This window comes from Electrophorus electricus, chromosome 22 (genome assembly GCF_041902795.1).
Source record: "Electrophorus electricus isolate QZ-2024a chromosome 22, ASM4190279v1, whole genome shotgun sequence".
In the NCBI taxonomy this organism is placed as follows: Eukaryota; Metazoa; Chordata; class Actinopteri; order Gymnotiformes; family Gymnotidae; genus Electrophorus; species Electrophorus electricus.
This window is the reverse complement of record NC_137518.1, coordinates 6,837,501-6,907,500: the sequence shown is the minus strand read 5'-3', so window position 1 is coordinate 6,907,500 and position 70,000 is coordinate 6,837,501. Positions and strand designations below refer to the sequence as shown.

At 38.2% G+C, this 70,000-nt stretch overlaps 7 protein-coding genes, 1 long non-coding RNA gene and 1 pseudogene across 12 annotated transcripts in view; 5 read left to right on the top strand and 4 right to left on the bottom strand.

The window, feature by feature from the left end:
- Positions 1-770: 770 nt before the first annotated feature.
- Positions 771-6,019, bottom strand: inpp1 (inositol polyphosphate-1-phosphatase). The gene is made up of 6 exons (XM_027027991.3): positions 5,733-6,019; positions 4,271-4,476; positions 4,105-4,165; positions 3,757-3,957; positions 3,348-3,522; positions 771-3,155 (listed from the first exon to the last, which is right to left on the bottom strand). The coding sequence occupies exons 2-6, from the start codon at positions 4,472-4,474 to the stop codon at positions 2,654-2,656; spliced, it is 1,143 nt and encodes a 380-aa protein (XP_026883792.2). The 5' UTR covers positions 4,475-4,476; positions 5,733-6,019; the 3' UTR covers positions 771-2,653.
- Positions 6,020-22,090: 16,071 nt separating this feature from the next.
- Positions 22,091-25,785, bottom strand: LOC145653102 (uncharacterized). The gene is made up of 4 exons (XR_014119423.1): positions 25,645-25,785; positions 23,712-23,861; positions 23,301-23,362; positions 22,091-22,191 (listed from the first exon to the last, which is right to left on the bottom strand). It is a non-coding gene; the product is annotated as an uncharacterized LOC145653102 (long non-coding RNA).
- A 92-nt stretch (positions 25,786-25,877) lies between these two features.
- On the top strand, positions 25,878-33,778 carry mcrs1 (microspherule protein 1). Of its 3 annotated transcripts, none has more exons than XM_081705654.1 (15): positions 25,878-26,025; positions 26,359-26,473; positions 26,792-26,963; positions 27,576-27,714; positions 28,032-28,196; positions 28,463-28,572; positions 28,896-29,004; positions 29,245-29,383; positions 29,518-29,593; positions 29,991-30,019; positions 30,170-30,262; positions 30,428-30,510; positions 31,277-31,364; positions 31,584-31,711; positions 32,590-33,778. In XM_081705654.1, exons 2-15 carry the CDS (start codon positions 26,464-26,466, stop codon positions 32,674-32,676), a joined length of 1,428 nt encoding a protein of 475 aa, XP_081561780.1. In that variant the 5' UTR covers positions 25,878-26,025; positions 26,359-26,463; the 3' UTR covers positions 32,677-33,778. The 3 variants fall into 3 exon arrangements, with proteins under 3 accessions (XP_081561780.1, XP_081561781.1, XP_026883795.1); XM_081705655.1 differs by having other exon boundaries at positions 26,354-26,473; positions 32,626-33,778; XM_027027994.3 differs by having other exon boundaries at positions 26,354-26,473.
- A 376-nt stretch (positions 33,779-34,154) lies between these two features.
- On the top strand, positions 34,155-40,233 carry suox (sulfite oxidase). 2 transcript variants are annotated; one of them, XM_027027981.3, is made up of 4 exons: positions 34,155-34,846; positions 36,162-36,232; positions 36,592-36,787; positions 37,715-40,233. In XM_027027981.3, the coding sequence occupies exons 2-4, from the start codon at positions 36,174-36,176 to the stop codon at positions 39,179-39,181; spliced, it is 1,722 nt and encodes a 573-aa protein (XP_026883782.2). In that variant the 5' UTR covers positions 34,155-34,846; positions 36,162-36,173; the 3' UTR covers positions 39,182-40,233. The 2 variants fall into 2 exon arrangements, with proteins under 2 accessions (XP_026883782.2, XP_026883783.2); XM_027027982.3 differs by having other exon boundaries at positions 34,156-34,846; positions 36,592-36,781.
- Positions 40,234-40,643: 410 nt separating this feature from the next.
- LOC113588694 (tubulin alpha-1B chain) lies at positions 40,644-45,017 on the bottom strand. The gene is made up of 4 exons (XM_027027987.3): positions 44,863-45,017; positions 42,350-42,572; positions 42,092-42,240; positions 40,644-41,998 (listed from the first exon to the last, which is right to left on the bottom strand). Exons 1-4 carry the CDS (start codon positions 44,863-44,865, stop codon positions 41,018-41,020), a joined length of 1,356 nt encoding a protein of 451 aa, XP_026883788.1. The 5' UTR covers positions 44,866-45,017; the 3' UTR covers positions 40,644-41,017.
- Positions 45,018-45,526: 509 nt separating this feature from the next.
- Positions 45,527-49,010, top strand: LOC113588693 (tubulin alpha-1A chain-like). Its single transcript, XM_027027986.3, has 4 exons — positions 45,527-46,515; positions 47,228-47,450; positions 47,560-47,708; positions 47,805-49,010. Exons 1-4 carry the CDS (start codon positions 46,513-46,515, stop codon positions 48,783-48,785), a joined length of 1,356 nt encoding a protein of 451 aa, XP_026883787.1. The 5' UTR covers positions 45,527-46,512; the 3' UTR covers positions 48,786-49,010.
- Positions 49,011-50,062: 1,052 nt separating this feature from the next.
- LOC113588698 (tubulin alpha-1C chain-like) lies at positions 50,063-52,914 on the top strand (annotated as a pseudogene). Its single transcript, XR_014119446.1, has 3 exons — positions 50,063-50,083; positions 50,931-51,147; positions 51,257-52,914. The product of XR_014119446.1 is annotated as a tubulin alpha-1C chain-like (transcript).
- Positions 52,915-55,920: 3,006 nt separating this feature from the next.
- On the top strand, positions 55,921-62,490 carry prph (peripherin). The gene is made up of 9 exons (XM_027027983.3): positions 55,921-56,574; positions 59,100-59,160; positions 60,733-60,828; positions 61,054-61,218; positions 61,317-61,442; positions 61,558-61,778; positions 61,865-61,914; positions 62,057-62,130; positions 62,215-62,490. The coding sequence occupies exons 1-9, from the start codon at positions 56,051-56,053 to the stop codon at positions 62,308-62,310; spliced, it is 1,413 nt and encodes a 470-aa protein (XP_026883784.1). The 5' UTR covers positions 55,921-56,050; the 3' UTR covers positions 62,311-62,490.
- A 3,102-nt stretch (positions 62,491-65,592) lies between these two features.
- Positions 65,593-70,000, bottom strand: part of LOC145653124 (uncharacterized) — a 5,552-nt gene continuing 1,144 nt past the window's right edge. Inside the window, exon 2 of the mRNA XM_081705872.1 lies at positions 65,593-69,454. Within this exon, the coding sequence (XP_081561998.1) occupies positions 68,564-69,112 (549 nt within the window). The 5' untranslated portion in view covers positions 69,113-69,454 and the 3' untranslated portion in view covers positions 65,593-68,563. The remainder of the gene's footprint in view (positions 69,455-70,000) is intronic.

The following is a 70,000-nucleotide window of genomic DNA, read 5'->3' as shown; positions in this document are numbered from 1 at the left end:
TAAACATTTGCAGCAGCATTATTTAAAACTGCCAAATGTAAAGCCTGCAAATGCTGCCTGTTGTGTTTGTTGCACAACAGTTAAGATTTACATTAATTATGAATTATAAATATGTTGTGTTATTGCATTTAAGCATGATGTAATCAGCAAGACATTGTGGGCCTGGTTGTCATTCTTTCAGGCAATATCTGAAAAGTCTGGTAAGTGAAAGGACTGGTAAATTTGTGCAGTCAAGTTCACTTACTAGGCAATTGAAATAGAGTTTTAAGACCACTTGAAACTCCGTTTGCTGTGCTGCCTTCTATGTCCGCATTTCTCCTGTGCCATCTTGGTTTGTCTTGATAGGCGATGATTGCTACACTTTCTGTCATCCTCAAGGAATCTAAATAAACCAAGGTAAGGCTAGCATAAATTTCCAAATGTGAAAAGGGTATGAATAACATAGAATTGATAAAGCCACAAACTGTATCCAAGATGATGTCAGTTAAGTGCACAGTACAAATACTACACAGAACAGGAAATTGCCCTATATCACCATGTCTGATCTTAAGTGCTATGCACTAAAAAGAGGAGTCTAAGGACTGGAAGACAAGAAACCCAATCCTATGTCAGGTCTATCTTGCATCCAACAAATAAGACTAGCTATATACTGAAACACATGGCTGCCCACCCTAGTCCTATAAGATCTTCAACTGTTTGCAGATACATGAATATGATCTCTATGCTAATGCACCATCCTCAGGTGTTGAAGGATAGTCACAAAACTACTCTTCTGAAAACAGCAAGAATCATTATAGATTTAATGTTTATGGTAAGGGTGTAACAGTGTTGTAACATTAAAGAAGGGGAGAAAAAACATCACAACCATTTCCAAATAAAGAATCTGCTGCATTTCTTATGTGGATGATGTGTCCACACCCACCTTATCACACACCTGAAATTTATTGTTGGTTGTCGGGCACTGTAGGTGTTAGCATAAGTGTTCAAGTTCTTGCTCATGTTTATGTTAATGTGGTTGTTTCTCGTTCATCGTTTAAATCACGCTACACTGATTGTTGTGTAAGTGCCATATCGTTAATCGTACATGTTTTGTGTAAATAAATGTCTGTCTGCATCGAGAGACATTTGTGCATCCTGCTCTTTGCCCTGTGGCACTTGGTCCCTCACAACATGGTTCCAACAAAGACATTCGGGAAACAAATGTTAACATAGTCTTGTGCACAAATTCAACATAAGAACCCAAGAAGCTCTTGTGATTTTTGGCAATTAATTTGTTCTATTGCTCTTACACATAAACCATACCTATGTTGTAAAACATACCTCCAAACCTTATCCCCCCCCCCCCCCCCCAATTTATTTTTGCTGAATAATTCCATTTTATCCAAACTGAACAAAATTCTTACAAAAACATTTATCAGTGCAATCTTGCTGCTCTGAACATGGGGCTTCAGTTGGTTTAAGAAAAACCTTTTTCAGTTGGGTCACATATCTGAAATTCCCAGTGATCCCATTTATGTTCCATTTTAATTACACTCTATTACACTACAAGGCAAATGTTATACAATTGCTGTAAACTAAAATACAGTGTAATCGATGTATTACAGTACTACAGCTGAACTACACTACTTGCATAAAGTTTTCATGCTCTGGCAATAGTTTGCTCCCAATGTTTTTGAACCTGAAGGTCATGTATATTAACACTGACAGAATGGATTTCATCTTATAGCAAACATATAATATATGTCATATACTCTAGCCCATATAATGTATGAAAGACAGCTGATTTTGATATAGAAAAAGATATATACACATTTCATCTGATCTGACTGATCTATGATTTACTGCCAATAAACCAAAGTGCAAGAGGCCTTTTTGTCCCTCTGATCTCTTCATCCAGTTATTGCCCTTTTTGCAACTGATTTAACTGAGAGGAAATAGATGTCAGCAGCAGCATTTTTGCTCTATACTAAACACTAATTTACTTTATATGATCTTAACAACTGAATTGCAGCCACTGTTTTTGGCACTCAGAGCATACCAAACCGGTCCTAGACCACATTAATATGAAGAAGATGAAAAACCAAAAAAAAAGGAAAAACGTTTTTGAAACATTTTAAAGTTCCATTGCATATATCTAGATCTGACAAATTAGTACGCCTTTAATTTTAACATCAAGAAGATATCTTTCATATGCCATCAAAATTGTAGAAGACATACAATATATAACATTGCATACAGACTCCAATTCTTTTTTACTCTTTGTGCACTCTCAATTCAAATGTATGTCATAATAATGTAAGTACTGTAATGTAAATAAAGGGCAGGTAGGATTTAAACCCACAATGGGAGCAACTACAGACTAGCTATCGCCAAGTGATTTATCTGCCCTGGAATTATTTCAAAGGCATTTTGCAATATAACATTTGTTTTCATAAAATATTAAGTATTTCTGTGATAGCTTTTTTGGCATTGCATTTGTTTTACATACATGTAATAGTCTATGCCTTTTGGATTTGTGTAAACAAACCACCTATGGATTATTTACACATAAAGAACAACACCTGTTCATTTATAAAAGAATAAATCATACTAATCTTTAAGATAAAGATCCTAAGATCTCACCTGACTGCATAGCTGAAAAAAAAAAAATCCCTCAGATTTTCCCAACAAGTGCACCCACAACACTATCAATAACTGTGGAGTCTATGTATGCCACCAATCCACCTTGGTTTGCCCACCTCTCTACGCCCAGGCAACCAGCATGGGGATTATGATAGGTCAGTTCTGCTGTGTGGCCCTTCTTTCCATCACTTATGGCAGAGAGACACTGGGCTAGGTCAGAGACTCCTCCTCCGAGAGACCTTAGTAGGGCGTGGGGAGCACAAGAGTCCCATTTAAACGTACTGCCCTCAGAGAGCACGTAAACATCCATAAGGCCTTGGATGACACACAGGATCTTGTAACCAGCTCCAGAGGCATACATTAAGCGGCCATTGCAAAGTGGCGCAAGGGCATCTTTGACTTCTTGCCTCTCACTGGAGCTTAGGACCACCGCAAGGTACTTGTTCTTTTTCCCAAGAGACCGCATGGGATGTGTGAAGGAGCAAGCATTGACAGTACCATATGAAACTCCCCAGAAGTGTTTGCCCTTCCACCTAAAATGAAGAAAAGAGGGAACAATGCACAAGACCTTTTACATTTCAGATGTGGATTTAAATGTAATAAACACTGACAGTCCTGATTTTGATGTCAACAATTGGGAACACTGCTATTACTACCAAGGAAGAGGTTTACATTTTACTCTGCCATGATGAAGAAACTATTTCATGTTATTAAAGGACTCTTACCCCTTGCCTGTCAAGTCTTTTTGACTAAAGGGTTGATTTATGACACCCATTACTGGTTGTCCAGTGGCCCGCATGTATACCCCAATCAGCACTAGTGCACAAGGAAGACCTGAGGGGCAAAATCCATCTTCTGACACTTCCTCTTCCTTACCCTCAATATACTGGCTGGTAGCATCTGCACAAAAAGAACATTAAGTGCACATTTACTAGATCCTAGAATTTATACTTTAAAGTGAGAGTACATATGATAAAATCGTATTTATATTTCATAAATCATAAAAAAATACACTGCAGATTTCACAACCAGCTTCACAGCTTCAAACCTCATTTACCCATCCATCCTATTAGGAACTGTATTATATATATAATATACTGCATTATACTGTTATTAAAACAGATCATTGTGTACCAATAGGATCAATCCAGATGCCCACATCTGCTGGGCTGATAGGGACCTGCAAGGATTCTGCAGCCTCGTCTTTGAGCTGCAAATCTTGGTGGATGGCTCTGGTCAGGAGGGATGCAGCTGTCTGGTCACCGTCCAGGACCTTGGCCAACAAAGCTGCCGTATCTTCTTCCTTGTTGCATACCGTAACAGTCACACTCTCTCCTTAAAGAAAAAAGAACCACGCAAGACACCCAAGTATGAAATGATGTGAGCTTTACTAATGACAACTGTTAGAATGTGCAAAACATTATTTAGAAAGCTACTTGTGGGCACTGTTGAGTGCAATTCAAGCATTGTGCAAACACTCACCAAGTCCATTTTCAAACTTGTTTGATTCCTCTCCATGAATAAAGCCAGACAACTCTGGGAACTAATACACAAGTGTACAGCTATAAGCAGTCAGGAAAATACATGGTGACATGATAATTTTGCCCAACTGACAAATGTAAAATACATGAAGTGTTTGTTCAGGGACCTGTGCGCAAACATCATGCCGGATCATTTCTTGTATCACAACGTCGGCAAGTGTCTTAAAGTCCTGCACAAACTTCTTGTTTTTGTCAACTCCGGTCTTCTCCTGTACCAGAAGCTCAAAGAGTGGTGCCTCCTGCCTGCACACTCTGGCCACATTAGCTGCCTTTTCAGACACGTTTAGGAGCAGATGCAGCAACTGTGCCATGACTGTGAAAATCACAAGAAAGATAAATATGACCCACCAGGGTATGTAAATGTTTCAAGTTTCAAGTTTGGTTTATTTGTCACGTATAGTCATACATGGTATAACTCGCAGTGAAATGTGTTAGGAATAATAAATATAATAACCTGACGTGTTTGGTTTCGTTTTTTGCAAAGTGAGTATATTCAGCAATGACTGATCACTAAGTTGACATGTACTGCAAAATTAAATTACCATAATATTGAAAATAAAGCTTTCAGAAATACTGTATTGGCCTTTACTATTCAAATTCTACATTATATATGGAATGTTTATTAAAAGTATTATTTTATTAACTAAGTATTACTTCCATTTTAATGTTCAGTAAATATGCATACATTTGGTGAAAGAGACTTTGTCTTCTTTAGGCATTAAAATGATTGAAACTGTATAAAGAATAGTGGAAATCTTCTACTGAGATGTAAATTACAGCATCCACTGTAGCATGCACTTGCTTGTATGTTTTTTTTTTGTTTTTTTTTTGTTTTTTTTTGCAATTTAAAGCTTTCGGAAGCATGATATTTAAAAACCACCCCTTGGTGTGAATGGCCAATAATGAGATCAGGCCTTGAAAATATCAAGAACGAAAATATCACATAATCTAGAACACCCACTCAGAAATAATGTACTATGAAGTCAAGAATCCAAATGAGATATAAAAAGGTTAACACAGTTATACAAAAGAAGTCTGCTGGGATATCACTGATACGTATGGAGAAAGCAGACCTGGAACAATACCACAGGCGTACAAGAAAGGCACAGGAAAGCGGAGACTGTATTTAACTTGTCTTATTTTTCATGCTTCAATTTGCCCAATTCTTTCATTTGAAATTAGTATCCTGAATGAAATCACGTTTAAATTTGAATTTTCCCTGAAACAGATTCTATCTCGAAAAACCTTTAATCTTTCAGATAAAAAGAAGCCTAGCAGAGCCTAATCTATATACAAATAATATGCAAATATATTTGCAAAGCACACAATTTGTTTTGAATGAGATGACTCGGTGATGGCTACACAGCCATTTCTGCTAGTGCCAATTTTTTGTATAATCACAGACTAATGATCGAAATGATCGTGCATTCACTCTACATAATAACAATACCTAAGACGCACTCATACCCATCTTTAGAGTTAACTCATTACACAGAACAACAGATCAACCGATAATAATGTACGGGTAGGTTTAAAGATGGCAAATGAGTTCAGGAAAGCTCTTATTACCTTAAAATAAAGTTCGTCCTCCTGATCTGCTTTCGATTAATGTCCTTGGATTCTTCACAACAGTCATTCGATGTCTGCGCTTCCTGTAACACCCCTGCTGATTCGATTGGACTTATCGAGGAAAACCAGTCGATTTGTAATGAAACAACTACATTCTCTTTAAACACAGAACATCAACTTTCCTAATTGGACGTCAATATTACTGAGCTTCGGCCTTGTTTGAATCATAACAGAAATTAGCATTCGAGTGAATTGTTCCCATGAAACACGTAGGCAAAAAGGCGGGGCTTCGCCTACGCGTACTGGCGCCTGCTGGTAGCATAATGTAGTACCAGAGGGTGTAGCTCACTGAAGTGAATGAAATGAAAATGAAATGAAAAAGCTTTCGTTTTAGATACACAAAGTATCTGCTGTGCTACAGTAGCCTAAAACATCTCATTTTTACATTTTCTAATATCTCGTAATAACGACATTCTGATCATTCTGGGGAATTCATTTTTTCATTTGTTTACTAGCAATTTAAAACGCCCAAAACATGCATGCATGACGATGAGCTTATGAAAAATATAACTTTATTAGGAACCCTTATCATGCACTTACTATCATTATATACTCTATGTAAAGTATATAATTAGTATATACTGTATACTGCATACTGGTCCGCGTAGTAGTATACCGTATAGTCTCCAGTATACGACAAACGCAAACCATACTACAGGGTCACACAAACATATGAAGGGTCGTCATAATTGCATGACAGGACACAGTACAACAAGAAGCTATCCTCTGGTCGTGTACTGGAATATTTGGCTGGAGTAGTCCGTCATCCGGGTGCTTTTTGCATACTAGAAAAATTTATTTTTTTCGCATATTGCATACAGCATGCTATTTGTGGCCTAGTCAATACACAAGTAGTATGTAGAAGGCTATTTTGAACACAGCCTACTTTAACAGGCTTGTTAATATTGTAGATGCATTATATCCCTTTGTTCAGTGACAGTAAGTGATCGGTTGTCATATTATTTGCAATTGTCATCTACCCTCCACCCCCTTCACCTCTGGTCAGTTGTTACAGGACCACCTCTGACTGGATACTACGTCAGTGGTAGCCCACTACAAACACACCAGAGACTCAACAGAGTTTGTGGTGTGTTAGTGGGTGTTGTGCTGGTATGTCAGGAACAGCAGTGTTGCTGGATGCTTTACAAGCATCTGTGTCACCGCTGAGCTGAGTCGTCCACCATCCAAAAATACCCAGCCAACAGTGGTCCCACAGTCAGAAAATGACTATTGATGAAGAGTTGGTGGATGGCTAACACAAATTGGGCATTACAGTAGATCTCTAACTGTACCCCTGGCTGGATGTTTTTGGAGAAAAGACCACTTTCAGCTCAGCAGTGACACAAAATGAAGACAGTAATCATCCTCATGTTTCGGCAGAACATTGTTGTAGCTTGAAAAGCCAGTGATATCAGTTGTAGGAATTTCTCTGTAATTTAAAGTAGAGGAAGGATAAAAGTGAGGATAAATGTGTATTCAGATTATTTAGATTTTCTTCATGAATAGATACTTGTAAACAGAATATTATAATTCTGATTTTTATAAATGTTATACACTAGATATTCATTTATGATGTTGTAGATGTTATGGTAGTAGCATTCAGTAGGTGTCTGCAGGTTCTAAATAATACTTATAAATAAGCACAGACACTTTCCTTACCAAGCCTGAAATAAATAGAATCATGCAATAGTACTCTCTCTCAAACCGACTCCAGGTCAGCATAACCAATAATGGCAAGGCAACAGCTGGCACAAATCTTTTTTAAATGTGATCAAAATGTGATCTAAATTCTGCCCTCCCCTATAGACTACATTTAAAAAATGTCAGCATCCTTTGCCATGAGTTCTCTAGGGCAGTTGCAAGTTGTTCTATGTTTCTTCCCTATGATATGCTATAGGGTATGATATGCTACACAAAGACATGGTCATGGCAGAAAAAAAAATGTTTTCAAGAAAGAATTATATTTAGTCTGCAGGGAGGTCCATGCATTGGGGAAATATAGTGAACACAAAAGTGAACAGGAAAGACTTCCTGTATGAGGACCTGGTGGGGTATGGCTTAGCAGAGAGGAGCTGGGTGCTGACTCATTCCTGGACCTAGACCTTATCATATAATTCCACAGCCCTTATCCTACCAAACTGGCTCCTCATCACCCTGGCCGCCCCTGCCTGTGGTGGTCTGAGCGGAGGGTGCTCTCATGTACAGGCTAACACCCAGCCCTTCACAAGGCAGTGCCATCATACACACCCACAGCTGCACCATTGCCAGCCTCAGATTATTATATACACATCATCATTCCCCTTCCCCTGAATACTGCATATCTTACATCATATTCACTGGTCACTAATTACTCACAGGACAGGATTTAAACCCACAGGTATCGCCAATCCTTTCTTCACATTAGTCTGCACACTAATCTAATGCTAGCCCTGTGTCCTGGTTTATAATTCTTATTTATGCTGTTCCTTTTCTTTTATTTGCTTTGTTTTTTTCATGTTTTCTTACCTCTGCATGATTTAATTTTTGCTGTCAATAAATCACCATTTATTCCAATTGCGCATGCATTAATCTCCTGCCTACTTCAAGATGTCACAGAGTATAATTAAATGAGCAGGACCATATAGTTTATCTGTGCTCTATCTATGTTTTTTTTTTACAGTAAATTTCATACATGTTAACATGTTAATTATCTATATAGAACTATATAGCTAGAACTATATAGCTAATTACTATATAGCTAAAATCATATTGAAGAAAAGCAAATGTTTTATGTATTAATTAAGGGAAACATGTAACAAAGGTCCTAGAATTGAGTTTTTTGGAACTCTGCAAATACTAAAAAGTACTTGCAGATGAAAGCCAGAAAGGTGAACACCATTTTGCAATTAGTCAAGTAGTTGTATAGGCACACTGTATAGACATACAGAGATATAGGTGAACCAAGGCAGACAGTACCCCAAGTCCCTGTTTATGATTATTTCAAACATGGGAGGTCTAAATTCAGTCTTATATGAAGCCCAAAAATCAGACTGCACTTTGCATTATGATAATATGTTTTGAGATAATCATTTAACTTAATTTTTTTTCAGCTAGATCCTGTTCCTACTTCTGTTATTAAGGAATGTGCAACAGAAATAGTCATATTAGCTCTGTTCCTGCTAGTCTTAAAATTGTTAAAAGTGCTACTCTAAAAGGTTTTTAAATAACTATATGCCACTCTCCAATATTTCATTTTTAGCTAAGCTGCTAGAAAGAATTGTAGCTTCAAAGCTAGTGTCTCACCCGGAAACTAATGATACAATAGGTTTCTGACCTATGTGTAGCACAGAAACTGCTCTGAGTCACAAATGACCTCGCTGCTGATTCAGAAACTGTTAGTATACTGATGCTATTTAATCTCAATTCTTCCATTAATACTTTATCAATGGTGTATTACTTTCTCAATTGCAGAATATTGGAATCACTGGATCTGCCCTTTCTTGGGTCACTTCCTATCTCATTGACAGATGACAGTACATATTCATGCAAAATTATAAATCCCTTACTGTGTACAGGTATACCACAGGTTTGAGTTATTCGCCCACTAATCTTCACTGTATACAAGAAGCCACCTGTTCATTTAATATGTCAGCATGGATTAAATTTCCACTTCTATGCAGATGATATCTAGAGCTACTGTACGTAATGATTAATCTTAGTGAGACCCGTCTACCATCCTGTATATCTGACTACGTCCATGACAACAGGTAATAGATAAGTTTTTTTGGTTTTTTTTACTTTATATTAGTGAAATAGAGTTGCTTTTACTTGGCACTAAAGCTTGGGCATCTAGTTTATCTGGCTTTGGTATAGATATTGGCAGAACAGTAGTAAAACCCACTGCTAATATTTACAATCTTGGAGTTATTGTTAAGTCCACACTCTCCTTTAATACACACAACAGTTAAATAGTTGTGACATCATTCTTCAATCTTCACAACTCTCCATGTCTTGCTGTCATCCCTCCAGCATGCCACCCAAGTAAATGCAGAAACACTCACACATTAATTTGTAACATCTACTGTAATATTGCTTTATCCAGATTCCCTGCGCATTCCCTTAATAGGATACAGTATGTACAGAATACAGATGCTAGGATCCTTACTCACACTAGGAAAGGAGATCAGATCAACCCAATTCTTCAGTTTCTTCATTATGTAGCTGTCTGTTTACTTTTTATTTACTTTTATTTTTAATTACCTGTAGATTTTTACACAACATCTTGTAACATATACTCAACAAATCTAGGCCTTTTGCAAGTCCATAGCAAACTGGACACTATGGATGGTTGATCATTGAGAATGGTTGCTCCTAATCTATGGAATTCAATAATTTTTTGGGAATGCCTCCATGCTATCCTCATTTAATACCCTGCTACAGACTCATCATTTTTCACTATGCTATTGGTGCTCCAGTGTTTAAATGTAATGTGTCATGTATCTGTTATTATTGTCTGTTGTTATTATTTGTGTTCATTGTGTTTGTTCTATGAATGGAAAGTAATTTTGAGCGTGGGATATGCGCTACATAAAAGTGATGATGATAATGAAATGCAAAAGAAAGAATTTTGGGTTGTACAAAAGTCAGAATGAATGCCAACTGTGTGAAGACTAACAAAGACTAATGAATATTACATCAAAATGCATTATTGTAAAATGCATTTATTTGTTTAACTGATATACACTCTTCAGTTAGAAACAATCCTTTGAATTTTTTTTTATTAAAGTAGAATAATAAAAATGTGCTTGGCTCAGTTTTGCCATTGAAAAAAAAAAAGAAATTTAGTGCATATGCTAACCTACACAACCTGCATATCCACAAAGTCACAATCTTGAATCATGAGAATCCTCCTGACCATTCTTTCTCTAAAACCCAAGACACAATAATGATCATTTACCCACTGTAGTCTGACAAACTGCACAATATGTTTCTACTTTGTCTCTGAAGGCGAGTCCTTATGGTGGCCCTAAATGTCACAACACAACAAAACAACAACAAAGCAAAGCAAACAAATGACAAGAACATGAAAACTAGTTATAGGCAACTGATTTTGTTTTCAAAACACATTATTAATTAAAAAAAGGAGCCACTCACATTTAGTAGGTTAATCAGACCACAAATATGTACAGAAATAGGGTGACTCAATCAAGTGATCTGCATCAAGATAGGACACATGGGTGAACACATCAGACTTGACAATGGTGCAGTTTCTTCCAATCTAGAATCAATATTGCATGTCATTCATAATAGTTGTATACATATTACTATGACTGTCATTCCATATAGTTGTATACATATTACTAACTAACTAAATAAATGGATGGATAAATTAATAAATAAATAAAAACCCAGCTGAGAGCCTTAAAATCCACCTACTCTCATCTATATTCTAATCAGATGGACGACACAAGTCATCGCAACCTATTGTAAACAGCAGGGGTACTCCAGCTTCTCACTCTGCATGGATGGAGCTTAAGAAATGACAAATGCTCAACAGCAATATATTTAATTCATGGTTCATGATAAAACTATTTGTGGCTTATGATATCAGATTTTTGACCTCCTTCATTTTTAATACATTCTTCAGTAAGTTAATTAAGACATACAGTAAATTCCTTTCTTTAAGTACTCAAAAAAACCACAATGCACTGCAAATAAACTGCTGCACCACTGCAAAAATGTCTATCACCATGACAACATAAGCAATACAAATGTACTGAAAGATTCATAAAACTCTTCAATTAAAAAAATGTGTGTTCTACATGTCTACAAATATTAAATAGCTCACATTTTCTGGATAAGTCAAGTCAAATTTATTTATGTAGCACTTTTTACAACAGATGTTGTCACAAAGCAGCTTTACAGATGTCCAGGTCTAAGCCCCTAGTGAGCAAGCCAAGGGCAAATGGGGCAAGGAAAAACTCCCATGAGGAAGAGACGTTGAGAGGAACCAAGACTCAAAGAGGCATCTTCCTCTTGTCGGTCACCACAATTGTAACAATATAGTCAATAAGGAGCAGAATAAATAGTGAAAGAGAAAAACAAATAAATAATAATACAATTAAAAAACAAGCAATTAATGTCTAAGTCCTAGACTGGTCCCTATGGTATGCATGTGTCCGAAACACGTCCTGCATGAGAACGTCCATCAAGGGCAACAGAGAAGTAGTTGGCTGCGGTGGAGTCATGGTGCTCTACAGCAAATGAAATTAGGGGGTGGTGGGAGTAGCCATGGCAGCTGAGATGGGTTGAGGCTTAGCAACATCATGACATCAGGGGTAGGTGTACCTTGGCAGAAAGAGAGAATAGATTATTAGGCATTTCCAGGTACGTGGGTGTGTAAATTAGGGAGCTATAATGTGTAAAGACTCCAACAGATCTGGGTATGGCAGCATAGTTAAAAGGATAGAGCCAGAAGGAACTAGAGGGTTTTAGAGCACTAGGAGTTCTCTAAGGTACTGTGGGGCAAGACCATTCAGTGCTTTGTAGGTCATTAGAAGTATTTTATAATCAATATGAAATTTTACTTGGAGCCAGTGTAAAGTACTATAGCTAAGATAGGAGTGATGTGATCAAATTTTCTAGTTCTAGTAAGAACTCTGGCTGATAGCAAGGCATTACAGTAGTCCAATCTTGAAGTGATAAATGCATGGACTAGCTTTTCTGCATCATGTGAGGAGAGTATGTTCCTAATCTTTGTAATGGTCCTGAGGTGGAGAAAGGTGGTCCTAGAAATATTATATACATGAGCTTCGAACAAGAGACTGGCATCTATAATTACTCCAAGATCTTTAACTGTTAGTGAAGATGTGATTGGGAGACCATTGAGGTTCACTGAGTAATTAGAGAGAGAGGACCTAGCTCTCTCTAGACCTAATAGAAACACCTCTGTTTTTTCAGGATCCAGTACCTGACATCCTTTATGCATTCTTCAATAACACTAATCTGATAGATAGCCTCTGGTTGGGTAAGACATATAGCTGAGTATCATCAGTGTAGCAGTCGAAAGTAGCACAGTATTATGTATAATGTCACCTAGAGGTAGCATATATAAAGAAAAAAGCAGAGGCCCTAAAACAGATCCTTGTGCGACACCATAGCTAACCATGTTGTATGCTGAGAAATCAACATTTATATTAACAGATTGGTAGTGACCAGCTATATAAGATTTAAACCATGAAAGGGGTATTCCCCTACTACCAACAACATTTTTGAATCTATCTAGTAAAATGTTGTGAATTATATATGCTATATATACTGCACTCAGATCAAAAAATATAAACAAAGAGACATAACCCTCGTCAGAAGCCAACAACAGGTCATTAACTACTTTAATCAGTGTACTATGATGAAGCCTCAACCCTGACTGAAAGACTTCATATAGCTGCTGAGCTACAGCTTTTTCTATGATCTTGGAAATAAAATGGAAGGTTTGAGATCAGCATGTAGTTTGACAGCTGACATGGGCTGAGGTTAGATTTTTTGGTCTGATTTCTGATCATTTGAATGATTTAGGTAAAAGACAAGTAAAATCAATGCCATCAATCACACTGTGAATTTGAAGGGCAGCTGTGAAAACTAAGAACAAAGAGCATGCTAGGAAGTTATAGATAAAGTTTTAAACATACACAAGATAGGAAAAGGCTACAACATAATATTCAAGTGTTTGGATATCTCAGGGAGTACTGATCAATTGTAGGGAAATGGAAGCTGCATCACACTTCTTAGACAATACCGTCCCTCAAAACCCAAAATCAAATCAGTGTAATTGTATATGTGACAGAAAGAAATGGTAAAAATAAAAAGAAACAATCTCAATGTAGAAAACTAGTAGGAATCTAATCCAACAGATTTAAAGATGTTATTGCAACAAAATGTGGTTCTATCAAGTACTAATGGAAGCAACATTTTTCAGTGTTTGATTCCAAGATCTTCTGACAAACAATGACAAAAAAATCACTTCAACAGCATAAAGGTTTGCAATAAAAATTTTAATTCAAATAAATCTGATGACTTTTCAGATGGTTGAACACACTCTGGCCTCCTACCAGAGGCCACTCTTCTGTACTGAGATTGATGTTGTCATTCCTGCAATCTAATTGGGCCACTCCTCCAGTGCAGGGGTCATAGCGCCAAGAGGATCACTGGGAGAACTTTTGTGTTAGAACTCTACATTCTCTCTATTTCTTGTTTTCATCCTTCATAGTTTTCCAACTTTTCATATTCCTTACTTTGGATGTGTCTCTTACTCAGGATTGCCAAATCTATTACCATTGCTGTTTTTGGCATATTATTTACTATCACTATGTCTGATTATGTTATCATTATTTGCTGGTTTGGCTGGATAAGGAGTTCCCACAGGATGTTAGCTTTATTGTTTTCAACCACTCCTAACTCCTTGCCATGTTGGGATGAGCCTAGGTGTTAATCACTCTCAAAATGCAGTGAGTGCTGTAAACATCTAATTCTCTAATTCAAAGCCTTATAGCTTTGCCAATTCTCTGTCAGTGTTCCAAGTGTTAGAAACTTGTTCAAAGTGACCAACACTTCAGGTTCAATCTCCTCTAAGTTACCCTCTGCCCTCCGTCCTCTGTAGCTGAATCAATCCTGGGAAGTCAAGAGACACTGACACCAGGGTAGCGAATCAAGAGAGTTCCACTTTATTGAGGAAAGCATAGAGTATATATCTGTCCTATATCTACTATCTAATCTACAGGATGGTGGGAAAAAGTGAGGCATGTTCTAAGGGTCTACGTAGAAAGGAAAGAAGCAAGGCTAGTAAAGATTAGATGTTTAGATGCATGACCGAGCCACGAGCTGTTCTCGTGCAAGCCGTGAGCCACTCCTGTGCATAGAGAGAAACAGGGAGAGAAAAAGAGAAAGGGAGAGGTAAAGGAGACAAGAAGAAGGAGCAGATGACCTCGTGTGACCAGCTCGCGGTCAAGCCGTCTTGTCATGGTCGATAAGAAGAGACCTTGCTATGGGTACCTAAAGACAGAAAGGCCCCAGTGTCTAACACCAAGTATTTGTTAGTGAAGTGCTCAGGAATATGCTTCACCAGTTCGTCATCGTCTACACCAGCCGTGGATGTCCATGGACATTCTGATCCATTCAGTGAACCTGAAGAAGCTTGTCTTTCACATCAGGGTAGTATTAGCGAGACCTCAAGAGCACTGATTGTTTCTCAAAGTTCACCAGCTTCTACTGGAGCTTAATCCATGGCATCAGGTCTTTTTTAAAGATGTGCTGAGTTTTAATCATATAGCTCAATAAATTGGTTTAAATGGTCTATTTTTTGAATATTAAATTGTTTACTGGTAGTCTTCAAATAAAAAATTATGTTCTGTGAAGTTGAGGCTTCCATTTCAAGTAAGTTCGCAAAAAACAAAACAACAAATCTCACAGAACCATTTCCCAGTCACTGTATTGTCAAGATCATCTTAAATGAGAGTATGTTCAGTGTAATACTCATTCTACCACTGAAAGACAATCTTTGCTTTACAATGCTTTTGGGAAACCCAGCCCTCTGCTTTATTTGAAAGAGTCATTGTTTATGGCACACTGGCTCTGGGCAACAATACCTCGGGCCACGAAGGGGCGGCCTCTCTGGAATTCTGAGTCTCTCCATCCTACCCCCCAGCCTCCCTGTGCGTCATCCACCTGTCCCAGCAGCTCCTCAATGTTTTATTAATCTCTGTGCATTTTTTTTTATTTGTTCCCTCTTGGATTTGTACTCTGGATTTGTTTGCTACTCTGCACGCCTCCAACCTCCTGGTTGGTTGCTCAAGGTCATGTTTAGCTTGTTCAGTTGTAACAGTTTACATTTGACAGAGTTAAACCTGCACCGAGGGTTTCTTTTTTCTATATAAACACAAGACACCTCTACATAAACACAATACATAAAAAAGAAAAGAATGGGGCATTTACTGTGCCAAAGGAAGTTTTAATATCTGAATTGAGCTAAAATGATGCAGCATGACCTTTACTTTAAATGTGCAAAATATGCATAAGAGAATATTTAATATTACCTCATGCACCCGTAAAATTGGGTTTATTTTTAGAAATGTATGTATTCTGGATTCATATTACTGCAGTGTGGGTCCAGATGTATTATTAGTATTATTAAATGTGGCAAAATAAATAAAATATTGTATTTAACAAAAACGGGGGAATTATTTTCTAATGCTCAGAGGTCTACATAAAATCCAGCAGTAAAAATATCAATAGTAAAAATGTATATTCACTATAAAATGTGATACCCATGTACTGTCATTCTCATTTCCACAATATTATCTGAATTAGAAATTTGTTTGAGAATTAAACATAAAGGTGTTTAAAGGTGACACATCAAACAGATTTTTATGCCCACCTTTATGGAATTTGGCTGACACTTTTATCCAAAGAAATTTACAATTATGACTGAACACAACTTAAGTAACTAAGAGTTAAGGGCCTTGCTCAGGGACCCAACAGTGGTGGGGCTTGAACTGGCAAAGTTCTGATTACTGATCAAGCAATTACCTCAACCACTGAGCTACCACCGTCCTATACAACACCAGGTACCAATCACAGAAACTTCAGGATCTGAAGGAGAACCTCTCTTCATCTCAAGCTATAATACACATAGACTGCAGCAAAAAATAAATATAGTAAATAATGTAAATATTCCTATTCCAATGAAGTGCACAACAAAAATCCTTTTTTTGTCACATCCAAACCTGGCTGTCAGTTAACCTTACTGAGGTATGAGCATGAAAAACATCTCAGATAATCTAATTACAGCTTTGTATTGCCGTTACCAAAAAAAAAAAAGAAGAGATGCTTGGGTTTTTGGGAAGGTTACACACAAATAAGTATAATTTAATAAAATTGCATTTGCTCATATTATGTTTTTTTTAATTTTTATTTTGTTAAACAAATAAACAAACCCAAAACATTTAAATAAGGTTCAGAATGTGGGTGCCACTAATATGAAAAGTACCAGATCTTGCTCCTGTAGGATCTGGCATAAACTAAACGATGCTTGGCATGCTTTCAGTTGTTTTTTATCCAGAAATATACATTTTATAACCTTGCCTAGGTCATGGACATCTGAATTATCATTGCCATTTCTCATATGCTTGTCTGCCATTCTTTTCAAAGTCCCCCCAACACCAACACCACAAAGAAAATTATCTGAATTGTCTCACCTCAAGGTTTGTCTGAAATAAAATTCTATGTTCCTCCTTTCAGGCTTTGTCCTGTCAGCTCCCTGCTGAAAAGAAAAAAAAATCCTTTTCTGTCTATCTTGAGTATTTTTGTGCAGATTATTTAGTGTGTCTTTTCACACAGTGTATCTCTTTTTCTTTTTTTTTTGTACCTTTTCACTTTGGTACTGGTTACATTTGTCACCCAGGGAGAAGAATTTCACTTTGGCTGTTAGATTATTAGTGAACCTGTTAGTTGGACATCCACTGAAGGCGCAGAGATTGTAAATCTCTAGAAGATAGCAACATTTTGTTGAGAATCCTACGGTTTTCTGTGCAGATGCCTGCAGCCTATATTTTCTCGCAATCGAACACATGAACAAGCCAATTTGCCCTCTTTGGCTGTCTTATTTGTCTGCATAAATATGATGAGCCTATAATTGCAAAAGTTGAGAAAGGAATTAAATCGCCATATCGTCCAAACTTTAATTACTTTTTAAAAGGAATTCCTCCAGGAGACACAGATAGAATGGGCCAGATTCCCTGTGAATAAAAATCTCAACATTTGCTTCTTTCATATTGCAAGCAAACATGGACTTCAGCTTCTTTCTAATGTCATCTTAATGTTATCTGAAAAACAGTTCATGTCCACATTACCTTCCAATATGAAATAAGATAACATGGGCGTTAGCATCTTTCTAGCTTATGACATGAGCTGCTAGCTATAGAGGCCCATGTGTTTTACATTGAAATTGTTAGATGGCAGTGTTAAGTTCAAGAAGGAAGATCATATTACTGCTTTAACTGGTATATAAGGAACTATGGCCCAATCCCATTTCACCCCATGCCCCTACCACTTAGCTTCCGTCTTTGGACATTCATGCAAGGGAGTAGGGTGCATCAATTCTTGCTAGAATATAGGGGTAGTGCAAAGGTTAGGACTATATGGCTCTCCAAACGGAGGTTTTTCAGAGGCTCCAAATGGAGTATTAAAGGAAATTTCTCAAAATGCCTTGTGATCCATGGCCAAATGGATGCAAAAACAACCAAAGAAGTATTTTTTGCACTAAAAAGATAGCAAAATTATGATAGTAACATGGTCCTTTTCATAACAAGCATAAAAAACACTAGTAGTATGATAATGTCTTGGTAGCTAGCTAATGTGTCATTATTATTTCTGCTTTGTGCATGACAATCCTGCATTTTGACATATTTTCAAGTCAAATTCCTCCCATTTGACAGAATCTGGTAATGAATCAGTGTTCTTTTCTATTTAGTGAATGAGGAATGTGCGAAATTTAAGTTGTGAATAACAACCGCTGACAACTGCAAAAAGATACCTTAAGCCTACACATGAGAGATCACCATAGCTGAGGATACTGGAAATATCTGGCAAAAATTCATCAAGTCTATGGTTTATGTAAAAGCCATTGAGGACTACTGATGATGTATTGGATTCTTGAAGGGAAAATGCCTCACTCTTCCTCATCATCCTGTAAATTTAGATTGTAGATATAGGACACATATATACTCTGTGCTTTCCTCAGTAAAGTGGAACTCTCTTGATTCACTACCCTGGTGTCAGTGTCTCCCCAGATCCGGCTACAGAGGATGGTAACTTAGAGGAGATCGAACCAGAAGTACTGGTCACTTTGAAACAGTTTCTAACAGTTCCATTTTGTAGGGGAAATTTCAACCAACACCCCTCCGTTCCAAGAGGCAAGGGGACACTCAAAACAAGGGGTAGAGGTCAAAATAACAAAAAGGATTGAGCCTATATCTGCCATAATGTGTTAACGTACACTAAACGTGCAGTTTTTTAAAATGTAATTAAAGTTTAAAACATAAGCTGTATAAGGACTTTGTGATAAAGGAGGGTTTTTCTGACTTGGTCATATACTCTGCATTGTCATAGTATGTTCCCCTTTTCACTGATCATGTGATATGGCCAGCCACATGCAGTGCGAGTTTACTGTTGACTATGTGAATGTTGACGATGTACCCCTGGGCCGGTCATTTTCTTGTTCAGGTTAATGTAAGCTGTTCATGTTCATGTTAGTTGTTAGCACAGAATGCAATTTCTAGTAACTGTTGTCATTTATCCTTTACATCATGCTGCACCACCTTGTTATGTGTGAATTCCATATTGTTTATCCTTTGTGTCTTGTGTGAATAAATGTCTGTCTACATCGAAAGAGGTCTGTGTGTCCTGCTCCTTGCCCTGCTGCACTCGGGCAGACACATGCATGACTTTGTTAGTTCTATTATTTTGGTGTGAGGAGATGTGGCATTAGTAATATATTTGTATCTTTGTCAGTTCTGTTATCTTGGCGCCAGGAGATGTGGTATTACTAATGTATTTGTATCTTTGTCAGTTCTGTTATCTTGGAGCTAGATGTGCTATTACTAATGCATTTGTATGTTTGTCAGTTGTGTTATCTTGGAGCTGCAAGATATGGTATTACTAATGCATTTTTAAATTTGTCAGTTCTGTTATCTTAGAGCTAGAAGATATGGTATTACTAATGCATTTGTATATTTTGACGGTATTTGTCAGTTTTTTTTGTTACCTTTATGATGCCTTTTGGAGCTTTTCCGTGTTTAACATATGTATTTTCATTCATTTTTTCTTTGCCTAAAACAAAACATGGAACATGGAGTATACAATTTCCCCTCCCTATATTTAGCTGTTAGCCATTAAATAAGCATTCTACATTACATCCCATAAATCCTATTCATATCATTTGTAGCACAACTGTACCATTCACAATGCTTTGTAAAAACGTTAGCTTGATAGTTTCAAGATGGTGCAAGCCTCCTTTCTGCATGCTTATTATTAAGGATGTGTACACTTATTCAAAATGAGACCTTAGCATATATCCTCTAACTATCTACTATCTTGGCCTTGAAGATCTTGGTTGCTGATGCATCTGCATCTTTTTGCTACCTTTTCTCCAGATTGAATTTGGAAGGTTCATGAGATCGTCTTTGTCTTTCCACAGCACTGATAGCCATTACAGATCTACCAGTGAATAACTTGTTCATACTATTTGTGTTACATTATTTCACTCATATAAACACAGTAAAAAGGAGTAATGGATGGTAAATCAGTTCAGTCCAGTAAAATGACTGCCACCATCCACAATAACAAAATTATTGTCAACAGCATTTAACTTCTATTATTTAACTTGAAAGGCATTGCTTTTACTGGGAAAATAAGGTGGTGTGACAGAGACGAAAACAGAATTCATTGACAAAGATAAATATTTTAATGTAAATTAATATAACATATTATGTTATATTAATGTTATGTGAATGGGAAAACAGATATACATTTAAGCAATGTAAAAATCTGATGTCAACTTATGTTCAGGGATATCTGAAATGTAATTTCCTTGACTGCAGATATGTAAAAATTAATATATGCTTATATATGAAGCCTGTAAGCTTGTAATGATAGCCAGCTAACTGTATGTTACCATAGCATAGTTAGTATAGTGACAAAGCATGTTTTTATAATAGTAAGAATAGGGATTTTTATTTCACTGATGATTCTTTTATAGGCTGTCTGGTTTGATGATTTCCAGTCCAGTTGTTCAAACATCTTTATAACCAAATGCAATTGTCATGGTTAGCCAGTCATTCAGAAGGAAGGACACACCCACTCCTGCTAGGGCTTGCACTACATACCTGCCTCGTTCCTGATCCCCTGCCTACTAATCACCTTCACCTGTCCCTTGTTCTCTCCCTCTACTTAAACCCACAGGTCCTGAGAAAGTGCTGCCCATTGGTGGAATGTCAGACTGCTCACTTCCGCCATGTACAATGCAGAGTGTTGGAACAAGAATTATATTTGTTGTAGCTTTGTCACATTATAATGGAGAACAAATAGCAATTTGGCTCGACCTTGCCTCTCGTTTCCTCTGTGCCGCCAGTGTCACAGCAATACATACATTTTGCATCAAATATATTTTAATTTAGCATTTTAAATAAAATAATGAAGCATGGATTTACAACAAAAATGACAATGATTAACAGTTCACTTTGGTATAGTTCCACCCCATGCTCTAATATTAGTGTAAAATATGCAGCAGTAGGCTAATCATTTTTATCTAAAGGGGTCAACTGTGGGCTTTTAATGATAAACATGACTGGGCTATTTATGGGCATTTTGGACACTGCAGGAAGCTCAGGGGGCTGTTCGCTGCTGTTGATCAGATCACAAACTCAGACATTGTTATGATTGGCCCCTCCTAGGTGTCTGTCACCTTGGCAACCCTTTCTAATATCCTTGTTTACTTCCTGTGTTTTTCATGTTCTTCCTTGTTATGGTTTCATTCTTTAGTTTCATTTTCTCCCCCATCATTTGTTTCACTTATGTCTTGTTTAGTTCTCATTAACCCATGTATTTAAACCCTGTGTTTGGTCAGTCTTGTGGCTGGTCATTATTCTGTTTGCACTGCCTGTTGTAATTACAGCTTGTTGTGTTATAGTCTGTTCTCTGGTGTGTATTTCATTGTTCTCTTCTCATTTATGTCTAGTATTCATGTTGGTTATCTGTTTTGGACTAATTATTTGACCCTGAACAGTGAATATGACCCTGATTTTGGATTTGATAAATCTTAATAAATCTCGCTCCTCTCAGCGTTTGTGTCCATCCCCCATTCAATCCATGTTACAGACATGAACTTCAGGGATTTCTTTCTCCTTGCTGCAATGACAACCTTAACTTCTCATGACCCTCTCATGCTGGAACTTTCATTTGAAAAAGTTCCTAGATCTTATACAATTAAATACAGAGATCCAATGTTCAGATCCAATTCCTTGTAAGCCGATAACTTACTTGAACAAAGGTGGAATGTTATTGAAAAAAAAATTTCAGAGAAACTCGCATGACCTTACTCATCAAAGCTCCAGTGTTTTTGATCTTCCTAAAACTCACCTTTACTCCCTCTTCACTAATGTGTTTCATTGATACAAACCATACACGTGGCCTGGACAGTTTATGGAAGAAATCAATAAATATCTGCCTAATTAATTTGAATTTAAATGTATTTATTTTAATGTGCTTTATATTTCAAAAGATCTTTAATGTAGAACCGCAGGGATGAGATGGTTAATTTTGACACCATTGCTGCTTACTTTAACTGAGGGATATGTCATCATCTGCAGTGCTAAAAAAAAACCAAATGAAAGTCTTGTAATGGCCATCCTGTCACTACACAACTGTGAATGCCTGGAGAATCTTGTCAAGCATCCTATGAAACATGGGACTTTTAAAGTCATCAATATACAAATAGTATACAATATACAAACTGCTGTGTGGTACACAGGGTTTCCAGAGAAACAGGACAGAGGTCCTTTATCAGTTGTGTAAGCAAAAACAGGTTTTTGGAATGTTTTGTAAAAAAAAAAAAAAAACCTTGAAAAATTACAAGAAGCTCTGGTTTATAAAAGGTTCCACTGTGCTGCTTCGGCTAAGCATTTCCATGCAGCACGTTTTCAAGAATCAGTCAGAATGCCTTTTATAAAACATTAAACTGTTTTAAAATTAAACAGATATTAAAACATTTTAATTAAAGACAATTTAATTAGATATTAAAAATTAGATTAAAAAAATATTATGCCTGATGATTTTTAGATCATATGTGAGGTTACACAAGAATAATGTACATGTTTGAGAATGTATTAGCTAGTGTAAAGAACTTATAATTGGTGGGGAGGTTCTTGTGCTAATATTCTGATCAGACTATATATTTCCCTTCTTATAACATTTTGTCTGACTGGCTACAAACTTTATTATCTGATGCTTACTTATGTTCTTGCTGGTGTCTGAGGGAATGGAATATTCTATGTAACCGGAAGTATCCTTTTCCTACTTATGGACTGATATGTGCTACATGTATCATTCTTCTGGACTATAACAGGTTTTGTAGGCTACACAGAGTTTGTGGTAAGTGTTTAGTTGGTCAGAGGATTTAGGTGAAGATAATTTATGATGGCATCCTAGTATACTCCAGCAGGGGGGGCCTAAAGAGCAACTCTCCTTGCAAGGGACCAAGGGGCCAAGGGGCCAACTGGCTGTTTGTGTGTGTATATGTGTGTGTGTGTGTGGGTGTGGGTGTGTGTGTGTGTGTGTGTGTGTGTGTGTGTGTGTGAGAGAGAGTGTGTGTTTGTGACTCTCAGTTTGCCTCTAGAGAATAATGAGACAAAAAAATGAGTTGAATTTTAAGATGACAAAATGTGAAAAGGTTTGAAAACCTTTTGTGTGAACTGTATGTACCTTGATGTGTTTGTTGGGACCAGGAAGGTCTATATCATTGTAGAAGTCCAAAGCCAGGCTAGCTAGTCCACACAAGACAAAAAAGGTACATGAATCTCCACCAGCCCCTTGCCCATACCCCACAAGTCCAAAATGGGCTGGAGCTGACATGACGAGCCACAATTTTCATGTCTCATTAAATGAAAAGATAGCCTGTATAGGAAAGTTCATTCAGTCATTTACTATATTTAAAATAACATTCTGAATTGTGACTTGTAATATCATCTAATGTCCTGCATTATACTAATACAACATTTATGTAAATACAAATCTCAAGCAGGTAATTAGAAATACATATAAAGATATTTTAAGAAACATATGACATTTTTGGAATTTGATTGATCTGAAGGTCTTCTAGGAAAGTATCCTCACCCTCTTAGGTGATATCCTCTCCTTCCTTTTCACTCATTTCCTTCATATGTGTGGTTTTCACACACTTTTTGATGTTGTATTGGTATAATAGGGCTGTGGGGCTGGGTAAAGCTTTAGACACCGAGGAGGTCAGCATGAAAATGTCAAATTCTAAAAGAATTACACAGAGTCAGGTTTTTTAGGTAGACTCCAGACTTTGACTGGCGTGTTACTTGTTCTTAATCACAATGTCATTTAATACTATGTATAAACTGATCCAGTGTAACTGGTTAATAAGAACTTTTTAAAATAAAATTTTATAAATTTAAACCATATATTCTGGACTCACATATTCTGTAAGGGAATATTTTTTGCATTGCATTTGAGATATGGATTTCTGCAAAGGTTGCAGAGTAAAATAATTTGTACTACCTCTAAAGTTTTGGCCAAGAAATGCTACTATGTCGAAAGCTTTGTGTTATCAGTCTTTTCCCCAGAAACAATCTTTAAGAAGGAAAGAATGTAAACTTATGAATGTTTATTACATACTAATTTACTGATTGCTTTGCATTGGAAGAATGCAACCTGTTGGATAAGTGTCTTCATGTTTAGCAATGGAGGGACATATCTACACAATTAAGTGTAGACATTATATTTTTTCTAAGCTTTTCTAAACTTTCTTGAAAAAAATAGTTTGTTGTATTAGTGTATGTGTTTGTAATCTCACCCCCTAGCCTCCATTAGACAGTGGTGGCATTGCAAATGGATTTTTTTGTTTGTTTGTTTGATCTTGTGTTATGTGTCTCTTTATTTTTGTTTGAGCCACAGCTATCTGAGGTGATTTGGTTTGAGCCATGCCTATCTCAGGTGATGTGTGATGTGGCCACACCACATGGGTTTTATTATGCTATTATGTTGTGCTTTACGTAAGCCCTGTTATGCTTCTATGACTTTGTTGGCCAAATATTATGTTAGCTTTCTTTAATTCTTGTTGCTATGTTTTTTTTATGTTCAGTTTCATTTTGTTACTTTCATTAAACCTTTTAGTTGGAACTTGCATTTTCTTCCCTTTCTTTTTCCTGCATGTTCTACGTGCATGAAATATTTCCCAGTAACCCACATGCTGGGAATGTTGAATAATGCTTTCATAACCAAGTAGGCCTAATTTTTGTTCAGAAATTAGGCTAAAGGGTTTGCCATTATATCAAACATACAACTGGAAGTCTACACTGAAAGTCAAAAACAAATACTGTGTGAATTTTCCTCAAAAGAATAAAAGTTTCATTCAATGTAAGACTGCCATGTCTATTTCTGTACTAGAGACTTGGCAAACCATATTCAGGTTTTAATAGTTTCTTTAAATGTCATTCATTAATTACAGCCCTCAATGTCTGGTCAGAAGCTTTGGCTGTTTTACTAGTTAAGGTTAACTTTGTATATCCTCCCTAAAACCGCTTTATGGTGTCCACTAAAAGGGTAGGACATGGTTTGTCTTATCCTTAAAGATTCTGGAATCATGTTTTGAAATCAGTTTGTTCTGCCCGGTTCAGGTGAGATAGTGATCTGTGCACTAGCTCCATGGTTGACTGCCAGTATACTCTAAATACTCACAGGGAACAAATATACTGTGTTTGCGCATGATATATATGTAACAGTATGTTAAGTTACTGGGCAGTTCTTCCAGAATGCTTAAATTCTGTGCAATTTAGGACTTCTCTAAAATATATTGATTGAAAATAAAAATAAAGCTAATTTGTTTATATTATCTTCTACATATCTACATAGTAGGGCCAATGGTTTACCACCACATTTGTCAGTAGAATAGCTGACAATAGTAACCGAAGGCTTAATATCTGACCACACTTTGCCTTGTAGCCTAATCACAGACTGTGTACACAGGCAATAAGGCTATAAGTCTATCTGGCTAGCTATGTAAGTTATAGATTTGGCTTACCAGTGAGCTCTTAAGTTTTATCTGCAAGAAGTTACTCATAGAACAACGAATGAACTAATGTAGTTACTGTGTCTGATACAGAGCTGATAACGTGCGTGCAGCAAAGAAACCCGCCATCCTCTGGTTTTCTATTTGCAGACCTTTTTCCACGTGAAACCTTGCGAACGAAATTCTTTCTACTAGATGGCGTAATATCATGGTCCGCAAACGTCTATCTTAAGTTACTTCCTGCGTTACCCGGATATGTTTCACTTCGTGTCTGCGCTATGTTGCTAAGCTTGTTATAAGACCATATTTAAATGTGTTTTTATAATATTGTAATGAAAAGGGAAATTATTTTAAAAACGAACATCAGGCTAAAATAAAATCATTCTGACAAAGGTAAAAAAAATCTGTAATTCCTGTTTCGTTGAAATAGCTATCTAGCTGGCCAATGTTTTGTTCTTGTTTAGACAAAGGTTGAGAGTAAACTTATCCTGTCCTAGCTGGCTGGTAGTTAGCTTATTAGTATATCTTAAATGTATACCTCACCAGATGTATAGCAAGCTCTCTCCGTAGTAACTTGAATATGTAACGGTTTTAACCTCGTGCATCCTGTGATCTTATATATTGGTTATTTTAAGCATCGTTTTTCAGTCGAAGCTACTTAGCCTGCTACCTAGCTTTTACTTTCTAACGATACCTTGCCCTGTGTTTCCAAACTTGAAAGGGTAGATAGCTAGCGTTACCTAGCTAGCTGATGCAGTATCAACGTTATCTGAAATCTCCGCGGTGGAAGCAATGCTTGATGGACATTAGAACACGACGATAAACGAAGCCATGGATAGAGGTAAGACGAGATGTCCACGACAGTTTTAAAATGACATATTTTAAGGAGAACTAAATTGCCGTTTCTGTACTACGGCCACATACACCTGGAGTGTTTCCAGTGTTTAAACCTTGTTTTGGCCCCAGGCAGTTTATGTAATTAATTAACCTTTAGGGCAAATGTTAAATCTCGATTAGTTTTATTAACATTATTCGAAAGAAGGGCAACTGAGCATTTTAAGAAGCACTTATTCTGGTTATGTCATATAAACAATGAAGGATGCGTTATCCTCATTTCCAACCACTAATGCTGTTTGACAACTACTTCATCTATGTACAGATATTAAGACAGATGTTGGCACTGCAGTGGTTGGAGGGTCAACTGTTGGAGGTATAGCAACACAGAACAGATCTGAAGATGAGGAGACCACAGGTGTGAAGGATGTGAAAAGAACAGTGGCTCAAGCCTTCATCGGAGGTGGTCTGGTTCCCAAAAGGAGAAGTTCTTCTAGGTGTGACCTCTTTTGAAGTGCATATTTAGGGAATACCATATTTGCTGAGTTGCCAGTTTATTAGGAACACCAACTATATAGCTATGCCACTGAACTGCATATGCGTTTCCAGTCCAACCAGATGTACTCATAAGTTAACTGACTAAAGGTGCCTTGTCTGCATATTTCATTTGCCATATTTCCAGCCTACCATTTTTTTGTAAGTGATCTGTTTAAAAGAACATTTTGGGGAGGAGGGAGATGGGGGTGCAGATGGGGGCTTACTGAGTGTATAATGGTGCCAGGAATGGCACTGTTAATTATATAATGTGAAGAGAAGGTGTACCCAATAAAGTGATCATTCAGTACACGTTAGTGAGTCTGGTTACTGGAAGAGATGTGCGCATTTACATGATTTCTTCAAATGTATTAATTCAGTTCTAGTTTATGTACGGTTGAAAATAAAGGATATTTAGAAAAACAGTTTAATTGACATAAAACAAAAGTGTGAGTTCACCTTAACTGAAGTTGCTTGGTTATGTGTTATTGAGGTTGTCAAGCAGAGAGATTTGTTTTTAATTTGTTTAAACCTTATCCCAGTGGAAAATATCAATTATATTTTTGTTCTTATAGGTCAATTAAGAGAAAGAAATTTGATGATGAACTTGTTGAGAGCAGCCTGGCTAAGTCATCCAGCAGGGTAAAGGGCCCTCCACTAATTGAGCCAGTTCGATGTACTGGCACTGAGCCATCGTCCAATGAGAAAAAGAAGGTAATAAATATTCATCACTTCAAATATGGGGTTTTTCATGAATCTTTAATATTGCCATGCATCATCTCTTCACCTTATTGAGCTGTAATAGTGGAAGTCCTCATAAGACCTAAAGAAAACAACAGCCATGTATGTTTGCTAAACAGAACTATTGGCACAAAACTGGATGTTTATCTCATATATGTTTTACTTTGTATGTGGTCACTGAATTGCTCTATTAATAAAGCCTAATTATCCTGTGTTTTTTGTATGTTTATTTGTAAACAAGTTACTATTAAAAATACATTTGTGCATGTTCTGTGTTCTTCATGTTCCAGGTTTCAAAATCTAGCACCTCCTTAACTCCACCTCTCACCATGGTAATCACACCATCTCCAATTACTAAAAGAGTGAAGAAAAGCAAGCAACCTCTGCAAATCACTAAAGATCTTGGACGTTGGAAACCCACTGATGACCTGCTCTTAATTAATGCAGTGCTCCAGGTTATAATCTCTTAATACCCTTTTTTGTAAGATAACAAGACATTAAATGTTTCATTATTATCTTATTAGTATTGCCTGTACAAGTTGATAGAAAAGTGCTGGATGAATACACAATATTCAGCACTAACTTTTTAAAGAAATTAAATACACAATTAATAGATTTCTTTTGTAAATAATCACTTTTTGTATTGGATTAATGACTACTGTTGTGGCAATTGCAAAGTACACATGCACCACATATTCACGTCTTGTGTTACTGTGTTCAGACGACTGATCTCACGTCTGTGCATTTGGGAGTGAAGTTCAGCTGCCGCTTCACCCTTAGGGAGATTCAGGAACGGTGGTATGCTCTGCTCTATGACCCCGTTATATCAAAGTGAGTGGTTTTATCAGAGCTTTTATGTGAAATACCTGCTTGCTTCAGTAGACGTTGTCTCTTAAAATGTCCCACTTTTATACATGCTTCACTCTATTCCCTTTTTGACTAAATCTCTATGTTAATTATTATTTTTGTTCTGGTGATCGATTTAAATTTGCTCAGTGTGCACAGAAAATTAGGAAGTCAGAAAGCTTCTTGTATTGTACAGACCCTCAGTTTGCTTGGTTTCGGTTGTGGTGACTGCATTTCTTAGCTGGCATGGTATTTGCTTGCAATGCTGTTGTTTTTTTGTTTTTTTGTTTTTTCCTTTGTAATCACAGGCTGGCTTGGCAGGCCATGAGACAACTCCACCCAGAGGCTATCGCTGCAATACAGAGTAAAGCTCTATTTAGCCAAGCAGAAGAGGCTCTGCTGGCTAAGATTAGCTCCGTGAGTCAGCAGGTTTTAAGATCTTTGAAAATGTTTGCATTCACAAAGAGTAAAAAATGCTTCACATGTATTTGAATTCAGCTTCTCATGTCAAGTCACATACCATCTTTTCTCGTTTCCTATTGCTTTGTTCATTTTCCCTACATTTCAGTCATGACACATTTTTAGTTTGCTTGTGGCAATACTGGGTTTGGTCATTAAGTACTTAAGTTTTTCCTGTTTATGAATAACTTTGAGTAGAGCAGTCAACCAAAACTGGAGGTGTTCCAGGAATTGCTGAGCAAGCACCCCAGTATCTTTTACCCGTCTCGCACAGCTAAGAGCTTGCTGGTGCATTGGCAACTGCTCAAACAGTACTACTTACTGGATGATCAAAGCGGTGAGCTACTTTTTCCTCTGCACTAAAACTAACTAGATAAATGAATCAGTAAAAACCATTGAAATGAAAACTACCTTTGAAAATTCTATGGTGTTAAAATTAATTGAGCACACAATTGTATATTTCTCTTCCAGTCCAACCACTCCCGAAAGCAGACCAGGTTCTTAACTTCTCGGATGCAGAGCAGATGGTTGATGATGCCAAGCTAAAGTATTAACTTAAACCAATTTGTTCTGAAAACTGAATTTGTTTTTGCTTAAATTCTGTATCCATCGAAATACACTTATTTAGCTTTAATTAATGCCTGATACATTTGAGTCATCTTTTCATTCCTTTTTGCAGATCAGCATCTGATGATTGTGTAATAAAAATTAATTACCCAGTGAAATTAAACCATTTACAACATCAGAATTTGCACTTCAACTAAACATTTTGTGGTTAGTTGCATTTCAGTAGCTGTTCAGTACATACAAGGAACTGTTTTTTTTATTCTTCTTACAAGAATAACTGTGGTTAAATTTGTCTTAAAACAATTTGTACAGAATATTTAGTGTTCTGTGAATGACAGATCTGCAGTGCTTATACTGACTAAACCTATATGTTTTAGGGACAGCAGGGACGAGATCCTGGAGCATGGTGAGTTGTACTGCCATTCATTGGTTTGTTTCCCACCTGTTTTGCATTATTACAAAAGCAACTAGCTATATGTTGTTTCCTGTTTCTTTTGTTCACTCACGCAACTCTTTTTAAACTTGCTGTCATCAACTCTCCACTTTCGCTTTGTAGAGTTGATGGTTGCAGACAGACATCAGAAAAGAGAGATCAGGCAGCTAGAACAGGAACTTCCTCGCTGGCAGGTCCTAGTGGACAGCATCACAGGTCAGCGTCATAGTGCCCTGTTTGGGCTTGCTGAGGTCAATTGCACTCTTCATTTAGGTACAATCAAAGCAGGTTTTATGATTTGTTTAGATACTGAATGTGGCTACAGTGGAAACCAAGGCATTAGATGTACCTTGCTTTTATGGGTTCATGATTTCTTTGCAGGCATGAACTCCCCAGACTTTGATAACCAGACATTGGCAGCATTAAGAGGCCGCATGGTCCGATACCTCATGAGGTCTAGAGAGGTGAGCTGTATGCTCTATTCATTATGTTAGAAATGTGTAGTAGTTTTTTAGGGTTATTTATTTTTAATGTATATAATTTCACTGTACTTTCTATGATGTCTAACAGCACTAAGCCTAGGGCAGTGGTAGCTCAGTGATTAAGGTACTTGACTAGTAATCAGAAGGTTGCTAGTTCAAACACCACCACTGCCAAGTTGTCATTGTTGGGCCCCTGAGCAAGGCCCTTAACCCTCAGTTACTCAAGTTGTTTTCAGTCAGAATTGTAAGTCGCTTTGGGTAAATGTAAAATAAATGATAAACAAAGATAAATCATTGTCATGTTGTATAAGATGTAACAAATAGAGGTGAAATGTAGAAAAGATTGTACGGTTCTGAGTTTGTTATAACTTATGACTGCATGGCAGACAACACCTGAACATTTGATGCAGTAACTACCATAACACAAAGCTCGGCATTCCCTTGTTAACTCATTAAATAACTAGGATTTTATGGGAAATGTTTATGTTGTTAATACATGTACATGATTTTTTTTTTTTTCTATGAAGTTGTAAAAAATGTTATTGGTATAAATTATAAATTTCTTTTTTACCCAGCATTTATTTAAATTTATGCAAATACCGTTTTAACTTTTACTGTGTCTTTTTGTTTTATTTTTATTTTTTATCTGTTTTGTTTTCATCATTGAGTTGATCCATCTGAATAAAGGATGTTTACATTTGCCTATTGAGCCTATGACGACTACAAATAAATGTCTGCTCCCTCATAGATCACTCTTGGCCGTGCCACCAGAGACAAACAGATAGATGTGGATCTGTCTTTAGAGGGACCAGCATGGAAAATTTCCAGACAGCAGGGTATATATTTAAAATAAATGGTTCTGCTACACATCACATTATTTCTTTGTATGCACAAAGCGGAGATCATTTAGATTTTCTGGTTGACTTTTTATTTGTTTGTTTGTTTGCTGGAGTTCACCTCAGCTCTTTTAATTGAATGCCAAAACAGATTATGGCCTTTTTAAGATAATTCTTGAATCATCTTTATTATTGGTGATCTTTTTCTTTTGACTGTAGGAATCATCAAACTGAAAAACAATGGTGATTTCTTTATTGCAAATGAGGGCCGAAGACCAATCTACATTGATGGCAGACCCGTTCTCTCTGGTAACAAGTGGAAGCTTAACAACAACTCTGTGATGGAGGTAAGTAGGGAATTGTGTTTGCGAAGGCACCTGCTATAAAATAACTACAGTATGAAGACCTATTCGAACAGGATTGGTTTTACATGGGAACGTGGGGTAATGTAATTATTACCGGTGTTTCACAGTGATTTTAGTCTTGTCCGAAAGCTCCGTGTCGTCTGTCACTTTTACATTTTTACAGACTACCTGTTCCCACATCAGTAAAGATTCCAGCGCCTTTTAACTTTTGTAAAAGAAGCCATAAAAATATCCTCAGTTTATAGTAATCCCATGCGAATCGACGTGTGTAATATTGTAATATCCTGTAGGTAAGGAGCTTTTTCACAGTTTTTCTCAAATATGGAGGCGCTCATGGAGGCATTTATTTTCATAACGCATAGCACAGATACTTTGAGTCGTTCAAGTGTGTGCCAAAACTCAGGTGTTGTACAATGCTTCTGGCAGCTTTAGTTAAGTCATTGTGTAGCATAGCCTATAGCCTATAGCCTACAGCCTACATACGTGTTGGCCTGGTAATTTTCAAACTTAAATTATTATTACTAAAGTTGGTTTTAAATATATTATCCTCTCCTTTTTTGGAGGTGGAAAAAATATGGAAATTGAATATATACTCCCATCTCAGTCATTTAAGATGAGATTTCTTATCCGATGAAAATTGGTCATAAATTTTATGGACATCCTGTAGTAAAATTAAATTACCCCCCCTACCCATGTAAAACCTATGTTGTCCAAATAGGGCTTAAGACTCTGAAGAACAAAAAGATAGTGAACAAAATTTTGAAGGTTAACTTTATCACAAAACAGAAACCTTGGCAGGTTTTTTTCAGGTCAGGAGAACAAAGAGATCAGCACTTGGCATCTCTCTCACTTTTATCCAGATTGCAGGTCTTCGTTTTGTGTTCCTCATCAACCAGGAGCTGATCTCTCTCATCAAAGCAGAAACGGCCAAGATGAACCAGCAGTAATTTGCAGAATTTCATCTGTCTGAAGACTCAGAAAGCAAAAATGCCTAGGACATTCAACGGGCAGTCTGCTCAGGATCCATGCAGTGCATCTCCAGGCAGGAGCACTTAGATTGTTGTATAGAAAAAATCAGACACAGAGTTCATTTATAACAAGAACTCGAGGGCCTTTGAGCGCAACGTAAAAAAATTTATCCAATTCCACATTGTATGATTCATATACAGTAAGAAGCTTTTCCAGACCTATTTGAATGGGGGTGTTTTGAATAAGGCCAAACAGTACTTGAGTTCACAATATAGTAAAAGTGAAACTATGCCAGGAAGTGCACCAGCATATTGCAGAGCCTATATGTGATATAGTAAAGCTATGTAAAATAGATTGAAAAAAACTTTTGTTTTGCTGGACAATGTTGTTCTCTATCAAGTGCAAAATATGTCAAACCAAAATGCAGATATATGTATAAAGCTGCAATTGGGATAAAACCATAGCGCAAAAACACTTCAATGAAACAGTTAAAGTACCAGTCAGATGTTTGAGAGTATGTACTCACTGAAAATTGCTTGGTTTATAATTGCCATTGTTGGAAAATGTTACTTGTGCTGCACTAAACAAGGTTTAACACAGGAGTGTCAAAGGACTGTCAGTTGTGTCCAAACCATGTGTTCAGTTTAATTGAAATTTACAGGATTTCTATTTTTACTTAACAACTAACTTAAAAAATACTTAATTGTATGCTTATATTTAAAAAGTCATAAGCTGCCAACACAATTATTATATCTTACATAGTTTGAGTGATATATGTGGTTACAAACAGATGTACGCAAACCTGTGATCGGTATACTGGTCAAGATAAAATGCCTGAAAATCTTGTTTACATCTTAAACACTGAATGCACCATTTTGTTCCTTTAATTAGGTCATCTCTTCAAGCAGCATTATAAAATGTTACAGACTGCTCAGAGACCAACTACAACTTTGACAGAGCTATAGGCAGTTATGAATGATATCCTTTCAGTGTGCATGTGACAGTATCTCTCAAACTAATTGGCATATCTGGCCTGTAAAAGAATAAAGGTAATCCCTTATGTCAAGTGAAAGGATTTCACTAAGGAACTTCATGTATGTCTAAGTGCACTGATGAGGTCAAGATTGGATTGTGACCTATATTGGCTTTAAGGGGTTTACATATTGAGAACATGTCAGTGAAGGATTTTAGTCACCCAGGTCATTGTATTTGTCTAGTAGTATGTGTTGTGGTATAATCTTTGCTATGTGTCCAACAATTGAAAGATTTAGGATAAGTAGTGGAGAACTCATTGTTGCAAGATAGCACAAAACATTATTTTTGGATTGGAAACTAAGACTATAGAGATTATTTTGACCATTTGTGTGTGTGTGGGGGGGGGGGAAATATAAATATATATATATATATATATATATATATATATATATATATATAATATTCCTTTTAAATTATATTCAGTATTAAGTAATTGACTGCAGATTGCTGACCCTTAAAATGTTATGTTCTGTATTTTTTTAAACCAATATGGAGTATGAAGTCATAGTGATGTGATTTGTGATATTTAAGTTAACTACTCATACTGTACTTATTAGGAAAATAGGTGTAGTCATTTGTTTTATTCTGTTTGAAGCAATTTGAGGTAGTGGGTGGCATATGGCAGAATGTGCCTACCTGAACAAACAATTGGTTCCACTTGTTTAATCAGGTGTTCTCAGTCTTCAATTAATTATAAACAATCAGGTGAGGAATTCAGGGTTGAGAATGTATACCCTTTTAAAAGGTAGAGTGGCATACCTCCGATTTTAAAATCTCATGCACATGAACCTCTTTAACTTATTTGCCTACTGATAAAGTAAAAATAAGCTCTCGAATACTTTGCACTCATAGACGGCATCATACACGAACACCGAATTAGCAATAAAACAGCGGGCTATGCTTCACTTTAGTGGTCTAGATGCTGAATGCGCAAGCACAGGATGGCCTCCGATTGCGTTGCGTAAATAGCGTTTTTTTCAGGACGCTGACGTCAGAGCCCTACTCCCAACGAGCGCTTCCACGGCTGGTTGGTGTTCCAGAAATGGCGTCGTGCTCAGTATCGAGCAAACAGGACACGTGAAACGGAATAGTAGATCGTCGTTTACAGCGCAAGTGAGTAACAGTTTTGTTTTTTTTAGTGTGTAATCGGAGTTAAATCAGTAGTATGCTGATGGCTAGAAATTCTTAACCGCGCTCTGTCAAGTTTGAAAGCCCTTTTGCTGCGTAACGTTACTCTAGCGTGTATCCGATGTTTACATTTATTTTAATTGATGTTAAAATAACGTAGTAACGCAAAATCGAAGTTATTTGTTGGCGTTAGCTACTAAGGGCAACACTAAGGGTGTTACCACACACTTTTCTGGTTTTTCAAACAGTTTGTAAGTCATTCTTGTGTAGGATAGCTACCAAACAATGTTAAGAGCTGGTTGGTGTAGCCAGTCTGTGCATGTGGAACTGACTGATGCCTTGGCTCGCGGAAAATTGCTCAATAAGAAAAATGTATTTATTTTAAATAACATCCTGTCAGACAAGTTCGCGATAGCAATTTGTATCTTAACTTTCCAAAGTAGTAAAGACGTGTTTAACTCCGTTGACGTGGATAAACTCGTACGTCTTTGTACATTAGCTAAGTGTACAGTTAACTAGGTTGGTCTTTGGACATGTAGCTAGCTAGGGTACTTGGGACGTAACAGCTTTTATCTACGACAGGTGGGTACCATAAAATGACCTTCGCATTGACAAATCGGTCCACTTTTTTGCACCGAAAAGAAATGCCTGCCCACAGAAGGGGTGTTTTAACAGTTTACTGTGGGTTCCCAAGGTCGCATTCCCGCGTCGGATGTATGACACGGAACGTAAATATTTGTCTCGTCAAGTAATTTTTTCCGAAATGTAATATTTTCTAGTATTTACCCCAGCATTTACTCGTTGGCTTGTTTTATAAAGGGACAAACTGGATTTCCCAGCTAAGTCGGGTAACGGGGCTTTTTTAAATTTATTTAATTTTTTTTTCTTACGCGAAGACTGACTGTTTTGTAGCTAGCTATTCTACCTCTTGAGGCATTGTCTAAGCATTTGTTTCCAAGTGTCGTCTTTATCTGGAACATCGTGTGTTTTATATATATATATATATATATATATATATATATATATATATATATATATATATATATATATATATATAACAAATTAAACATTCCACCAAGTTGACTCCTTGGTGCTTATAGTAACATAACCACATAATACAATATACAGTTGGATTAAGTGGACAAGTTGGCGTTACTGGCCTAAATGACAGCATTATTTATACACTCCTCTGAAACGTCCAACTGCTGTAGTTTCAACACTATCTGGTTACTTATGTTTTTGATAAATAAGATGAACCAAGTGTGGTTAGTTCTTTTCTGCCCCATTATCCTTTTTACAGGTCACTAATGCAATGCACCGTCTCAGACATTGCAGAGGCCTTGCCTGTGTGTTCAGTCCCAGTGCACAAAGGTATGTCATCTGTCAGCAGTTAAGTTGTAACACCGTAAAAACATTTTAATGTCTCAGGTCATCACGTGATTTGTTTGATTAAATTGTTTTGTAAAGGGTTGCTTCGTTAATCAGTTACTTAGGCCTGTCATCTGGCATTCTTGAATGCTTTAGTGACCATGCTCAACACGTGATGTCTAACTTGAGTTGATTATTTCATGTTATTGGCTTCATCTTTGCTCTCAATCTACTTGTTGCATGCAGAAGTATTTTCTACTTCACCCCCAACAGTATGCTTTAGGAGCATGAAGTGTTAGACTTTATCGACATCCTTTATATACACGTTCTTTGTTGCTGTCATTGCTGTCAATTTCTCTTAGTGCCCTGAAGCTGAAGAACAACATTCCTCTGGCATCATGTTCAGGACTTGTTTCTTACTGCTGGGGGAGCCGGAGTAGCCACCAGGGGCAGAGCAGCTACTACTACAGCTCCTGGCGGCCAAGGCTCCGATATGTACTGATGAGCCTGGTGGCTGGTACTGGAGCTGTAGTAGCATATGGTCTTCATCAGGTGAAGGTGATTTTTAGCTAAATGTATTCAATTTAAAGCTGCAAGCAACATCAAATAACCCTCAAAATGAGTTATTTCCCCTAAAGATGATGTATGGTGCATCTACACTATTGAATTGTAGCCAAAAGCTGTGTGTAAATGCTAGAGCTGTTTCTCTGGCCTTTATATTGCTCTAAAGGGAGTGGTTGAAAAGATGATGATGAGGTTTATTTTCCCCCCAGTAACAGCAGGAAGATCCTTTTTATCTCCAAAAATTGTGCAAGATGGACAGCAATGGAGTAACTGTAATAGGCTGGCAGTAATTTAAATGAGACTTCAAACTAAGTAAACGGGGACAACCAGTGTGCCACAATCTTGTTCCCCGTTGTAGTTATTCACTTTTATCCACTGAGCAGGTATTATGGCTTACAAATGAACAGATTAATAAGGGTTCTGTTTGTGTAAGACAGCCCTTGCTAAATATGAATGCCTAGGTGGTGGCTGTCTTTTGCACTGCAAATGCACACAAATGGTTTTTGTCCTTACACTTGTTCATCAAGTTAGGTTGAGACTCTTGGCCTTTCAGTTTTTCTTTGTACATTTTATCGCTGTGCTTTACTTTGTGCATGGTTTTATAAGTTGCTCTGAGATTGGTAGATGACTACTAGGTGTTAATGTAAACCCTGTCCATGCTGAGGCCAGGATGCCAAATGCTCTTGATGGTAGGATGCAAAAATATGCATCTGTTACTCCTGCGCTGGTATACTTTATCCCCCAAATGGCACACTTATGCTTGACTTCTTATCTTGTATAGACGTCCTACTTCTTTCATCCATGGCTGCATTGTCTCTGGACAGTTTTTAAACATTTTGTGAAACTTAATCTGAAGAGCTTCCTTCTTAATTGTAAGTCACTGAATCATGACTCATCATGTCTTTTGATTTCACACACTAGTCTGAGCGGGCAGCTGCTGCAGTGCCTCAGACAGTCTCCCTGCCTGTCTACACCCAGGAAGAGGTTATGAAACATTGCTCCCTGGACAAGGGCATATGGGTCACCTACAATGGCGATGTCTATGACATCACTGACTTTGTGGCTATACATCCTGGAGGTAACAGAATCCTGCTGGCTGCAGGCGGTGCTTTAGAACCCTTTTGGTCACTGTATGCTGTACACAGACAGGAGCATGTTCAGGAAATTCTGTCAGGATACAAGGTGGGTGTTCTTCAAGCAGAGGACTGCAAGAAGCAGGAGGCTGCTAATCTTGTAGACCCTTATTCCACTGACCCACCTCGCCACCCTGCTCTCATTGTCAACAGCTTGAAACCTTTCAATGCTGAACCACCTCCTGGCCTTCTTACAGACAGCTATATAACCCCCTCTGCACTCTTCTTCACACGCAACCATTTGCCTGTTCCCCAGGTGGATCCTAACAAGTACAGGCTGAAGATAGAGGGCCTCCCTAGTGGTACTATGTCCTTGACCTTAAACACACTTAAATCTAATTTTCCTAAATACACGGTCATTGCAACTATCCAGTGTGCAGGGAACCGTCGATCTGACATGAGCAAAGTTAAGCCAGTTAAAGGGCTAAACTGGGGTTTTGCAGCTATAGGCAATGCTACTTGGTCAGGGGCACGTCTACGGGATGTCTTGTACCACTGTGGCTTTGGACCTGAGGTGGCAGCTAAGGCTAGGCATGTGCAGTTTGAAGGCTTGGACTGTGATGTGACCGGTATGCCATATGGAGTGTCCATCCCACTGAACAAGGCATTGAGCGAAGAGGGAGATGTCCTTCTGGCTTATGAAATGAATGGTGAGGAACTGCCAGCAGACCATGGCTACCCTGTGCGCGTGATTGTGCCTGGAGTTGCTGGAGCACGGAATGTCAAATGGCTGGGCAAGGTAGTCATCAGCGAGGTAGAGAGCGAGTGTCACTGGCAGCAGAATGATTACAAGGGTTTCTCCCCGGGCACCAACTGGGACACGGTGGACTACAAATCTGCGCCAGCCATCCAGGAGCTTCCTGTTCAGTCAGCCATCACCCAGCCGGTGGACGGGTCCTTGGTGGACCGGCGCATGGAAGAAGTGAATGTGAAAGGTTATGCTTGGAGTGGTGGAGGGAGGGAGGTGGTGCGGGTGGATGTCTCTGTGGATGGTGGCAAGACATGGCATGTGGCTAAGCTCCGGGACAACGGGGAAGATGAATTTCCTGCCCCGTCACCACAGCCTGGGCGAGCATGGGCCTGGAAGCTCTGGGAGATAGCAATCCCTCTGCCAGAGGGAGCAGAGGTGCTGGAGGTTGTATGCAAGGCTGTTGACAGTAGTTACAATACACAGCCAGACTCTGTACCACCTATTTGGAACTTGAGGGGAGTGCTTTGTAATGCTTGGCATCGAGTAAAGGTGAAGGTAAATTGAGGGTTTGGGAGGAAAGGAACAAATACCCAGTGAAGGAAACATTTATTGAAAGAGAAACCATGTATGTGTGAAGCATGGGTTCATTTGATTTGACAAATGTCTAGGAATGCTAACATGAGCTTAAGTTAGAACTGCTTAAGAGGATTCTCGTACCCGATACCCACACCTGAGGGTAGCCAGTCATGTGATCAACAAAGTCTTCAGTTTCCAAAAAAACCAGGAGACTTGAGTTTGTGCTGTTGAATGAAAGAATTCCTCTGATTTGCAAGCAGCATTACATCCATCTCTAAATGATTTGCAGAAATGCTCAACTTGCCAAGCAGGATTAATGAATGAATTGATTTTAGTGAAAACTAAAGTTTTTTTTATAGAGGCTGAATTGGATATCTTTGCAGAAGGTAGCTGTTTATGCTGAGAAGCAAATGAAAATTAGGAACCCCAGGATTCTAATTCTTTTAATCATTTAGGGGTAATATTCCTTTGGTGTTTCAGAACTTGACTAAATGTAAAAAAGGAAGGGGGGAAAAAAGCAGAACAGCTGAATATATGAATGAGTTCATGAATACCCAGGATCATGAATCCTTCATCTCTTGATCCTTTCATGTTGGAATGGAACATTAGCATGGAAATATCAAGCACTGGGGTATTTCAAATTTTACATTTTATTTTGAAAGAAATTTAAAATTTACTTATTTTGAAATGTTTTTAAACAATTTTAGCCTGTTGTCCATGTCTCAGTAAAATTCTCAATTTTACCATGTTTTGCTGTAGCAGTTTACGAAAGTTGCTAATATTTAACATGGTACATGACTGACAATGTTTACATGTCTGAAATTTGTGCCTAGGCTTGGTGGGAATGTTTGCCAGATATCAGTCTGTGTTGATATATACGCAAGCGTGCGCACACAATCCATTTCAGGTCATATGGGTGATTTGGATTTTTTTTTTTTTCTGTGGAAATTACTGCATTTTAGATAACTCATGCTGTAGTGCTATAGGCCATTTGCTGTAATTGAAAAAGATTTTCTAATAAATCATTTGCTTTAAGTTAATCAGGTTTAACCTCTCAAATGTTTTGCATCATCTTAAAATTGTTCAACAGGTGGCAGCTAGATTCAGATCAGACTTTTGACAAAAAAATCATGAAGCTTCCATTAAATCTGCAGAGTAACTGGAGGCAGTCAGGTTTTAACAGTGGATTTCTACATGTAGTTTGAGAAACAGAATAATTTTTAAACTGATTAGACTGTCGCCACCATTTAGAATTGCAAGATCATAACTAGTGGGCTTGAGGTGGTAAGTCAATTTGCACATATGTAACCAGGTAACATTTAAAATATAGCTGCTATGGTAGTGTTGCAGATTAATTCAAAGCTTGCCAAACCTCCATACCCTAATTGCTGAATAAAAGTAGTTATATTTTGAAAGATTTTACTGACTAATTTTGCATAAAGTCAGCAGACAGTTTCCCTTAGTAATTTATTGCATATCAGTCAAAATCAGAGTGGAAAGAAGTTTAGTGAGGGTTCTTTCTCAGAAATAGCAACATTAACATTTTGGTTGGAAAAATGACATTCCTTCAACACATCAAAATCATTTAACCAGATTTCAACACGCACTGAATGTAGACATCAAATTGTGAGTGCAAGAACCATCTCTACGTTACTGAAACGTGATAAGCATGCTTCAGACTGACTTAAAAGAAAGACTTAATCTTAATTGAGCTGTTCTGTTGACACCTGACCTGCTATTTCATCATCATACTAGAAGCAGACAAACTGAAGTATACTCAGTCACTTCTAAAATGGAGAGGCAAATTTTAGCAATTTTTGAAGTCTAATACTCTTCTCCTTCCTCCTCTCCTTCTCCCTCAATAGAATCAACACCAACCTCCTCATAATCCTTCTCCAAGGCAGCCATATCCTCTCTGGCCTCAGAGAACTCTCCCTCCTCCATACCCTCTCCTACATACCAGTGCACAAAGGCACGCTTGGCATACATTAAATCAAACTTGTGGTCCAGCCTGGCCCAAGCCTCTGCAATGGCTGTGGTGTTGCTAAGCATGCACACAGCTCTCTGCACCTTGGCTAGGTCACCACCAGGCACCACTGTTGGAGGCTGGTAGTTGATACCGACCTTGAAACCAGTTGGGCACCAGTCCACAAACTGGATGGTACGCTTGGTCTTAATGGTGGCAATGGCAGCATTGACGTCTTTTGGTACGACGTCACCACGGTACAGCAAGCAGCAAGCCATGTACTTGCCATGACGTGGGTCACATTTCACCATCTGATTTGCTGGCTCAAAGCAAGCATTAGTGATTTCAGCCACTGAGAGCTGCTCATGGTAAGCCTTCTCAGCTGAGATTACTGGAGCATACGTGGCCAGTGGGAAGTGGATACGAGGGTAGGGAACCAAGTTGGTCTGGAACTCGGTCAAATCAACATTCAGGGCACCATCAAATCGGAGAGAGGCTGTGATGGAGGACACAATCTGGCTGATCAGCCTGTTAAGGTTGGTGTAGGTAGGACGCTCGATATCGAGGTTCCTACGGCAAATGTCATAGATGGCTTCATTATCGACCATGAAAGCACAGTCCGAGTGCTCAAGGGTGGTGTGGGTTGTCAGGATGGAGTTGTAAGGCTCCACAACAGCAGTGGACACCTGAGGAGCTGGGTAGATCGAGAACTCCAGCTTTGACTTCTTTCCGTAGTCAACCGAGAGACGCTCCATCAGCAAGGAAGTGAAACCAGAACCTGTTCCACCTCCAAAGCTGTGGAAGACCAGGAAGCCTTGAAGACCAGTGCACTGATCAGCCTATGAAAGGAATCCAATGAAAAAAATAACAGTTAGTGTAAACTATATGTTGTTAAACAGAAATAGCCTGATGTTAAATGTATAGCTTCTCACTAGTTTGCGGATCCTGTCAAGAACCAGGTCAATGATTTCTTTGCCGATAGTGTAATGCCCACGTGCGTAGTTGTTGGCAGCATCTTCCTTTCCAGTGATTAGCTGCTCAGGGTGAAATAGCTGACGGTAAGTGCCAGTGCGGACCTCATCTGAGAGACAGGAAAGACAGGAGTATGAAACGACAGATTTTAGCTGTGGTCACTAACCTGGTTGACGGACAAAGAATAACAATAATAAAAAGAATAGACAATTGCTTACCAATTACAGTAGGCTCCAGATCCACAAACACTGCCCTGGGTACATGCTTGCCAGCGCCTGTCTCACTGAAAAAGGTGTTGAAGGAGTCGTCACCTCCACCAATGGTCTTGTCGCTAGGCATCTGTCCATCTGGCTGAATACCGTGCTCAAGGCAGTACAGCTCCCAGCAAGCATTACCAATCTGGACACCAGCCTGACCCACGTGGATGGAGATACACTCACGCTGGGGGGGGAATATTTATTTATGTTGGTTACATAGGATTACCAATGAAAAGTACAATTTCATATTGTGCACACCTACTTAGATCTTTCATCACTTTATGCAGTTTTCTACAAATTCATCAGGAACTGAGAAAATATTTATCAAAAAGTTTGGTACTTTTTGGAAGTCAAAACCCCTCCCAAAAACATTAATATCTAATACATAATGACCCATTTTAACATGTTAAGGCCCTTCCACTTCACAGCATGGGTTACAATTAGTAGCGAGATTTAACTCTTTGCTGCCTGGAATACCTTATGATGCTACATTCATGTGCATGTGCTGAATGCACACAGATTAGGAAATGTTTATCACACTCTTCCATGTTTATTCTTTTTTATACAAGTATTTCAGTTAAAATGGACTGACATGTTAATGATTGTTAAATATCATTGCATTTTTAATGCAAGTCTGGATCCATTACAGGGATGGTCAATTCGACCGTGACCATAGAGTTTAGAGTCTCAAAAATACATTCTAAATATACTTTTCTAATATTAAATCTCTTTAAAGTTATTAAATGACTAGTGTCGAAATGACTAGTAACCAAGTCAGCACATTTAAGGGTTAGCTCCCGTTGGCATAAGTAAAGTAAGTCTAGCATTGGAAGCGCATGCTAGGCAACAGTAAGGACCTCCGAAACTGTTGTAGAGGGCTGGTCTAGCGCCGATCACGCCACGTACAGTACCCCCACCCCCACCCCCCGGCAACTCCCTTTCCGTTCTCCTCCCTAAACTCAGTCTCTGACTCCACCCGTCTGTAAGCAAATGGATTCGCATATTTACTGCGACAATTCCGCTATGCTGTTGCCTAGCGACAGGATTTCGTGGAGTTCCAATTTTAAAAATTATTATTAGTTACATTTATTCAGCGCCTTTCTTTAGTCAGATATCACACTCACACAGCTGATGAAAATGAAATAAATAAATAGATATAAATATAATAATATAATAAATATATATATAGCGAGAGAGAGAGAGAGAGAGAGAGAGAAAGAGCGATAGAGAGATAGAGTTACGTGCAACGATCAACATTTAAAAAAAACAGGAGCGTTTAAATATATATGCGTGATGTTATCACAAGTAGGCCTTAAGGCTGTAGCTATCCGCAGGGTGGATGCACGAGACAAAGGGTGCTCAATGCCCATGCTACCCCCATCATCTGGACAGCTCGATTTATCGTTCTTGATTTATCAACCCTTTATTCTAAACAATACCACTATACATTACTTGCTGTTGTCACAAATGCTAATCGCCTGAGCACACCATTTGCTACCAATCCCAAGAAAGCCACACTGGCTCGTTATTTAATTGAACTAATGCACGAACGAATCAATAGATTAATTATTGAAATTGCCATAGACATGTCTAAACGCTAGCCTGTTTTAACGATTCACTGTACGTTAAGTGTGGCTCCATCGAAAGAAACTATAATAAAAATGTAGGTCAGATTTTTAGCCTTTGAAAGATTTTCGATGGCAGGATTAGAATAAATTAATGCATCTAGCGTTAGTTATCTTTGTCACAGCAAAACTGAAATACTGTCTTTATCTATTAAGACAGCATATAAAAAGCTATACGATGTTGAAACAGAGAATTCTATAAAGTACAAAGAACCATAAAGGCGGTATAAGTAGACAGAGCTGACCACGAGGTCTGAGCGTAGACGGTGCAACGTAGTTTATGGTGTAGCTACATTGAACGTTGTACATCCATATCGTATATGATATGCAATTTAAGTTATTTTAAAAGTCGTTTGGCAGAGAGAAGTTATTTTCAGACAAAAGTGGAAGGGAGCTGTTACAAGAAACGCGTGTGCATTTTGCCTTCGTGAATAATCTACCTTCATTCAACTCCCCCATTCAATCACTCTCGACGGATAAGAACATGGCTGCAAATACGATTAGACAATGGAACAGTAACACGCAGAACTGTCGCTGATATTATACCTTAATCCTTCTAAAGATGCTGTAGCTTTTTGCACATGGTTTAGGCTATAACGACTACACGCCCGTTCCTGCGTCCGCCAAAAATGACGAGCATCAGTTTACCAAAGCCTATAACTAAGGCAGTCAATGGCCTACTTTTGTTTTAAAAAATGTGGAAACCACGTAAAATTGTGGACCACAGCGTAATTTTTCCGGTTATGAGCTTGTATATTGTAAACCAATTTTTTATAATTTTGTGACCATTATTCTGAGGCTTATTAAAAAGCATAGCCTAGGTGTTAACAGTCTATGCATATTACTTACCATGTTTAGACGCTTTAAAAGTTAACTGCTGAGAAATCGGTTAAAGATTACTCGAAGCCTGTTTCACTGCAGTACAATTCGTTACCTTCGTCGACAGCTAAGAGTCGATGTAGTAACTGCTTACTGTCAGAGTGGCGCACCGCTTTATAAAGACTGGTGGTGCACTGGGGGTTGGTCTCATGAATATATTAGTCCGAGCAGCCACGGAGGCCTGTATGCTGTAAAATCATTGTAAATCAGCACATTCTTGTTTCTTTATGTATGCCGCCAAATGCATGTGTAGGACATACTGGCCTAAACATAATCCAAATAAAAATAATCAACCATAGGGTCTACAGTGAAAATGAATATCTTAAAAAATCTGCATGATCAAATCCCATTCTCCTGCATAACTGCATTCGATTGCTGCTACAATTAACTCTTTTTAGAACTAAAGGACAAAGGGCAGATTTGGGGAATTCATTGTAAATTGTATTTTAAACCCTGCAATTCTGTCAATCCACTTAATTCGTTACGCCTCAACTAATTTATTAAGGAAAAATAGTATTGGCTAAGATAAGATAGTGTTGACTTGAGTTTCTTCAAGTTATGAAAAACGCATCACAATATATTAGAAATATTATCAATTTAATCTCACAGTATAGATAATCTTAAAGTTACAAACAGTTACAATCATTTGGGAAAGCCATATTTTAGATATGAAATCACAGGTTACAGTTCTATAGCCATTTTGTTAGTAATCTATTGTTGAGTGGTAATTTGATTTGAACAAAAGGTTCCAGGGAAAAGTTCATTAGGAATTGATGAACAATATAGTCACGTGGTGCACTGCAGCTGGATGACGTCAGTGTGCTGCGGAGAAATATTAAACAATGAAGGGCGGTGGCTTGTTGGGCGGCAGGGAAGGGATGCTTCTGCTGCGGAGACAGGCAAGTGCTAAGTGATGGTGAGATATTTAAACATACAGAAAATGTCCTCGATGAGTAACGCATGACATGCTTATCTATTCCAAATGTTATTTTAAAGGATGTCTCCGTAAAAATGTCTGTCAAAACGGAAATGATGCTGAATGAGAATGTGCACACGCACGCATACTTACTCACACACACACACACACACACACACACACACACAAAAATGTGTATTTTCGCTTGCAGAATCATGTAGGTATGAGTGGCATGACAATAAAGCGTTCATCATTTTAAGCAGTTGTCTCACTCAATAATAGCCTAACTCATGAAAATAACTTGATCATTCAATGATTATTACAGTTTTTGTAAAAACCTTTCTTGAGGCTCAAATAGTGAACCCTTCAACGGAAAAGAAATATGATGCAGATAACATATTACGTTAAACAAAAACACACATTGACCTTAGGAAAACCGACATTATCTTTATACATGTTGTACGAAAGCTTTAATCATGAAAGTAGCATCTATAATAGATTTTAGCATATTAAATTCACTGCACCAAGGCCGGTTTTACGACGCTGAAAAGGGGACACGCCCTTCTCACGGTCCTCGCGCTTGCTTACTGAGCGCAGCGCCTCCCTTTTCCTTCTGCAGTGCTCGCGCACGCTCCGTTGTCTAACTGAGACAAGTAGGTTAGTGTGCATCTCTTCAACGCCGACATCTCCAGAAAAAGAGCAAAATGGTGAGCCAGAGCATTTATTGTTTCAAACGTTTTATTTATTATTAATGGACTTTTCTTTTATTAATGTGCAATGTGTGCAGATGTGTAATTATACGTGGGGTCAAATGGTTTGACTTATGAACATTTTAGAAGTACTTTGATTTTTTTTTGCCATCAGCATCGGGGCGGTTGCCGGAATGAGAAAAAAACGCGCCACTGCATGCGTTATTGTTTTTCGCCACAACGGATCTGAATATAATACTTTGGTCAAAATATAGACAGTAGCGCGGATAATTAATCAGAATATGCTTTGATTAGCTATTGTGGTATAAAACATAAAACACATACCATTCCGTAATGTCACCAATATATCTCTGACTTGTGCATTGATTGCTGCTACTTTAAGAAATATCTCTTCAAAAATGTATTATTCGTAAAGCACGTTGTCAGATCCTCACAGAATAAAATGTAGGCTCGTGTCTAGGCTGAGCCAGGAGCTGGCTCTCTCTAAATATGGAAATCTTAAATAAGACACAGATATTTGTTTTTTATTGCTGTTATAGTGATAAAAAAAAAAAACAATGTTGAGATTAATTTGACCACATTATTCTGAATTTTGTTTGAAAAATATAAAATAACAAAAGGATTTTTTTTTAAAGATGCACAAATGACACTGACTAAGCTGTTTTGCATTTTGTAATGTGGAAGTTACTTAACTGTTATGTCTCCACAGCGTGAGTGTATCTCCATCCACGTGGGCCAGGCTGGTGTCCAGATTGGTAATGCCTGCTGGGAGCTGTACTGCCTTGAGCACGGCATTCAGCCGGATGGACAGATGCCTAGTGACAAGACCATTGGTGGAGGTGATGACTCCTTCAACACCTTTTTCAGTGAGACAGGCGCTGGCAAGCATGTACCCAGGGCAGTGTTTGTGGATCTGGAGCCTACTGTAATTGGTAAGCAATTGTCTATTCTTTTTATTATTGTTATTCTTTGTCCGTCAACCAGGTTAGTGCCCACAGCTAAAATCTGTTGTTTCATACTCCTGTCTTTCCTGTCTCTCAGATGAGGTCCGCACTGGCACTTACCGTCAGCTATTTCACCCTGAGCAGCTAATCACTGGAAAGGAAGATGCTGCCAACAACTACGCACGTGGGCATTACACCATCGGCAAAGAAATCATTGACCTGGTTCTTGACAGGATCCGCAAACTGGTGAGAAACTATAAATTTAATATAAGACACTTTGTGTTTATCAACATATAATAGTTTACATTAACTCTCTATTTTTGCATTGCTTACTTTTCATAGGCTGATCAGTGCACTGGTCTCCAGGGCTTCCTGGTCTTCCACAGCTTTGGAGGTGGAACTGGATCTGGTTTCACTTCCTTGCTGATGGAGCGTCTATCTGTTGATTATGGGAAGAAGTCAAAGCTTGAATTCTCCATCTACCCAGCTCCTCAGGTGTCCACCGCTGTGGTGGAGCCCTACAACTCTATCCTGACAACCCACACCACCCTTGAGCACTCGGACTGTGCTTTCATGGTCGATAATGAAGCCATCTACGACATTTGCCGTAGGAACCTCGATATCGAGCGTCCTACCTATACGAACCTTAACAGGCTGATCGGCCAGATTGTATCCTCCATCACAGCCTCTCTCCGATTTGATGGTGCCCTGAATGTTGATTTGACCGAGTTCCAGACCAACTTGGTTCCCTACCCTCGTATCCACTTCCCACTGGCCACATATGCTCCAGTAATCTCAGCTGAGAAGGCTTACCATGAGCAGCTCTCAGTGGCTGAAATCACTAATGCTTGCTTTGAGCCATCTAATCAGATGGTGAAATGTGACCCACGTCATGGCAAGTACATGGCTTGCTGCTTGCTGTACCGTGGTGACGTTGTACCAAAAGACGTCAATGCTGCCATTGCCACCATTAAGACCAAGCGTACCATCCAGTTTGTGGACTGGTGCCCAACTGGTTTCAAGGTCGGTATCAACTACCAGCCTCCAACAGTGGTGCCTGGTGGTGACCTAGCCAAGGTGCAGAGAGCTGTGTGCATGCTTAGCAACACCACAGCCATTGCAGAGGCTTGGGCCAGGCTGGACCACAAGTTTGATTTAATGTATGCCAAGCGTGCCTTTGTGCACTGGTATGTAGGAGAGGGTATGGAGGAGGGAGAGTTCTCTGAGGCCAGAGAAGATATGGCTGCCCTGGAGAAGGATTATGAGGAGGTTGGTGTTGATTCTATTGAGGGAGAAGGAGAGGAGGAAGGAGAAGAGTATTAGATTTCAAAAATTGCTAAAATTTGCCTCTCCATTTTAGAAATGACTGAGTATACTTCAGTTTGACTGCTTCTAGCATGATGATGAAGTAGCAGATCAGGTGTCACCAGAACAGCTCACGTTAGGGTCAGTGTACTCCAGAAATCTTTACACAAGTTATTGTTATTACTCCACTTTTGTGTAAAACTCCAGTTTTTGGTATGAAAGCTAAATAAATCCTTCAAAATAGTTTGTTGTTTTGCATTATTTACTTACTCATCGTGTCTCTAATGGCCCTGATCACAGTCAGTTTCATAAAGAATTATTATCTTTTAATTACAAATATAATGCCTTTTTGCACTTACATAATAACATTTAATGCAGGACTGTCAGGTATTCCCTTTTTAGGGAGCACAGAAACAAGCCTAAATGGAAAAACACCTCAAAGAGTTTAGAATTCTAATGCTATACCTAATTATTAAGAACATATATACGTATATGCATATACAGATGACACACACATCTAAGAAGGTGCATTTCCTTGCAGCAGAGTTTTCTATGGGCTACACAGACATAAAAAAGACTTTTGTGCCCCCTAAAGGTGCCATCCATCTTTTTCCTGTCAATGGTCACAACCATTAGAAATAATTTCCCGGTGAAGATGTTATTCATAATTTACAGTTACATGATTACTGGGGGCAAGGGGTGAGAAATTTCTTTATAAACCTTTTCAACATTTTAAGATGTGCCATGTGCTGCGTTTGCATCACAATCTTATGACACAATGAATTATCAATAAAGCGAACAACAACAACAACATCAACAACAAAACCTGAGGGGGAGCATGCCCCTTCACGTTCTATTGCATAATGCCTCTAATCTAGTGAATTTTGCCTTCTTGGCAAGTAATTAAGTGTTAAGCTTCTATCCTGATAGTTAATATTTTGAAAAATATATACATTTTGGCTGGAATTTCAAATGGAACAAACATTTTTACAATTCCAAAAACAAAGCTACAGTACTAAAATGTCTTTATTATTACTGTTATTGATCATTCCGATTATTAATGTGAGATAACGTGAGCAATTTCTCTAAAATGTAACAATCTCAAAATAGCTATATTAGCCTCGTAAATATTGGTTTATTCACAAGAAGGTTAGACCTACATTCTACACTCTTAAAAATATAGGTGCCAACTGCAACCAAAAAGGGTTCACTGGAATGCCATAAAAGAACCATTTTTGATTGCATAAAGAACTTCTACATTTATCTGATGGTTTTCTCCAAAGCAACTTGCAATTATGTCTGAATACAACTTGAGGGTTAAGGACTTTGCTCAGGGGCCCAACAGTGACAACTTGTCAGTGGTGGGGCTTGAACTGGCAACCTTCCAATTACGATGTGAGTACGACAACCACTGAGCTACCAATGCCCTTTTATCAAGCTTCTTAAAAGAACTCTTAAAGGTTCTTCAGAGCATCTTTTCGAACGTTTCTTTGTAGAACATTTAGTTAAAATATTATTCATGGATCCATAACTGTTTGCTCCAAGAACCAATACCACATAGTTCTTCAGAAGTGCATGGTTCTTCAACAGCAAACATAAACCTAAATGTACTGGAACTACTGGAGTAACCAGACTATGCTGCGAGCAAATTCCAGACATGCTGCTTATTATTAATACTCAGGGACTTTAACAGAATTCAACAAATTAAAGTTTGCTTTACATGTATCATTGCAACTTCATCAAGCCACTGGCATACTTGGGTGACTGTCCACATCTGTGTCACATCTGCAAAGCAAATAAGAGATATAACTATTAAATTGTTCTTTGGCACATACTTAGGAACATGCTGCATCTGTACAATAAGCTACAGATAAAGGGATATTCTGAAAGATGCCACAAATATTTGTTTTTTTATTGCTATTATAGTGATATTTGATTTATATACAGCGCTGCTTTGGTACAGAACAAAAAAACAATGTTCAGATTAATTTGACCACATTATTCTGAATATTGTTGGGAAAATATAAAACAACAAAAGGAATATTAGATTAGTGATTTTTACTCATTCAGTTTTTTTAAAAAGAAGCACATATGACAATGACTAAGCTGTTTTGCATTTTGTAATGTGGAAGTTACTTAACTGTTATGTCTCCACAGCATTAGTGTATCTCCATCCACCTGGGCCAGGCTGGTGTCCAGATTGGTAATGCCTGCTGGGAGCTGTGCTGCCTTGAACATAGCATTCAGCCAGATGGACAGACGCCTAGTGACAAGACCATTAGTGGAGGTGATGACTCCTTCAACACCTTTTTCAGTGAGACAGGAGTCGACAAGCATGTACCCAGGGCAGTATTTGTGGATTTGGAGCCCACTGTGATTCGTAAGAAATCGTCTATTCTTTTTATTATTGTTATTCTTTGTATGTCAACCAGGTTAGTGACCACAGCTAAAATATGTTGTTTCCTCCTCCTGTCTTTCCTATCTCTTAGATGAGGTCCGTACTGACACTTACCATCAGGTATTCCACCCTGAGCAGCTGATCATTGGAAAGGAAGATGCTGCCAACATTACACCATCTGCATTACACCATCGGCAAAGAAATCATTGACCTGGTTCTTGATAGGATCCGCAAACTCGTGAGAAGCTATACATTTAACATCAGGCTATTTCTGTTTAACAACATATAATTTACACTAACTAGGCTGATCAGTGCACTCGTCTTCAAGGCTTCTGGGTCTTCCACAGCTTTGGAGGTGGAACAGGTTCTGGTTTCACTTACTTGCTGATGGAGCATCTCTTGGTTGACTACAGAAAGAAGTCAAAACTGGAGTTCTCGATCTACCCAGTTCCTCAGGTGTCCACTGCTGTTGTGGAGCCCTACAACTCCATCCTGACAACCCACACCACACTTGAGCACTCAGACTGTGCTTTCATGGTTGATAATGAAGCCATCTATGACATTTGCCATAGGAACCTCGATATCGAGCGTCCTACCTACACCAACCTTAACAGGCTGATCAACCAGATTGTGTCCTCCATCACAGCCTCTCTCCGATTTGATGGTGCCCTGAATGTTGATTTGACTGAGTTCCAGACCAACTTGGTTCCCTACCCTCGTGTCCACTTCCCACTGGCCACGTATGCCCCAGTAATCTTATTTGAGAAGGCTTACCATGAGCAGCTCTCAATGGCTGAAATCACTAATGCTTGATTTGAACCATCAAATCAGATAGTGAAATGTGACCCACGTCATGGCAAGTACATGGCTTGTTGCTTGCTGTACCGTGGTGAAGTTGTACAAAAAGATGTCAAAGCTGCTATTGCTGCCATTAAGACCAAGCGTACTATCCAGTTTGAGAACTGGTGCCCAACTGATTTCAAGGTCAGTATCAACTACCAGCCTCCCACTGTAGTGCCTGGCAGTGACCTAACAAAGCGCCAGAGAGCTGTGTGCATGCATAGCAACACCACAGCCATTGCAGAGGCTTGGGCCAGGCTGGACCACAAGTTTGACTTAATGTATTCCAAGCCTGCCTTTGTGCATTGGTATGTAGGAGAGGATATGGAGGAGGGAGAGTTCTCTGAGGCCACAGAGAATATGGCTGCCCTGGAGAAGGATTATGAGGCGGTTGGTGCAAATAGTACTGAAGGAGAAGATGAAGGAGGAGCGTACTAGGTATATACACACAGAATACACATAGAATAAAGTCTCAAATGTATTATTAAAATATTTGTAGATCCATGTTAGGTACATGTATTTGTGGTAATTAAAATTTATATCATACACACATTTTGTTTGTAACTATTTGCTTGGAATATGTTTATTTGGAGCAGGCAATGAGTAAGTTTGGTATTATCAAAAATGATCAAACGTTCTCCTGTTTTTCATATAGTGAAAGTACTTCAGGGGGACAAATAAAAAATATTACATGTGCTGGACTTTTGTCATGCACACTGGTAAATATTAAATGTATAAGTATTTCACAAGGCACATACATGATAACTACAAATAGTGGTTCTAAGGTAAAAAGATGTGTGTCAATTTTCAGACAAAATAAACCATGCATAATATACCATTAACCAATTCTTATCCCTACAACACAAGGAAAGAAAAGTAGACCAGTGTGTGTTGCACTTACACATGCTTTTAATTATAATACTGTGTCAGCCCGCATACATTGCCAATTATGATTATGAAATATAATATTATGATATTCTGTATTTCTTTTACTCTCTGTCAAATAACCACATCATCAACATAGTCAATTATTTGTGCACTTCTAAGGGAAATTTTATTTTTAGAGGAGTTTTTATGACTGTGAAGTGTGGAATTTCATTACATTCAAATAATACTGTGTACATAACTGTTATAATTATATTGATTGTTATGTGAACAGGAAGGAAAAAAACCCATCTGAATTATTTATGTTGGCTGAGTATGTCTGTCAGTAGTTTGAGTACCAGTGCCATTTTATATTCTTCACTGTTGGCACTGAATCCCTGGTTGCAACTTCTTGCTAAACAAAAGGCAAGTGAGAGACAATAACACCAGCAAATGATATTTCACTTCTCAAAAAAACTAAAAGAGAAAAATGTCTAAAAGAGATTTATTTCATTTAAACAGAATGGGGTTTTCAATAACACGACATTTCATTACCAGAAAGCCCATGTAATAAGTAAAAATAGTTATACAATCTAATTAAATTTGATTTCTTTCTCTGTGATGAGTTTTTCTTCTTTTTCTTTCATCGGCCTCCTTCATACAGAATTAAGGAAGTGGTGAAAACAAAAGTAAAAGTTTTATAGTTCTTTTATCTTATGTGGGTATGACATTGTTTGAAAGAGGAAAGTCAGACTTAGGGTTATAGTTTCACATGAGTGAATCACAATAATCCATTTAGCATATGATTAGTAACTGCATGGCCACTGCTACTATTAAACTATTTTATGTCATTAAAAAATAATTTTAAATGTTTCCCTGTGGTGCTATTTACTGTCACATTACACAAATAATCTAATCATCCTCAAAAAGTTTAAAAAGGCTTTTAGTAATCCATAAATTGGTGGTTTTCTTGGCAATGTAAAAATTAAGCAAAATATGTGGGTGGGACAGTGGGTGAAATGTGCAGTTGTTTTCTGACATAAAATGCTGAAAGAAATATAACATCATACAACCTGCAACCATGTGGAAATATAGTGAAAAACACAAAAAGAAATGCAGTTTATGGGGCATAATTGTATAGAATAGAGGAGCTAGGAAGAGAAATGGAGGAGAAGAAGCTCGTTTTCAGCACAGCAGGTTGATTAGATTATGGTGCAAAGCCACACAGGAAACTAATTATTCCATACAGCATACCATGGCCAGCAAAGAACAGTGCAGTATAGCAACCATAAATGAAATCAGTGCTAAAATAAAGGTATAGGAGAATAAAAATAAAAAAAGCACAGTTGTGCCAGCAGTCGTGCCAAACTAGAAACTTTTGAGAAGTACCTTTAGAAAATGAAAAGGATGAAGTGCGAATGAGGTGGAGAGTTGGTCTTATAGCTGTGCACAGTTAGTATTGCATCACCCTAAAAACCTGATATTCAATTGATCTGTAAAAAACCTTGGCAGTCATCAGCCACTTACTTACACACGTAGTATACCCATATGATCTGTACTCTTGGAAATTCCTTGGAGATATATGCAGATTAAATAAATTAGGGTTTTTAAAAAAGAACTCTAACAAAACTCTTTGTATTGCTTTTTAAAGTATAACAGCAGACAGAGGAAGTCTAACAATATTATAACAGCTGTATTACTAAATGGTGTTCCTTTTTATTTGGTGCATCAGAAAGAAATCTGAACCTTACCACAGCTTCATACCAGAATGATGTGCAGGAGATGTAAATAACCTTAAGCAATACAACTTCTTTTTAAAATTGTAGTCAATTACTTTATAAAAACATTAGCAAATAGGTTTTTTCATGTTATAGGAAAAATATGCGGTTGTTTCAGACTCAGCATCGGCAAACATGTCTGTTATTCAAAAATGAGCCTCTCTTTTCTGCAATCTTGCATGCAAATGAGAAAGAATATACAAAACACCAAATTTTTCTTTCTTGCTGTACAGTTCAGACTATGGCGTAATGTAAATTATATTTACAGGAAATGTTCATATTGTTCCTCATATCCTGCTGTGTTATCCCTTCTCCTTGTTTCACAATCAAATGGAACATGTCTGCATTAGCTAAATGCTTAATGGACAGGGACATGAGAAATATACACTTGTAATGCCAAGCAACATATCACTAATGGTTGTTTGTCTTAGTAGTAAATTATTATTATATGAATAAACAGTTAATTGGCTCCTACAACTGGGACCATTGATGAATAATTTTCTTAAAGATAGCATACAGAATAAAAAATCAGTGTACTGTTCAACAGCTGTAACTGGGATAAATATTATAATCGTAATTACTCAAATAGTAATAAAGTGGTTATAATATTCGACTTATTAGTATAATAATATTCGTCTGGTGCAGCAAACCTCACCCTTTGCAGTAAAAATGAGATTAGAACAGACACTGGATATGGCACACAGTCTGGTGCTCAGGAGTAGAACTGCAGAGTCATGCCTTATTCTGAGTCTGCCTTCAAGAACATCAATACCTTCTCTTATTACATGAAGATAGGGAATGGAGAAAGATTATATATGTGTGTATATATATATATATATATATATATATATATATATATATATGGGATGAATTGTCAACAGTGAGATATATAAAGTACTTTTCTTATATATGATGAATTATTAACAGTGAGATCACAGAATCTATTGAAGAGAATCTATTGTGTACAAAAGTGGGAATCTGTACAGCCTGAAGAAGGCAGCTGGGTGGGGACGTGTTTGGATATTATGCCTTAATGCAGGGGACAGTTAGGATGCCTGCCAAGGGAGGGGCAAAGCTGGGGTGGGGGTCAATGGAGGAGAAGAGAAAGAGAGAAGGAAGAGAGCATTAAACAGAGAGATGAAGGCTGTAGGTGGGAGTGGCCAAGGCCATGTGGAAGAATGATTGATGGTTAATGGTAGGAGAAACCTACCAGAGCCTGAGACATTTAGTGTAGGGGAGGAGAGATGTGAGTATAAAAGCCCTTGCGCACCTTATTTGGAGGTCCTGTTGCTTCACCTCCTGCTGCTCAGCTTCAACCACTGCCAGTAAAGCTCCCAAAAGAAAGAGCCCTATCAGGGAGAAAAAGAAGACAGTGTGATCAAGAATCCTATCTGAATCCAAATATGAGTCACTCCTCAGTCCGCACTTCCTACAACCGCACCTTTGCTGGACCTTCCTCCGTAACCTACTCCCCCTTCTCGTCCCGTATGCCAACTCTGGGCAACCGCTATTTCAGCTCTGCGCCGCCCTCCTCATCTACGCGCTCAGTGGGCTACCGGCTACGCTCCGCCACGCCCGCCCCCCGCTTGTCCTACGACAAGGTGGACTTCTCTTTAGCCGAAGCGATCAACCAGGAGTTCCTTGCCACCCGCAGCAATGAGAAGCAAGAGCTGCAGGAGCTCAATGACCGCTTCGCCAGCTTCATCGAGAAGGTGCGCTATCTGGAGCAGCAGAACGCTGGCCTCCACATGGAGCTCAATCAGTACAAGGGCAAGCAACAGCACGGGCAGCCCAACCGAGCCAGCGAACTCTGCCAGCAGGAGCTGAGGGAGCTACGCAGGCAGATGGAGCAGATTGGGAAAGAGCGCGATCAGATCCAGGTGGAGAGGGACAACCTGGCTGAGGATCTTGCCTTGATCAAGCAGAGGTGCGTCCGACAGGGAGTCATGGGAAGGGCTGGGATCCATGGGAGGGGAGGTCTTTGAATACATAAAGGATTAGACTGAGAAATTGTTGTGTTTCTTATAATTGTAATTAATTAATGAAATAATTTACATTTTTCATAAACTATAGAACTGTTACAGATTTAACACAATCTAACTATGTCTTCACAAAATGATAAGTAATAATACATAACATAAATAATACTCTGGATGGCTAAAAGGCTGTTTTAAACATTCTTAGAAGTGTAATCTAACCTAAATGTTCTGGCCAAAGCTTAAAATCAAAAGTTAAATTGTCCTCAGAAACTGTTAGGGCCAAATAAACTATCTATCTATATAAATAAATAGGTTTACAAAGTTGAGACCTACAGGAGCAAAAAAAAAAATGTAGTTTAAAAGTTTTTAATTAATAGTGAAATAAAAAGAAATATGATAAAGGACTAGACTCCAGTTTTCAGACTTGTAGGGTGTGGTGACAGGAATTATATATGGTTCTGATGGTTTTGTTTTATCTATAGTTATTACCACCAACTCACTTCCACTCTTGCACACAAGTGTGTTCTCTTACCAAACACACACATATACAAAACCCAGCAATGTATGGATCTCAAAAAAGAATTTTCACTTAGGCTAAATCTAAAATCTGTTGATGGGGTGGGTGTGGCCCTGGTGGAAAGGGCAGAGACAAAGAGTCTGCAGCCTGGATCAGCCCACTCTGCTGCAGCTGGTAATTGTTCTCCAGGGTCAGGAGTGTAGGATGCAGGGGCTCAATCTTGATATCACAAGTGCAAACACTCCTCTACACTGACTCACTCCCTAGTTTAATGTCAATGCAATACAGGATACACTGTAACATCCTAATCAGTGACAAACACTGTGATTTTGATTGCAAATATGTAAATCTATTTATTGTGTTCTGCATCTACTAAATAATGTCATTGTATAGAAGCCAAATATTTATTTCACCACAAGCAGTAAATGGGTACTTCTTTTATAGTTACAGCATCATGAAATTGTACACTAATTAAAACATATATTTCCATTAAAAATACAGGGAAAAAACACTAAATATCCCAAATGGAATAAGAAATGATCGGGGGACCTTTGATGCCCTCAAATTTCCTCCCCATTTTATTGACACAATTGCAAATTAATTTATGTTAAGACTTAAACCTAATGTATTATTGAATATATCCAGCAGGACTGAGTGGCAGAGGTTGGGGGTGGGGGTATGGGAGTGGAGAGTGAGAGAATGATTAAGACATGCAGGGCAACAAAGAGATGTAAGAAAAATCAATGTAGATTGATGCAGAAGGTTCCATTACAGGTGTTTGTTGTCTTTGGTATGTGGGTGCCAGGTACCCTTTTAACGAATGCAGAATTCCAATTAAATAAAATATAAGCCCAACCACAGCCCAGACATATTCTTGCACACATGAGCCACGCCCTTCTTCCATATCAGTATCTTAAGCAGTCTTGGCCACAGCTGAAAATAACAGAAATTATAACATCATAACTACACCATATGTCTGTTAAAAACTTGACCATAGAAACATAGGATCCCTTAGATAGCATCCCTTAAAAAGGACTATGGATATGATACTGAGTTATTTTTAAACCTGCCCCCTTTTCCATCAAAAAGGTTTCACTTAAAAAAAGAAAGGAAAATAAAAAGGAAAGAAAAGTAAAAGAAAGGTAATATAATTCCCTCTGTGTTGTGCGTAGCTTGACTAGGCTGCCTAGTTAACATTTTAGATCAAATGGGGCAGATGTTATCATAGCCACTAGAAAATATTACATGGCATGATTCAATTGCTAAATTCATTTATAACCTGTGTTTTGTGTATGTCCTCCAAAGGATAGCTAGTTTAATGCATTAGCTGAGGGGATGGCTTGACCTGCTATTTTCTGTCTTAGCCTAAATCCTTTTATGCAACACATTAGCTAATTGATCTTCAGGCTCCCTGCCAGCTGGTGCCCCATTAGTTACAGCACGTAGACCTATGAGAGCAAGCCAGACGTGTATTGACTAGAGACTCCTTCTAAGAGCGCCACACAAGAAAGCCTGGTGTCACAGTCAGCTCAGGACTACCTTTGCATTTGCTAATGTAAACAAGGACAAATTTGATTATTCTGTAGGTTAGTCGGTAAATTGCTCTCCATAATACTGCGTAAATGAAACAATGTTTTTAATCTGCATACACTGCATATTCTATGCCTTCTGCAAACATACTAAATATCCTAAGATGAATAACAAAAATAAGAAAAAATAGGGTATATAATAAGACTATTTATGGGTATTTTTTATTTCATCCAACCAGATTTAACATACTTTTATCCATTAAAAAATACAGATTAGGTAAAATTAAGTATAGTGATAAAATAATCTAGATGTAAATCTAGGTATTTTCATAAGTAAATCATACATTACTCTTGTACTTATCAAGTATGGTGTCAGAGACCTTTTGAAACAAACTGAGATTTTTGTGAACTTCCTGTATGTGTGCAGGTTAGATGAAGAGGCTCAGAAAAGGCAGGATGCTGAGAACCAACTGATCCTGTTTCGAAAGGTGATGACAAACACACACACACACACACACACACACACACACACACACACACACACTCTTTCTCTCTCTCTCTCACCTCTGAGTAAGTACAAGTATATTAATTGTTATATTTTTACCAGTGTTAAGTATTTTCGTTACACCATTAGACATTGCTGGTTTGTTCTAATAATACTGAACTAAATAACTTTTTTTTTTTTTTCAAGTAACATAACGCTCAAGGCAACGCCTTCTTTAACTTGGGAGAAGACAGTTGAATTATTAACAACTTCCAACTGATTAGTAGTGCAAACTTGGGAATACACCTCAAAGTGCAGGCTATAGCCTTCATGTGTCTTTGATTTCCAGTTCTTCTAATGACAACTTGATGCAATTGTTTTGCAAAGAAAAAGTCCAAAACTATGGGCTAAGAACGAGATTCACTTTTAATAGGTTCGTTCTCGTGGCGGTGATCCCCATTATATCCAATTATATCATATCATATATCATAGATGGGATCATGTCATATATCATATATCAAAGATGGGATCATATATGGGGCGCTTGATCTGTTACTGGCTGGCTCTGTTCAGCGATTGCGCCGAGTAACTTGAGGTTATACAGCCTAACGTCATGGCATCAAAAGGTTTTCCTTATGGAAAATAGAAAACCTTTTTATGCCATGACGTTAGGCTCTATAACCTCTAGCTACTCATTTATTAATTTTTTTAATTTTTAATTTTTTTTTTAATGTAACTGAGTAATATACGATTTAAATATGTTTAACAAATGTTTAATACACAGGATTATTGGAAGAAACCTGGCTTCTACGAGGAATCTGCACTGCTTTCTTTCTTGATTCTAAGCAGATGTAATTGCAGTGGACAACAATCACTAAAGCAATTATAATCTTGATTTTACATCAGTTAACATCAGTTTCCTTTGTTTTGAGTCACTTGTCAATGACCATTCTTCGGTAGATGCCCTCTATTCTTTCTGATCAATCTTGCCTAACACTATACAGAAACTTGACTGTCATTATACAGAAAAATTATATAGTGGTCATTATACAAAAAATGAAAGAACAACACTTTCAGCTGGCATAACAATGCTAAACAAACATAAATAACAGAAAGTAGATAAACACATGCATTCATAAATCTGTAGTTCTGAAAGGTATGTACTTTAAATTTTTGGAGTGTTAAAATGCGGCAAAAATAGATCTCAAGTTTTACTTTAGGAAATAGACACTATATAGCTAAACAATGTATACTTATTAGGCATGTTGGATATTATTTGAAAACAGAAATTAAAATTTGCAGTCTTTGGAAAGGGAGAAATTAGGTTGATAAAGAGGTTAACAGTGTAAATACATGAACAAGTTAATATAATCAAAATTATACCTACTTTTGTACCTTGCTTGTGGAGGTATCAAAACAAATGTTAGTCTATGACAAACAGCTGTATTTAGAAGCATACAGATGTTATTGCAATCAGCCCTACCTGAAATGTTTTTACACATATGGGTTTCTCACCACAGCATTGATAAATGAATGTTTAGAACAAATCTAAACATTCATTCCCATCTACCTGCAGGATGTGGATGATGCCACTCTTGTCCGCCTGGAGCTGGAGAGAAAGATTGAATCTCTGATGGATGAGATTGAATTCCTCAAGAAGCTGCACGATGAAGTAAGTTGTAGGCCAAAAGAACTCTAATGTGATACTTTACAGCTTCTATATGACCAAATGGAGAGTATGGTGTAAATATTATTTGCTCAGTGTCATAAATGTAAAGGTAATTGAGGGTTCTTCTGGCCTAATACCCCACTGGCATATTTTTCCTTGTCTTACAAGAAGTAGTAGAGTCTTGGAAGAACCATAAAGAATGAACTTTCTCATAAACTATACAAACAGGAAATCCAGGATGTGCAGGTGAGCATTGAAACCCAGCAGATGAAGATGGAAGTGGAGGCCACGGTTCGGCCCGACTTGACTGCAGCCCTGAGGGACATTAGGGCCCAGTATGAAAGCATTGCAACCAAAAACATGCAGGAGTCAGAGGAATGGTATAAATCCAAGGTGAAGGGATATAACACACATGGAAAATATACACCCAATGGAAAATATACACATACTATTTGCAGAAAGATCATTATGTTTTCTCTTCTCCTCTACAGTTTGCCGACCTGACAGACTCAGCAAAGCGCAATGCTGAGGCAATGAGGCAGGCCAAGCAAGAAGCCAATGAATTTAGGAGGCAGATCCAGGGCCTCAACTGTGAGATTGATGCCCTTAAGAGCACGGTGCGCTTATTTCAGTCATGAGAAGCTTCTAGGAGTACATGAGGTCAGTCAAGGTGGTCACAGAAAGTACTGAGAAATGCCCATGCTCACAGTTGCATATGTGTGTGTCACACAGAACGAGGCACTGCTGAGGCAGATGAGGGAAATGGAGGACCAGTTTGGCTTAGAAGCTGGCAACTACCAGGACAGCATTGCTCGTCTGGAAGAAGAGATCCGCCACCTGAAGGATGAAATGTCTCGTCACCTGAGGGAATATCAGGACTTGCTCAATGTCAAGATGGCTCTGGATATTGAGATTGCTACATATAGGAAGTTACTGGAAGGAGAGGAGAGCAGGTATAGATGTTACTTTCACCAGTCCCTGTCCACAAATAAGTCATTGTGTCGTATTTTGAGCCTGAGGTGCTCTGATGTTCTTTCAGAATATCTGTTCCCATCTTGAACGTAACATCTATGGGTCTGCGTAATGGCGGTAAGTATGGTGGTGGTTTTGTAATTTCTTGCTGTCCTTCTACAACCTTAAGGTCACCAACATTATTGTAAAAGTTAAATTAAATTAGATGTACTATTGATATTGATAAAATATCCTGCCTCTTTTATTTGCCATTGTCTAGAGTATGACCAGCCTTCTGATGTTGGACATGGCAAGAAGGTGGTTATCAAAACTGTCGAGATACGTGATGGAGAGGCAAGTCACCTTGTAACATATTACAGTTTTTTATTATTCAGTTTTTATTATCAGATAAAATGATAACTTTTTTTTTCTGCATAGGTGGTAAAGGAGTCTAAGAAGGAGAGAGAAACACCTCGTGATTCCAAGGACACCCGCGACTCCCGCAATCAACATGAATCTGATAGGGATGAGTAAAGCAGGTGATGAACAACTGTTTGTTCCAGATTTTAGAATTTGGTATTGATTATTAGGTAGAATGAAGGGAAAAATTAGCAACAGATAATAAAATAAAAACATTAATTGCTGCTTATGTCCATCTACTACTTGCTACTGATATCCAGAAATTATCCAGAAATTAAATTATTGGCAAATGTTTCTATTTGTTTTGAATCAGTACTGTGAACCTGAATGGGTTACATTATTCGATGTTGAGCATCGAGAATTTTAATCAGCCAGTTTCATTATGCTATGGTGCTAACAACATGAACTAATCAGTCTTAAACTACAAAAATTATACCAGAGTCAGAGATTGTCGCAGACACATAAATTATTATGTAAAATTCCATAAATCATACACACTCAGCCCTGTTAATAGCTGATCACATACTGACTCAACAATTTTAGACAAAATAGACCAAATAAATCTAACTAGTCACCAATTGAGGCCTTTATTTACAGAAAAACTGTAAGACTTTTCTACACTGTTTTTTTTTAAAAATTTAATTAATCGATTTGGCTCTGCATCTGAAATTTATAACCCTAAAAAACAAACAAACAAACAAAAAACTTGTGATATAAGGACAGCATTCTCTTGAGCTACTCTTGAGATCTAGTCCACTTTCGTAACATTCAATCTCCGGTCACAGATACTGCCAGGTCATAATCCTTTATAGCTTTATGTTATAAATCACTATTTTGTGATTGTATCACTACTTTTGGATAGGGAGGCTAGCTACTTTTCTTGCTTCACAAGGTTTTGTGTGTTCATTGATGCTGGGCTTGTTAGAATTTCAATTATTGTGGTTATAAATGGAAAAGTAGAGGACTTCTGAATGAGGAAAAATACAGTGTAATTAAGGCATTGTATTTTCTGAAACATTACAAAAAACTAAATAAATGTAAAGTGAAAAATAATTAAATGAACTGGAACAAAAAAAACCTCTAATGGTCTTGTTTACTCCATGCTGTTGTAAAAAACAAACTTTAATCCTTTGAGACTAATAGGTCATTCAAAAGGTTTAATGGTGTAGCTAACTTCATGCTGAATTCAGTTAATAGCACTGACTATTTTTAAACTTCCAAAATTATTTTTAAAAATATTTTACTGTGTTTTAATGAACTGCAAAGCTCACCTCTTTAGAACTCCTCACTACAAAATGTTAGTTAAAAGGCTTTGGACAAACAGCTTTTCAAATGTTTTCAATAAGCAGATTTTTGCCACCATAAGATAAGCAATGTATCTGGTTAATACTCCTAAAATATGTTTAAATCATAAAAAGATTTAAAATAATTTCAGGGTATAGGTTTAGGCCTTGGCTTCAGAAATAAATATACATAGACATGCTAAATGGTTTATATGACAAACTGAGGTAGTTTTCCCTGTCAAAATGGATGGATGTACACTGAGACAATATATGATCACTGCAACATGTACTTAAACAAGAAGTAAATTAATACAGAGCCTTGGTAATACCTTTTAACAGAGAGAGAGAGAAAAGGGGACAGAATTGGGCAGTAAGAGTGTGAGTTCCATTTTTGTGCTGAGACAGTTATTTTCAAGGACAGAAAAAATGCCTTCAAAACATGATGGGGCCAGGGTGGTCAACCTAGTAACCAGGGAAGAATGTGAGAATAAAATATATAAAGGTCTGTGTGAACTTTTCAGAGAGCAGACCTTACTGACAATTATAGGCAATGACAATTAGAAAGCCTATAACCATATAATAAACTAATTGTACATGGAAAGGATTAGAACATATAAACTCTTACAAAATCAAATTCTCATATATAAATTCATCACCTAATCATTATGAACATACATGATTACATATGAGCTAATGATAAGTAAACTAGACAATGGTGTAATGTTGGAGGCTAGGTAGGATGCAGGAACAAGCCAAGTAAGATGTTTATTTACACAAAACAGATACCGTAGCACACAGGCTCACGCAAGGTTAAACAAAGACAACATCCATGACTAAACAAGAGACTTATAAACACTCATGATAATGACACAAAATGAGGAACAGGTGTGATGCACAGGGTGAGTGTGGCCATATGAACAAACACACGCACACACACACACACACACACATATGGAGACATCTGGGAGGAGGGGCCAAATTGTGACAAATGGTCAATTCTGACTCAGAAGGATGAGACATACATTTCACTAAAGATATTGGAGAAAACAAGTACTTCTGTAAAAGGAAACAAATCTTTTTCCAAATTTCTTGGAATTTTGGAATTCCTGGAGTTTCTTTTTTTATTATTATGAAAAAATATTAAATCCTTTTATATAAGAATTTAAAAACTGTAATTATTTTTCCACAAATCATTTTCAAATATAGCTAACTGCTTTACAAACTCTCATGTTTTGTTCACAAACTCTTGTGTTCTGTTTTTCTGTAATAGAGAAATACACATGTCATATTTGTGATTTTAGGGAAGTGAATGCCCATATTACAGTTTGTGGAAAATTGAGGTATTATTATGCAGATTTTGACTTTTAATTCTTATTTTTACTGAATGAAATGCATTTTTGGCTGCATCAATTTAGTCCACTTTTAATATTATGACACAAAAACATTTGAAATCTGATGATTGGTGTTAATGTCAGCAGGTATAGGTTAATCCATGATCAACATTTCTGATGCTTAATCGTAGTTGGCAATGTTGGACTAAAAGTAGCCTACAAGTGCGCAGTGGTTCTTATGCATACTATGAAATATAATCCTGCAGGTGCCACCGACCATTTTTACGATACTGTTGTCAAAAACTATTAGAGGGATGTGTTAGCTAATGATTTACAACAGTAATGTGTTTGTCTTGAATATTTTGGCAGAATTATGATAGCTATAAAGTGATAATCACAACACACTGAAGTAAGGCACTTTAGCGATTTAGGCTGGATGTGGAAACCAACAGGTGTTGGAATACTTGACAATCCTCTCTGTGGGCCTGATTTGTAATAACACTCATTAATGATAGGGCCATATGGGGGTTCTCAGAGCCATTTATCATGGGGGTCTCCAATGCATAGAGAGCCTGCAGTAGCAGAAAAGATCTCATGGCTCTGTCTGGACCCAATACATAAAACAAAGCAGGAAACCCTCCTCTGTTTAAACCCACCCCACACCTGTCCAAAATTAGGACAGCAGCCAATCAGACAAGGAGGAATAGATTTAATCTGTTTCTGGTGGACCCTTCAAGCTTTACCAAGCTCTAGCTCCACCAGCAAATGAGTTATGTGCGATCAGTAGAACCGTCTATGGCCATATAAGATCGTAATTCATTCTTTCCTACTAGCACCTGGTTTCCTGGGTTCACAGTCTTATGGGGATTTAAACTGTAATGTGAGTTACCATCTTTCGTAGCATCAGAAGTTAGGGCAAAGAAATTAATGTCTCAAAAGCATTTCATAAATTAGTACAGATAATCAGTCAACAGGTCAGTGACGGGACCTGAGGGAATGCTCATAAATAGTGTCAAAGGGCAGGGGCATGTGCCAAATGCGGGAGATCCCTGCAGAAGTGAGGGGATATGCTCATACACCCCAGTGTTCAGCCCAATTGTTGTGCCTATGCAAAAATGACCACTGTAAAAACAAGTATTTTGATAGATTTATTCTCTGATTACACCAAGCCACTTGACTGAAGATGGTAAGAAATATAGAATCATTGTTTGACTTCTAACATTTTCATGCCCTGTTTCAACACCTGCCCAGTAAAGTGGGTATTGTGACTGTTGTCCAGTGACTCATAAATGTTACTAGAACTCGGGCGACCTTTCTTACCATGGTCTTTTGCATAGGGAAGGCGTATACCTACTGAAAGAATTTGTACAGCAGCACAAGTACCCATTGAAATTCTTTAACATTGTGTAACAGAATGTTCATTTGGAGGTGAATAAACGAACAAGGACAGGGAGCATGACCTATAGGGATTTTCTCCCATCCTATTCTCAGTTTAGATTTTAGGGAAGTGATGCAGCTCCTGATTCACTCTCATACTTCAGTTTCCACATCAGGCCATACCCATGGAAACTTGAGCATATCCTGTCTTCTGTACCCCATGGTGGACCATGCCACAATACATTTCAATCAGGCTAGGGTGCAATATAGAAGGCAGAAAAATTAGAGCGGGTCCCCCATCTTGACCTAGAACTTCCCCACACCCCCTCACTTGACAGGACTGCAGACAATTCCTTGCCGTATGGTATGTCATCAGAAAAATAGAGGGGAAAGAACATGAACAGAGGAGTGAGTAGGAGGGGAGACCTTAGAAGCAGAGGTATAAGAATAAATCATATGGAAGGCATATGCAATGTCTGTATAAATAATTCAGCAGAGGATAGAAGAAGAACAGTGCTGTTAAGCAGCACACATAGCATGTAGTTCCAACATTGAGCACCACCAGTGGAAAGGCAGACAGAGGCAGAGACTGTGAACAGCCATCAAAGTGAAAAACATCCCAACCAGTGCAGTGCACCCCAGAGTGCATGTTGTCAATGAACAATAGTGTAGAGTTGGGCATTAGTATGTCAGCAAGGTCATGGCCCTTCTCGGACATGATGCAGTCAGCACAGTCATGTGGCTCAGCCTAAGTCAACAATTGTTGTGCAGGGTTGATGCAGTTGTCAGTGACCATGCTGAGAGCAGGGTAAAGTAGGGCAATTTTTTTCTACATTGAGAGTCGATAGATTTCAGAGTCTTTTGAGTCAGAAGGTGTAAAATCTTGTGGGAAGTGTGCAGAATAACGTTTTTATATCTGACAATGATTTCAATGTCACCCAGAGCCCACTCAGCACATTCCAGGGCCAAGAAGCAGGGGAGCTGACCTGCCTTAGAGCTGGAGAAGGGTGAGTAGTATCTCATGGCCCCAAAATCAGAGGAGGTTGTACTGAGAGACCATAGCAATGTAAGTGTGAGGACCAGCATAAGAATGAATATGGACAAGCTGCAACACAGCAAGGTGGTGGAAAAAGCTCTTGTCCGTCTCCTCTGTCCACTTGATGCTATGTGCAACCAGGGAGCCCCCACCGAGGGTCCAAGTGAGAACAGAACAGAACATAGCCCTGACATGATGGTAGATTTCACATGGAGACATAGGCAAAGGCAGAATTAGTGTGTGATGGTTTCGATAACAAAAACAAACAATGTTTATACAGATCTCAATTGTACAAACAGGAAAACAAAACCAAAAGCCAAACTTCATGAAACACAATAAGAGAAATGACATGAGAACCAGCTGAAAAATCACAGGGTTGAGTCCTGTAGCAAATCCTACAGCTACTGAAAAAGTTCAGTAATGTCTGGAGTACTGGACACACGGACGTGAGCTTTTTTGAGGTCAATTGCAAGTCCAGTGGTCCACATATATGAGGGTCGGTACCAAGGGAATGCTCCCCTGGCAAATGTTCTTAGCTTTACACTTTTGGGTATTACAAACAGGTTCTACAGCTGATACCTGGTGTACCTTAGATTTGGCACCTTAGAGTTGGAGATATCAGACTGTTCCTGAGCACAATGTCTACAACTACAAAAGTCAGTGCAGGACTGGATGATAGGGATGGCAGTTTTAAAGACATGAGAGAGAGCACTATTAAAGTTACAGCAAGCAGCATGCAGAATTATAGGGTCATCCAGATTGGGGCCACCATTATTAAGAACATTATAAGCATCCAGTGCAAAGTTGTACAACATTCCTTATATCAGTATAGGTCACAACACAATTTCCCAAAAATTCTTGGGTCTGGTCACATAGATCTGTGTACTGATTGGCATATGTCTCAATATCAACAGGGGGCAGTAGGGGAGGGCAAAGAATAATGATGTTACGGGTTGGGGGAGAGGTACGTTCAACAAAACAGGTCCTTATGGGACAAAGACTGCCAAAGCCCAAGTTTGTTCAACCTCTGGATATTGGAGAACAGCTATTATATCAGACTGCATTCAAATATTAAGAGAAGCATATCCTCCAATGCTTCCAGAGAAACCACAATCATTAGTTCTTCCTGTAGTGGGAACCACTGATGCAACAGGAATGCATAGGTAATTTGTGTGAGGTTTGACTTCAGTACTAGTCCGATGCAAAACAATGTGTGAGTGGATATGGATATGTATGTATGTATGTGTGTATGTGTGTGTGTGTGTGTGTGTGTGTATAAGCATGTGTGTATGTGTGTTTGTATAAAGTGCCCATTTTTGGAATCTGAATTGGGATTGGAGTTAGCCAGAGTTCAGGAGTATAATGGCTTCTGGGAAGAAGCTGTTGCACAGTCTGGAGGTGCGGGACCGGATGCTGTGGTATCTTCTTCCAGATGGCAAAAGGGTGAACAGTTCATGTGAGGGGTGTGTGGGGTCTTTCACAATGTTGGTGGCTTTCCGGATGCAGTGTGTTGTGTAGATGTTCGTGATGGAGGGAAGAGAGACCCCAATGATCTTCTTAGCTGTTCTCCCTATTCTCTGGAGGGTCTTGTGGTCAAAGGCGGTGCAGTTCCCAAACCAGGTAGTGATGCAGCTGCTCAGGATGCTCTCTATAGTACCTCTATAGAAGGTAGTGAGGATGGGTGATGGGAGATGGGCTTTCCTCAGCTTCCGAAGGAAGTAAAGATGTTGCTGGGCTCTCTTGGTGATGGAACTGGTGTTCAGGGTCCAGGTGAGGTTCTCCACTAAGTGAACACCAAGGAACTTGATGTTCTTGACGATCTCCACTGAGGAGCCGTTGATGGCAAGCGGGCAGTGATCTCGCCTTGCTCTTCTGAAGTCAACAACCATTTCTTTTGTCTTGTCAACATTCAGATACAGGTTGTTGACCTTACACCAGCTCTCCAGTTCTCGCACCTCATCTCTTTATGCTGACTCATTTTCCTTGTTGATGAGACCCACCACGGTCGTGTCATCACTGAACTTGATGATGTGATTCGAACTGTGCATTACTGCACAATCATGAGTCAGCAGTGTGAACAGGAGAGGGCTGAGTATGCTGCCCTGGGGAGCACCAGTACTCAGTGTGGTGGTGTTGGAAGTGCTGCTCCCAATCCGGACTGACTGAGGTCTACCAGTCAAGAAATCCAGGATCCAGTTGCAGAGGGAGGTGTTCAAGCCCAGTAATCTTAACTTTCCAATCAGATAAGAAATGAGAAAGCATATTATTTCTTTACAGTATTGCAGCATTTACAATATTACAGTATTTTGCCCAGCATAACCTTTTCGCCTAATAGCAATGATGCTAATATTGTTTAGTCTTTAACAATGAAACTATGAAGCTAATATTAACTTTTAGTAAGTTGTTGGACATTGTTGTGATGTTTTATCAAATAAATCCTGCACACGTGATGTATAGTGACTGATGACTTTGTGTGCATTTGGAGAGGTTTTTGGTCACTTTGGAGATGGTCACTTTGCTTGACTGACATCACGTCATGGATGACAGCCCACCACTTGAAGCTCAACCCCAGTAAAACTGAGCTTCTGTTAATCCCAGGTACTCCCAACCCTTACCACGACCTTACTGTTTCCTTTGAGAACTCCCTGGTATCACCATCCGAAGCTGCCTGTAGCCTGAGCATAACTTTGGACAACAAGTTGTCCTTCTCAACTCATGTTCCTAATCTAACCCGGTCTTGCAGATTCCTCCTTTGTAACATACGAAGGATTCGACCC

Bases quoted from the DNA above. Each gene is read 5' to 3' on its own strand.
- inpp1 (XM_027027991.3), bottom strand. From the start codon at position 4,474: ATGGCACAGTTGCTGCATCTGCTCCTAAACGTGTCTGAAAAGGCAGCT. The intron at 3,958-4,104 runs GTGAGTGTTTGC...TTTTTCTTTAAG, and splicing joins CAAGTTTGAAAATGGACTTG to GAGAGAGTGTGACTGTTACG. The intron at 3,156-3,347 runs GTAAGAGTCCTT...TCTTCATTTTAG, and splicing joins AAAGACTTGACAGGCAAGGG to GTGGAAGGGCAAACACTTCT.
- mcrs1 (XM_081705654.1), top strand. The intron at 30,020-30,169 runs GTGAGTTGTACT...TTCGCTTTGTAG, and splicing joins GGACGAGATCCTGGAGCATG to AGTTGATGGTTGCAGACAGA. The intron at 30,511-31,276 runs GTGAGCTGTATG...GCTCCCTCATAG, and splicing joins ACCTCATGAGGTCTAGAGAG to ATCACTCTTGGCCGTGCCAC.
- suox (XM_027027981.3), top strand. From the start codon at position 36,174: ATGCACCGTCTCAGACATTGCAGAGGCCTTGCCTGTGTGTTCAGTCCC. The intron at 36,233-36,591 runs GTATGTCATCTG...AATTTCTCTTAG, and splicing joins TTCAGTCCCAGTGCACAAAG to TGCCCTGAAGCTGAAGAACA. The intron at 36,788-37,714 runs GTGATTTTTAGC...TTCACACACTAG, and splicing joins ATGGTCTTCATCAGGTGAAG to TCTGAGCGGGCAGCTGCTGC.
- LOC113588694 (XM_027027987.3), bottom strand. The intron at 42,241-42,349 runs GTAAGCAATTGT...CCTGTCTCTCAG, and splicing joins TCTGGAGCCTACTGTAATTG to ATGAGGTCCGCACTGGCACT. The intron at 41,999-42,091 runs GTGAGAAGCTAT...TTCCTTTCATAG, and splicing joins TTGACAGGATCCGCAAACTA to GCTGATCAGTGCACTGGTCT.
- LOC113588693 (XM_027027986.3), top strand. The intron at 47,451-47,559 runs GTAAGCAATTGT...CCTGTCTCTCAG, and splicing joins TCTGGAGCCTACTGTAATTG to ATGAGGTCCGCACTGGCACT. The intron at 47,709-47,804 runs GTGAGAAACTAT...TACTTTTCATAG, and splicing joins TTGACAGGATCCGCAAACTG to GCTGATCAGTGCACTGGTCT.
- prph (XM_027027983.3), top strand. From the start codon at position 56,051: ATGAGTCACTCCTCAGTCCGCACTTCCTACAACCGCACCTTTGCTGGA. The intron at 59,161-60,732 runs GTGATGACAAAC...ATCTACCTGCAG, and splicing joins AACTGATCCTGTTTCGAAAG to GATGTGGATGATGCCACTCT. The intron at 61,915-62,056 runs GTAAGTATGGTG...GCCATTGTCTAG, and splicing joins TATGGGTCTGCGTAATGGCG to AGTATGACCAGCCTTCTGAT.